The sequence below is a fragment of the Chiloscyllium punctatum genome, chromosome 29 (assembly GCF_047496795.1).
Source record: "Chiloscyllium punctatum isolate Juve2018m chromosome 29, sChiPun1.3, whole genome shotgun sequence".
NCBI lineage: Eukaryota > Metazoa > Chordata > Chondrichthyes > Orectolobiformes > Hemiscylliidae > Chiloscyllium > Chiloscyllium punctatum.
In genome coordinates, this window is record NC_092767.1 from 60,702,705 (window position 1) to 60,767,217 (window position 64,513).

The window sequence follows — 64,513 nt, forward strand, 5'->3', positions numbered from 1 at the left end:
TCACTGCTCAAAATCTGTAAACTCTCCTTCAGTGACACCTGATTGGTCCTGAGTGACTTATCAAAAACCTTGCAAAAAACCCCTTTCTTATTGCTGGGCAGAGTTGACTTATGCTGTCTTGCAACCCTTGGAATTGTCATAAATGTTACCTTGGTCAATACAGAAAAAGTGGCTACAAAGGAATTCATCATTTTTTTGACAACAGGCCTTCACAGGCCCTGAAGCAGGTCAATTATCTATGCACAGCGTTCAGAGAGATAGCCACGCTGCCTCCAACTCTGTCTCTGGGAAAATTGCCCAGGGTGGGATGGAGCTGAGGAACCAATGTGCATTCAGATGTGCTATTTTTTAATACACTTTCACCTTGGTGCCCTCCCTCAGTCCAGTATACATCACCTTGAAATTCTGCCCATCATGTATTACTTGCTTTGCCATGAATTCTAGCTAATTGAACATTATTTGTGAAGGAAAGTTCTGCAAATTCACTTTCTGTCCCACAAAAGAACTCCAGCTTATTGGCTGCACTATTACATCCATTTGAAATCTTTCTACGTATTGAAAGAGGAAGTAAAAAGGAGACTTCTTCTTTTTGTCACCATTCAACATTCTATATTTAGAACATTTCAGACAGTCGAAACAAATCCGGTTTTTTAAACTACAGAGAGCCACAAAATAACTCATCTGAGTACTTCAAACAGTGGTAAGTAGCTAGTTTCATTTAATTTCTGCAGTGAATGTAGCATAACACCCATCAGTTGTTGCACATGTTGGTTCTTTAAAGGAGCCATTTGAATAACAGCACTAGAAGGCATTGGTTTAATGTGTGAGGGGTAAGTTTTAAAAGGGACATGTATGCTGCTACATGGAGAAGCACTGACACCTGTGAGCACATATTGGAAAATTTGCATCTCCCATGATTGTCTGTCCCTTAAGAAACATGGAAAGAAAATTGCAAGTGGTTACTTGTGTTTAAATATGTGACATCGGTCCAAAGAGCTCTATGTATTGTCACCAAAGAGATAAACCTACTTCTATATCATTTAGTTAAAAACTATAACCAGAAAGAAGTGGATTTTTCTGCTTTCAGAAGGTGATAATAACAAATATATTCCAAATTCTGCTAACAAATCTGCATACAGAGTTGCTGTTGGTAACATTCAGGTGATTGACAAATCAGTTCTGGTGAAGGGTCACTGGACCCGAAACGTTAACTCTCTTTTTCTCTCTTCCAATGCTGCCAGACCTGCTGAGTTTCTCCAACACTTTCTGTTTCTCATCCAGACCTAATGTTTGCTATCCAAAACTCTTTAAATATTCTTTGTAAATTGTAAATGTTGTATGGTCACCAAGTTGTTTTTTTGCACAAAAAGTTGCTGAAGCCATTGTTAGAGAGTTATACAACATGGAGTAACCAAAACCAGCTTGATCGAAGCACAGCTGACAATCTGACATTTAGATCTAGAATAATTTATGGTGTACCGACTTCTGCAGGGCTGATAATGATGTCCTGGTGTTGTGCCATTGCACTATCGATCTTTTGGTGCTGTGAGTTGACTTTGCATTTTCTTATAAAATGAACAATGGTCCTCGCATATATTGTATTATGTACCAGAGTCATCTCAAACAAGCGGTGGGAATGTGGTGCCAGCATCTCTTAAAGATATTGCTTGGTGTTCTGTTATTGAGGATTGCTAGCGAGTAAGTTAAAATGTGCCAAGTAAATTCACATCTTAATATCCAATAATATGGACAGCATGAACTCAGTATGTATACATCCCATGGACACATAGTATCCACCATCTCTTACATTTAATGCACAGAGATTTGAGAGCTTTTTGTATTTTCTTCAATTAAGCAGAAACATTTATAAGATGTTAGTGCAGATGTATGGATGCAAATATAAATATCCCTGCTTTCAAATTGAGAAGAATAAGATATAACTTAAAAGGTAATATATCACTGTAAATCCTTTAAAGGTCCTCTTCTCTAAATGCACTGAGATAATCACAATGCTGCAGACTTTGAAGTCTCAAATATGTTTCAAATGCACAGCAGGAACACACCTGAAACAGGCTGTCTTTTTCTCCCATTCAGCTGCTGACTGATTCCAGCGTTTTTGGTCTTGTTTAACTATTGTAGAAGTGGAAGTTGATTAGAAAGGTGAAAGTGTACTAATGGTTTTGTCACACTGCATGATCATTCATGGAAATCAATGTGGAATAGTCAATAGAATCTTCAACAAATGAATCATTTGCTTTATCTAGCACATAACCCCTTTTCAGCATGTACACAGTGTAAGAAGTAGTGACATAAAGCCCCAGACATCAGTCAAATCAAATATACACATTATTTACACAACAATGTAAAACTGTCTCTAGGGCAGTGTTCCCCACTAGTTAAGATGTTTGTTATACCCTTTACTTGAAAAATATTTGCACTGTTACTTGCTGGAAGTGCAAGTTAATATTGCAGGACGAATGGATTCTCTCCTTAACCAAGCCATACAGCCACAGAGAGGTACAACATGGAAACAGACCCTTCGGTCCAACTCATCTGTGTCCACCAGATAACCGAAACCAATCTAGTCCCATTTGCCAGCATTTGGCCCATATCCCTCCAAACCTTTCATATTTTTATATCCATCCAAATGTCTTTTAAATGTTGTAATTGTACCAGTCTTCACCACTTCCTCTGGCAGCTCATTCCACACACGCACCACCCTATCGTGAAAATGTTGCTCTTTAGGTCCCTTTTAAAACATTTCACCTCTCACTTTAAACTAATGCCTTCTTGTTCTGGACTACCACACCCCAGGGAAAAGACTTTGTCAATTTACCTTATGCATGGCACTCATGATTTTATAAACCTCTATAAGGTCACCCCTCAGCCTCCAACATTCCAGGGAAAATAGCCTCGCTCAATTCAGCCTCTCCCTACAACTCCAACTCTGGCAACATCCTTGTAAATCTTTTCTGAACCTTTCAAGTTTCACAACATCCTTCTGATAATAGGGAGACCAGAATTGCACACAATATTCCAAAAGTGGCCTAACCAATGTCCTATACAGTTGCAACTTGACCTCCCAACTCCGAAATTCAATGATCAAACCATTAAAGGAAAGCATATCAAATGCCTTCTTCACTATCCTATCTATCCTTGACTCCACTTTCAAGAAACTATGAACCTGCACTCCAAGGTCTCTATGTTCAGCAACATTCCTCAAGACCTCACCATTAAGTGTACAAGTGCTGCTCTGATTTGCCTTTCCAAAATGCAGTGCCTCACATTTATCTAAATTAAACACCATCTGCCAACCCTTGGCCCATTGGCCCATCTGATCAAGATCCCATTGTACTCTGAGGTAACCTTCTTCGCTATCCACTACACCACTAATTTTAGTGTCATCTGCAAACTTAGTAACTATATTGCCTAAACTTTAGCGGGATGAATTACAGTTTAACTTCTTTCAAAGAGAAATAGAAAGAAAAGAAAGAGTGGATTAAAAGTCTAAAATTGAGATGCTGTTTGTACGAAGCACAGAGTAGAGCAAAATAAATTAATCATCAGATTTGAAATTTACAGTGCATCTTTGAACCCTGAATTTGCTAGCTGATTTGTGCATTAGTAGTAATCTGCACCATAAATAGGGCATTTTTTTTCCAGCAAGATTTGGCACAACACCTTTAGAAAGATTCCCAACAATATAATTCATTGTTTATTCTGTCTTTTGATAGGACAACTGTGACGGCACTTTGCTAATGGCCTTGTACATTGGAATATGTTTAGCTGTTGTTTATGGTCTCACAGCCATGACTGCAGCACAAGCTGATATGAAAGACAGGTAGGTTTTGTATATTGTAATCTGCTGCATCTGCTACAATAAAGCTAGTACCTAAAAATATTACTGCATTTTCTGTTCCTGTTTCTCATTTCCATTATGGTACAATGTTTAATAGAGTTCATTCCACTGTCATTGTAGGCTTTCCCTATATGCTATAATTGTGCCTGTGGTTTCTTTGAATTTCACTGAGAGATCTTTTTCAGCACACAAACAAGGACATGCCAAGTATTCAAAGGATTAATCATTTAGCGTATCCACTGCATAAAATCAAAAGCTAGATCCTGCAGTAAGTGGAGAAGTGATAGTGTTTGCCATGTGTGACCTTAAAGAAAGCTACTCACAAAGAGAAAAATCACACAATACCAGGTTATAGTCCAACAGGTTTATTTGGAAGCACTAGCTTTCGAAGCACTGCTTCTTCGTCAGATGGATGTGAAGCAGGACCATAAGACACAGAATTTATAGCAAAATATTACAGTGATACAATGATACATTGAACAAACCTGAACAGTTACATCTTTCATCTTTTAAAATGGGTTTGCTGGTTTTGTTCTTTCACATGTAAATCCAAGAACTTCGTTTAAGTCACATTCTCAAGAACCCAGTTTTATAACAAAATGTGACATCTCAGCTCAGACAATGCCGAAGAGGTGTGAGTTTAGAGTCTGTCTGTATCCCAATCTTGAGTCAGACTGGTTCTATTTCCAAAGAGAAATTTATAAAATATTACAAAAACATGTAGGTTCTGCATTTTTTGAGCAAAATAGAATGTATCTGCAAATATAATTCTGCAAATACAAATTCACCCTTTAAACTTATACATGTGTGCACATGATGGGGAGAGAGAAACAGTGAGTGTGTGCATGTGAGTATGTTCATGTGAGTGCATGTGAGAGAGTGCATGTTTGCATGTGTGCAAGCTTGATAAAGTGTGTGCATGAGTGTGATGGGATATAAGCCTGTGAGGGGTGTGTGAGTGTGGGGAATGTATGTGCATGCCTATGAGAGAGTCTGCGTGAGTGTGTTAGTTTGTAAGAGGGTGTGTGTATGTGTGCTTGTGTGTGCATGTGTGTGAGTGTGTGTGAGAGAGATAGTGTACAGTGCAGTGGGGTCACCTATGGTATGACATGAACCCAAAGTCCTGGTTGAGGCCATCCTCATGAGTACCAAACTTGGCTATCAGCCTCTGCTTGGCCACTTTGCGTGGTGGCAACTGATAGAATACCCTTCATTGTCCTTCCCGGGAGCCGAAAAACTACGCCATGATCTTCACAGCCTGCAACTCATTACCGATGAGGATGAGCACCTAGCCAAGACCTTCCCTATGCCTCCACTTCTTCCTTTTAACAACTACCATCCCTTAAAGAGATCATTGTTCACAGTAAACTACCCAGCTTTTAGGACATCCACCACAACACTGTACAACCCTGTCATGGCTACCACTGCAAGACGTATCAGAGTGTCAACACGGATACCATCATTACATGTGGGGACACCGGCCACCAAGTACATGGCAGGTACTCATGTGACCCGGCCAACATTGTCTATCTCATATGCTGCAGGCAAGGATGCCACAAGGCATGGTACGTTGGCGAGACCGAGCAGATGCTATGACAATGGACGAATGGACACCACACAACAATCACCAGGTAGGGGTGTTTCAGTCGGGACAGACAACAATGCAAATTGGCTGAGCAGATGCTGATAGCCAAGTTTAGTAACTATGAGGATGGCCTCAACTGGGGCCTTGGGTTCATGTCTCAGTACAGGTGACCCCCATCACCACACACACACACGCACACACACACACAAGTCAGTTTTGAAAGATTTTTAGCTCAGGTTGGGGTTTTGGATGTAAGTTTGCTCGCTGAACTGGACAGTTTGTTTTTAGACATTTCGTCACCATACTAGGTAACATCTTCACTGAGCCTCCGAATGAAGCACTGGTGGTGTGGCCCGCTTTCTATTTATATGTTTAGGTTTCCTTGGGTTGGTGATGTCATTTCCTGTGGTGATATAATTTCCTATGGTGATGTCATTTCCTGTTCTTTTTCTCAGTGGGTGGTAAATGGGATTTAATCCAAGCCAACACATCCATCATAGGACAAGCCAGAGACACACACGAGAATTCCTAGAAGCATGGTATTCCAACCGGAACTCCATCAACAAACACATTGACTTGGATCCCATTTACCACCCACTGAGAAAAAGAACGGAGGCTCACTGATGACGTTACCTAGTACGGTGACAAAACATTTGAAACCGAAGCTACCAGCTCAGCGAACAAACCTACATCCATACACACACACTCTTACATACTCATACACTCATGCAGACCCTCTCTCATACGCATGCACATACATACCCCACACTCACACCCATGCACGCACCCTCTCACAGGCTTATACCCCATCGCACTCAAACACGCACTTTACCAAGCTTGCATACATGCAAATATGCACTCTCTCACGTGCACTCATGCTCAGACACACAGACTCACATGCACACACTCACTGTCGCTCTCTCTGCACGCGCACACGCATAAGTTTATGGGGTGAATTTGGATTTGCAGATACATTCTATTTTGCTCAAAAATGCAGAACCTGCATCTTTTGTAATAATTTGTAAATTCCACTTTGGAAATGTAACCAATCTGATTCAAGATTGGGATACAGACAGACTCTAAACTCACACCTTTAAGGCATTGTCTGAGCTGAGATGTCACCTTTTGTTATAAGACCTTGTTACCTTGAGAATGTGACTTAAAAGAAGTTCTGGGATTTACATATTAAAGAACCAAATTGGCAAACCCATTCTAAAAGATGAAAGACGTAACTAGGTTTGTTTAATGTATCATTGTATCACTGTAATCTTTTGCTCTAAATTCTGTGTCTTATGGTCCTGCTTCACAACCATCTAATGAAGAAGCAGTGCTTTGAAAGCTAGTGCTTCCAAATAAACCTGTTGGACTATGACCTGGTGTTGTGTGATTTTTAACTTTGTCCACCCCAGTCCAACACCGGCATCTCCAAATCATGACTCACAACGAGCTATGTACTGCGCAGTATGGATTTCACCTTTCCCAAATTTAAGTCAATTCTGGTGCCCACAAAAGGGCATGCACTAGCAGTGATGTCATCAAGCAGATGAAGTTGCCAATCACATTGAAGAACTTTCACAAACAGCAAACCAAGTAAAGACCATCCTTATGAAAGCAAATTACAGGATGCTGGAAATCTGAAACATACACTGAGACTGCAAGAGAAATTCAGGAGGTCTGGCAGCATCAGTAACAGAGAAACAGTTATTTTTTTCAGTCTAGCATGACTCTTCTGCTGCTAAACAGTCACACCAGGCTCGAAACTTCAACTCTTTCTCTCTCCAAAGATGCTACCAAACCTGCTGTGTTTCTACAGTATTCTGTTAAAGGCCATCCTTCACTTTTTGATTATTTTGCAGGGAGTGAATAAATATACTCCCCAGTGAGGGAAACAGCCTCTCAGCATCTACATCAACTTTGCTGTGGTTTTTATTTTCTCTTATTCAGCTAAACTCTAGAAAATATCGGCTCACTTGACTCGAGCTGAATGGGAAGGTAGGAAGACAAAAGGTCAATGATCTGACTGACAACTATTGAGTTGTCCTTGAGCAAATGGAATTGAGAACCAAGGTAATTTCCCTCCCTGTGAGTGCTTTACTGGGTTAGTATACCATTCGCTATGTACTTTTTGTTTTTTTATTTCCTTTAAATCTCTTCTCTCCCCTTGAGAAGACGCTGACCATATTGGGGTAACCATCCAGTCCACTCCACTTCAAACATAAACTTTGTTGGTGAATATGAAGAAGATGGAAAATACATATAGGAATACATCATGCAGCCCCTCAAGCCTTCTCACCAGATAAAATCATAGCTTAACTCCATTTTCCTGCTTATCCCAATATACATTAAGTATGAAACCCACAAGTCTGGTGGCTTATTTAAAATGCGGTACCACAATTAGCCTGATTCTGCTTTCACTGAGCAAACATATATCTTCACATTCCAATGCAAACCAATTGAGAGAGCTATCTCTGCTGTGTTTTTTCTTACCCCTTCCTGTTTATGAGGTTTTAAGAACAATTACAGCACCTAAGTTATTAAGATTGATTAACCAAGCATCAATGATGATTGTAGCATCAATGTTTTCAAGTTTGTCTGGGTTAGTACCAGATGGACAATTTATGTACCCTCTAGGCCACTAGGAGGTTAACCCAATGCAATATTAACAACTGACACACCAACAGTAAAAGTCCTAGAGTTCTCCTGATTTCCTGCTATAAAGGGTAACAGACAGTGTTGAGAGTAGCATTCAAGGGATAGAACAGTGGAAACTGTATTAAATATGGTAATAGTACTGAATCATTTTCCAGGGTGTTTCACCTGGCAACAACCACGGTTATAATGGGAGACAATGGGAAAATACAGGACCATATTTTTTGTCTTTAAACATAATTCAACTACATTGGTCCTTATTTTGTGATCTTTGTTTCAAAGTTGCCGATGGACGTGTTTGACATTTGCTCAACTGTGGCCAGGATCATTCTGTCTGGTAAGAAATTTGTAATTAACTTGTGCATTCATTCATGGAATGTAAACATTTCTGTTTAAGATGGCATTTATTACCCATCCTTAATTGCACTTGAAAAGATGGGGATGAACTGTCTTTTCTTGAACTGTTGCTAGCCAGGGGGCTATAGGTGCACCCGTAGCATTCTTAGGAAGGGAATTCCAGGACTTTGACCCAGCAAGAGTGAAGGAAAATCAATATAGCTCTGAATCAGAATGGTGTATGACTTGGAGTGATGTTATAGGTGATGGAGTAGAGGACATGGATATTAAAGCAGCCCTGGTGTGTTGATGGTACAGTTTTGCTGCCACTGCATCAGTGTGGAGGGAGCGAATTGTAAGGTGGTGGATGGGGCTTTTCTTTTTGTCCATAACGTTAATAAGGTCATAGGAGCAGAAGTAAGCCATTTCGCTTTAACAGTCAGTGAGATCATGGCTGATCCGATAATCCACAACTCTACTGCCTCACAGCGCCTGGGTTCAATTCCCGCCTCAGGCGACTGACTGTGTGGAGTTTGTACGTTCTCCCCGTGTCTGCGTGGGTTTTCTCCGGGTGCTCCGGTTTCCTCCCACAGTCCAAAGATGTGCAGGTCAGGTGAATTGGCCATGCTAAATTGCCTGTAGTGTTAGGTAAGGGGTAGATGTAGATGTAGGGGTATGGGTGGGTTACGCTTCGGCGGGGCGGTGTGGACTTGTTGGGCCGAAGGGCCTGTTTCCACACTGTAAGTAATCTAATCTAATCTAATCTAATCTAATCTAATCTACTTTCCTGCCTCTTCTCCCGAACCTTTTATTCCCTTACTGATTAAAAATCTATCTCAGCCTTTAATTTACTTAAACACCAGCCTCAATAGCCCTCTGCAGTAAAGAATTCCACAGATTCATTAAACCCTGACAGAATAATTTCCTCTTCATTTGAGTCTTAAATCAGCTGGTTGTAGACTCTCTCATAAGGGTGTTCAATAACAACCGAGATCGGTGAGTGGTGAAAATTGCCTCTTTATTGAGCGTCCACAGTACCACAGCTCAAAGTGGCGATGGAATTCAAAGTACAGTATTACAGTAGCCTCTTTCAGACACAGTTTTTACATATATTGAAATTTTAGCACTCTGGTGTCACATAGGGGGAAGCAAGAGATGGTTTAAACGTTTGCTAAATGCTGGCTATTACTGCTGACGGGATTAGAACGTCTATCCAGTCTGAGCTTGCATAATTAAGAGGTGTTAGTCCTTTTGCCTTTAAAGTTAGTAATGTTAGTAAAAATACTAGACCCATGTGATCTAAATAAGTGAGAAATGATATGTGTACTAAATAAAAGTATAGAAGATATTAAACTGATCTTCTGCAGCTGGGTTGTGAGACTTCATTTGATTAGAATCCCTACAGTGTGGAAACAGGCCATTTGGCCTAACAAGTCCACACCGACCCTCCAAAGAGTAACTCAGCCAGACCCACTCCCCTACATTGACTAATGCACCTAACACGATGGGGCAATTTAGCATGGTCTATTCACCTGACCTGCACATCTTTGGAGGAAACCAGAACACCCACACAGAGAATGTGCAAAACTCAACACAAACAATCACCTGAGGTGGGAATTGAACCTGGGTCCCTGGTGCTGTGAGGCAGCAGCACCAACCACTGAGCCACCAGGCCACCCATTTCTACCAGTAGTTAATAATCCAATTTAGACACGCAGAATTTGCATAACCAAATCAGAAATTGCTGGAAAAACTCAGCAGGTCTGACAGCATCTGTCGGGAGAAATTAGAAATTAACATTTCGGGTGTAGTGATCTGTTCTGAAGATTTGGCCTGTATCCCTCTAAATCTTTTCTATCCATGTACATTCACATGTCTTTTGAATATTGTAATTGTACTCGCCACCACCACTTCATTTGCAGCTCATTCCATATATGCACTGCCTTCTGTGAATCACAAAAGTAGCATCCAAGCTCAGCGGGTACTAGGAAAACAAATTAAATATTGGCCTTTATTTCAAAGGGAATGGAGTATAAAGGTAAGGAAGTATTGCTAAAACTATACAAGGCATTAGTTAGACACAGCTGGAATACTACAGACAGTTTTGAGCCCCTTACCTAAGAAAAGATACACTGATTTTGGAGGCAGTCCAGAGAAGGTTCTCTAGACTGATAGCAGGTATGGAGAGACTGTCTTATTAGGAAAGATTGGGTAGATTAGGTCTGTTTTTATTAGAATATAGAACAATGAGAGACTACCTTATTGAAATATACTGGTTTCTTGGAGGACTTGACAGATAGATGTTTCCCCTTGTGAGAAATTATACTATGATTTTCTTTACTAACTCACTCAGAAGCGCTCTATGTTTACTGCAAGTATCCCCTGCTTTTCAGAAGTTTGCTTTACGCCACTTTGCTTTTACGAAAGACCTACATCAGTACCTGTTTTTGCTAACCAAAAGAAATCCAAAGAAGATTTTCGCTTTTATGAAAGAAGGTGAAATGTTTCCCATACAAATTAATGCTTCTTTGCTTTACGCCATTTTGGCTTATGAAAGGAACACTCTACTTTTGGATAGCGGGGGATATCTGTATACCATGGTTGCATTCATTCATTCATAACTCTTTACTAAGTCACTCACAAGCACTCTATGTTTACTATACTGCATTTCCATACACTCATTCAGAAACCATGTTTTTAATAGTACATTTTACTCTTACAAGATTAACTAAATTAAACACGCCTTCCAACTCATTACAGTTTCTTTACAACTTCCAATTCTTATAAGCCCCACACTGCAAGCAGCGTTTAGATCAAACGCTACCCCTGAATAAGTGTTAATACTGTAGCCTACTCAGAACAATGCCCATCTTACCATCATGTCTCCATAACTCACTCAAAACTATGGAAAGATTACAATGTTAATTAGCCCTTAGCAACCATCTCTTGGGACCTTAATAGGTTGCAGGACATCAAACAGTTTCCACTACTAGCATGGCCCTACAGTCAGTTGCTCATTATCTCTGAAATTTCCTTATACACTACCAGGCCGACCAGATATCCCAACCCAATCTAGTCCCACCTGCCAGCACCCGGCCCATATACCTCCAATCCCTTCCTATTCATCTACCCATCCAAATGCCTCTTAAATGTTGCAATTGTACCAGCCTCCACCACATCTTCTGGCAGCTCATTCCATACACGCACCACCCTCAGCGGAAAAAGTTGCCCCTTAGGTCTCTTTTATATCTTTCCACTCTCACCCTAAACCTATGCCCTCTAGTTCTCCCTGATCCCAAGGAAAAGCCTTTGTCTATTGATCCTATCCATGCCCCTCATAATGACCCTATGACTACCTATTTCTATAACACTGTGTTACCTATTTTTAACTTTTATTTAGGACTGCCATCTTGTACTAATATATAGATTTATAGTTCTAAAATACACATTAAATAGGGCCACTACCTCCTTTAAGAAATTTACTATCAAAACAGCGCTTCCATGAATCTGCACGAATAAATGTGTAAGAACTGTCAAAATTGGCAAATGGAATCTCACAACCCAGCTGCAGAAGATCAGTTTAATATCCTCTATACTTTTATTTAGTACACATATCATTTCTCACTTATTTAGATCATATGGGTGTAGTAAATTTACTAAAATTACTAACTCTAAAGACAAAAAGGACTGACTCCAAGCTGGCTGGTCACAGCCAGGGTACTGTGTATTAGTAAATAAAGGGTAATTTGATGATGGGACACTGTGCAGTTATTTTAAGCACCCAAAGAGAGTTTATGTTTACTTGCAGAGGTCAGTGTTCAACTGCATTCCCACAATTCTGTGACAGGTTGCAACTCAATTAATCTAAACGTTGCTGCTATGCAGGTTTAAAATGCAGAGACACCTGGTGCCAGCTTATCTCACAAGTATATCAAATCCAGCTTTCCAAAGGTTACATGACCCTGTGTAACCAGTAAGTAAAATCATAGTTCCACTTTTGATCTTCAAGTAGCAAAAGAACATCTCTTGGTATATTCTCCATCAGAGGGCAGTGTCCAAACTTTCATTTTTCACAGTTCATATTCTTTACTGTGCTAACTCTTTTGACAGAATATCTTTTTGGGTTAGACTTTGGCAGTCAGCTTACATACCCTCGTGCAGCAATATTCTTAAATTTAGTTGTAATAATACTTACCAAAATGCCACAGATGTAGTTAATCTCTGATTACATTGTCTTTGGAAAGGGCATGGTTATAAATGTTAGCTGCCAACTGGACCTGGTACTTCCTTTTAGGAATATATAGGTCTCATGTCAATTAGAGGTTAACTAACTTCTATCCTTCATAAAGATGTGCTCATCAAAAATTTAATTATTTCTCATGTACCAAATCTCTTTCACCTATTATTCTAATGCTTGCTGACATTGACTGGCCACCCAGTTAGATATCACCTCAATTTGAAAACTCTGATCCTTGTTTTCAACTTCCTCCTATTTCTGTTATTTCCTCCATACCTAAAATTTTCATAATTAGCACCACCCTCCAATTCAGTGTTGTTGTAATGTTCTGTGTTGTTTGGGACCGGCACGGTGGCTCAGTGGTTAGCACTGCAGCCTCACAGCACCAGGGACCCAGGTTTGATTCCAGCCTCGAGCAACTTTGTGAAGTTTGCACATTCTCCCTGTGTCTGTGTGGGTTTCCTCCAGGTGGTCTGGTTTCCTCCCACAGTCCAAAGTTGTGCAGGTCAGGTGAATTGGCCATGCTAAATTGCCCATTAGTCAGAGGGAGATGGGTTACTCTTCAGAGGGTAGATGTGGACTTGTGGGGCTGAAGGGCCTGTTTCCACACTGTAGGGAATCTAATGTGCATCCTTGATTTTAATTATTCCACCATTAGCTGCTGTGTTTTCAGCTATCTTAACCCTGCATTCTGGAATTTTCTTCTGAAACCTCTGTGCCTCTGCTCTTACGATGATCATAACTCTACTTCTTGGATCAGGATTTTAGCCATTTGGACTGATACCTCCCTGTTCAGTGTCAAAAATGGTTTTGTTGACATTGCTCTTGTTAAGCAATAGGGTTGTTACCTCAAAGTCAACACGATAAGACATAAATGGATTTCTTTCTTTTTCTTAGTGTTCATTCACTTTGACTTAATATCAGTGAGGGCACAATGAGGTCCTTAAGTGAGCAATATTTGGCCACTTAAGGGCATCAAGCGCCAGTATGTTGGGAATGCTGTGCACGGACCTTCCTGCCAAATGCTTAACTGGGATGGAATCACAAAGGAGTTGGAGTTGGTGTTCCCCCCCATTGTGTTCCTACCTGATTAAATATCAACAAACTCATCAAAGGAGAGGGCAGAAGATTTTCTTCTCCAAAACACAAAAGGTTAACATCATTAGATTCAAAGCTGTTGTGTATAAATTGCAGGTTGTGACACAGCAACCCCATTCATTAGGTTAGAAATGTGCCCAAAGTATATTTAATCCTCTTCATTTTGATCTAAGTGTGAAAGATAACCACTGTGAAGTGACACCTCCCCACAGCAATGCATGCAAAACAGCTATCTCTACCAGATTCAATCTTTACCTGAATCTCTGTGGTAGCTCCTTAATATTGTTGCTCTGAAATGGTTCTAATTTTTTTTTAGAAAAATAGATTATACTATAGTACCACACTATCACTTGAACTTCTAAAAATAATTTACAATCTAATTATTTACAAATGCTGCCGTGTATTCAAGTGAAAGATCCATGATGCAGAAATAAATACAAAAAAACCCTGAAAATAATTATTTTCATTTTCTTAGACTTTATCAAAACTTCCCTGCATGATTCCAGATCAGGTGGATGGCTGGACGATTCATGGACTGTGGTAATTAAAAATAAATATTAATTATTTATCAACTACTTTTATTTAGCATAAGTTCCATAATATCTGTAAGAGCTTAGCAGTTTAATTTTGCCACAGGCATATTGCAGGACTGATTGAGAATATTTTCACATGACTCATTACAAATCAACCATTAAATGCCTTCCTTTCCATCAAAATGAAAAGCAGCTTCATTTTCGGATGGTTTGGATGCCTAGTTCACAATTCCTCTTTTGGGACATTAAGCACAGGAAGTCAATCTGAAGCTTCCATCTATGACATCTATCTTTCTATCCTCTATCATTACATTACAGGTATTTGAGGGAATCTCATCTCCGCAGTGAATTAGCATTCATTATGTGTGTAGGCTTTCTACCGATTTATGGTTTGGAAATAATAGGTTTGAACATTAATGGTGTCTTTACTGTACTGTGTAGAAATTATTATAAAGTAGCTTTGGGGAGTGGGCATATTGTGCCCACTGGTAAGCTCAGTGCCAACCATGTCTGCAGGATATGATGGCATACAGCATATTTTATAGACATCAACTAAAATACCAAATTATTTATTTTATTTTGATACCTTTTTAGTTTGGTTGAAGCATCCGATATTAGTCCGAAGATGGGTCAATGGACCAAAACGCTAACTCTTCACAGATGCTGTCAGATCTGCTGAGTTTCTTCATCAATTTGTTTTGTTTGTTTCAGATCTCCAGCATCCACAGTTCTTTGTTTTATATACCTGATATGGACTATAGTCTCCCACCATCTCCAAAAATTCTCAGATTGTACAGCTCATACTATTCTGGATTAGTGGTGCTGGAAGGGAACAGCAGTTCAAGCAGCATCCAAGGAGCTTCGAAATCGACATTTTGGGCAAAAGCCCTTCATCAGCCCGAAACGTCGATTTCGCTGCTCCTTGGATGCTGCCTGACCTGCTGTGCTTTTCCAGCACCACTAATCCAGAATCTGGTTTCCAGCATCTGCAGTCATTGTTTTTACCTCAGCTCATGCTATTGCAGTGTCAAAATTTTATGAATCATGTAGTCTACTACTACATGGTTCCTTTTATATATCCCATTTCTAAAAATACATTCTGCTGCTGTATTCATAATAATTATTTTCATAGAGTCATAGAGATGTACAGCATGGAAACAGACCCTTGGTCCAACTTGTCTATGTCAACCAGGTATTGTAATCTAGTCCCATTTAGAGTCATAGTCATAGAGATGTACAGCATGGAAACAGACCCTTGGTCCAACTTGTCTATGTCAACCAGGTATTGTAATCTAGTCCCATTTAGAGTCATAGTCATAGAGATGTACAGCATGGAAACAGACCCTTGGTCCAACTTGTCTATGTCAACCAGGTATTGTAATCTAGTCCCATTTAGAGTCATAGTCATAGAGATGTACAGCATGGAAACAGACCCTTCAGTCCAACTTGTCCACGCCGACCAGATATCCCAACCCAATCTAGTCCCACCTACCAGCACCTGGCCCATATCCCTCCAAACCCTTCCTATTCATATACCCATCCAAATGCCTCTTAAATGTTACAATTGTACCAGCCTCCACCACTTCCTCTGGCAGCTCATTCCATACACGTATGGAATGTGTGAAAAAGTTGCCCCGTAGGTCACTTTTATATCTTTCCCCTCTCACCCTAAACCTATACCCTCTAGTTCTGGACTCCCCCACCCCAGGGAAAAGACTTTGCCGAATTACCCTATCCATGTCCCTCATAATTTTGTAAAGATGTCTTTTAAATGCTGTAATTGTACCAGCCTCCGCCACTTCCTCTGGCAGCTCATTCCATACATGCACCACCCTGTCTGTGGAAAAATTGCTCCTTAGGTCCCTTTTATATCTTTACCCTCCCACCCTGAACCAATTCCCTCTAGTTCTGGACTCCCCCACCCCAGAGAAAAGACCTTGTCTGTTATTCCATGCCCCTCATGACTTTGTAAACCTCTATAAGGTCACCCCTCAGCCTCCAACACTCGAGGGTAAACAGCCCCAGCCTATTCAACCTCTCCCTGTAGCTCAAATCCTCCAACCCTGGCAATATCCTTGTAGATATTTTCTGAACCCTTTCAAGTTTCACAACATCCTTCTGATAGGAAGGAGACCAGAATTGCACGCAATATTCCAATAGTGGCCTAACCAATGTCCTGTACAGCCACAACATGACCTCCCGATTCCTATACTCAATGCTCTGACCAATAAAGGAAAGCATACCAAATGCCTTCTTCAGTTATCTGTCTATCTAATTGCATAGATATCTCTGAATTAATGATTAGTAGACTACCTTCCCCCTCCACCACACCCACCAATTATAAGTGAGAAACTTGTTGGTAGACCAACTCCATCATCTTACCCACAATAATTTTCTTAACTGTACTATGTACTATTGTTAACGGACAAAATCAAGTTTCCAAACTAAAAAATATAAATTGCATTTTATTCATTACTTCATAGCTTTTAAATTTATAGTTATGACATTATTGAAGTCTTTTGCTAAGAGAAGGTTCACTATAGGCCACGATGTGTCCTTCGATATTACTGAGTAATCTCACATCTATCATTGTTTCTTCTATTAGCTTATTATATGTCCATCCTTTATTTCTTCATTCTTTATGAAAAGGTTTTACTCTTTTAGAAGACAGATGACTAAATTGTCTATGTAACTTCAGCAGAATTGACTTTTTGATTTCTAAATTTCTACCTCTGATATCAATAATACTTCTTTAATGTCTTTCATTGAGAGGTTATATTCCATTAATAAAATACAATTATATCCAAATTGTCTAACAATAGTTTTCGTCATTTTCCACATCCAATTTCATCTGTGCTGTCTTCGTTGACGGTTTACATAATACCAAGAGTATTTCACTGAACACTACATCCGTGCTAATAAAATGATTGAATTTGGTTATTTTATAAGGAATTATCAGTCTTTTCAAAGATTTTAATATGTTATATTCCCCAACTCTGCAACGAGTGGAGCTGTCAAATTCCTAAACTTAGTCCTGATCCTTGTTACTAAGAATATTACCCTGCAGCTCAGAATTACTAGTTCAGTAGCATTACCTGAAGATCAACTCCAACCCACACTTGTTTCCCACTCCGATTATGAAGGCCACACCTTTTGGACCACTGTTTTCCAAGGTGGTGAAGCAAGTCTGGAGATTTCCAATTTTCATAGCCTGACATGGGAGGGGAACTCCAGTCTCAGTCTTTGGGTGGGAAAAATTTGCATTTTGATTAGAATAAATGATACAGCATTTTTAAACAGTCATTTAACGGGATTGTACATGTTTATGTGGGTACAATGTGCTAACTTCGATTGATCGCTGGAGTTATTTGTTCTGGCCAAATTGACATGGTTGAATTTGCAATTTTAATAGATGTATTGGTTAGATTGGAATTCTCAAACAGAATTGAATGAGTTGACTATTGTAATTGTGCTTCACTGGACTCAACAACTATCCAGAATTAAATGCATAACTTTTATTTAATTCCAGGCCAAATGGGAAAGAATCCTGCAATCGTACTTGGAAATTAGCTCAAAAGGATATTGGGGTAAGGAAAAAAAATCAAATTAAGCGGTCACATCACTTCTTCCACCTGGACACATCTTCCAGTGATGAACAATTATATGATACTGTTGTTTCCAAAAAGATGACCCAGAAAAGCACCTTGATTCGCCAACAGATACGTGGAGCTGCTGATGGATGAGGTGGTTTACATTTACATTGTACTCTTCATAACCACTGGATGCCTCAGAGTGCTTTACAAATAAAGTAAGTTTTGACATACAGTCAGTGCTCCCTTGCAGCAAACACAGCAGCCAATTTAGGCTCATTAAAGAACCAAAAAACAGTTGGAATTAATGTCCAGACAATCTGTTTGTCGGGGATGAATGTTCACCAAAAAGCCAAAGGTATCTTCCCTACTCTTCTTCGAAATAGATCGATGGGAGATTTCACATTTACATATCCAAGTAAGTGGAGCTTTGGTTTAAGGTATTATCTGAAATATAGTATCTTTGTTATTGCAATGCTTCCTCAGTGCTGTATTGGAATGTCAGCATGGAGTTCTGTGCTCAAGCCCTGGAGTGAGATTTCAAACTGGAACCTTGTGAATGATGACAAGTGTGCAACCAATAAAGCCAGAGTTGACATGGGGAGAATAAATAATTTGACATGATTAACATGTAAGTTTTTTAAAAAGTTGAGTTAAAACAGGAATCAGTGTCATCAGACAATAGGCAGCTTGCCAGCAGTAGAGATTTTGCATTGATTTGAACTGTGGAACCTAAGTACTAAATTTGCAGAATCTCAGTTTGGCAGATGTTTCTAAGATAAAAATGTAAACTATATTTTCATCAAGAGATTTAACTGTGAATATATCACACCATTATCACTGGTGATCAAACAAAATTCAAAAATTCCAAAATACAAAATTCAGCAGCACAAATGCAGAATGATGAATGTTTTGGAAATAAACTATAACTATGTATCAGAATTTCTGATGATTAATTATTGGACTGGTAGATATTTATGAGTTAAAAGATGAATCAAAAGGCTGAATTTTCCCATTTCTTGGCAAGTGTGTACTATCGTGTGGTTCATGTTCCCAGTCTACCATGAAGCATGGCAACTTTTCACATGCAATCTTCAGCTCTTCATCTCATTGATTATAAAATCAACCTCCTTGGCCCCTGCCTGATGGAACTGTGCAGCCAGAGAGGTGGAAGTGTTCCCTGAAACTGGGATTTTGCAACATTCACGTTGCTGGTGCCATACTTGGACCCTGGCTGGGCAGCACTTCAGATGCTGCAACTCTGTGATCCTGCATTGTTAGCTCCAAGAAAATGGCCCAGAGAATCTTGGTTTGCCATCAGACACCTGGAGGTTCTACTGGGTCAGGTGGAAGTAAGCAGCAGCGCAGTGGTTAGCACTGTGGTCTCACAGCACCAGGGACCTGGGTTTGATTCCACCCTCCAATGACTGTCTGTGGAAACATTAGGAAGAGGAGATTTACCAGGATGTTGCCTGGCATGGAGGGAAGGTCTTATGAGGAAAGGCTGAGGGACTTGAGGCTGTTTTTGTTAGAGAGGTTAAGAGGTGAATTGACAGAGACATACAAGATCATCAGAGGATTAGATAGGGTGGAGTGTGAGAGCCTTTTTCCTTGGATGGTGATGGCTAGCACGAGGGGACGTAGCTTTAAATTGAGATATAAGATCATAGATATAAGACAGATGTCAGAAAAAGTTTCTTTACTCAGAGAGTAGTAAGGGCGTGTAACGCCCTGCCTACAACAGTAGTAGCCTCACCAACTTTAAGGGCATTTAAATTGTCTTTGGATAAATATATGGGGCATTATGGAATAGTGTAGGTTAGAGGGGCTTCAGATTGGTTTCAAAGTCGGTGCAACATCAAGGGCCAAAGGGCCTGTAGTGCACTGTAATGTTCTATGTTCTATGTGGAGTTTGCACATTCTCCCTGTGTCTGCATGTGTTTCCTCCGGGTGCTCTGGTTTCCTCCCACAGTCCAAAGATGTGCAGGTTAGGTGGATTGGGCCATGCTAAATTGCCCATAGTGTCAGGATTTGTAGGCTGGGTGGATTATGGGAAATGCAGAGACAGAAGACGGGGGCAGTGGATCTGGGTGGGATGTCCTTCGGAAAGTTGGAATGGGCCAAGTGGCCTGCTTCAACACTGTCGGTATCCTATCGTTCTATGAAGGAAGTGAAATTACTGCACAGAGGCTGGTCTCTCTCCACCAAGTTATCCTTTATTTACTTGTGCATAGTACACTGTCTGTAGCTAGCCAGCCAGCTTGGAGTCAGTCCGCTGAACTGAAAAAATTCTAAATCCCCTGTTTATATATTTTTTAACCCCCACACTATCGCCTAAGTGCACTAGTGCTAATCCCCTGTTTATACTGGTCAGTCAAGTCTTCCTAATTGGCCCAGGTTAAGAGTCCCAATCAAGGACCTTGTAGTCAACAAGATCCACCTGGTTCCAATCACTACACGAAGGGAATGCAATTTCCTGCTGACTGGCAAAGGAGGCTATTAGCGCTGAAAATGTGTTGCTGGAAAAGCGCAGCAGGTCAAGCAGCATCCAAGGAGCAGGAGAATCGATGTTTCAGCAGGGCTCATGCCCGAAATGTCGATTCTCCTGCTCCTTGGATGCTGCCTGACCTGCTGCGCTTTTCCAGCAACACAGTTTCAGCTCTAATCTCCAGCATCTGCAGTCCTCACTTTCTCCTAAAGGAGGCTATTACACCAGTCTCAGCCAACCTGAAGTAAGATAGCAGACCAGGTCAGTGCAACGTCCCAGGTGACGTCCAGCGATGCAGGAAGAAGGTTAATGAGTTTCTGTGATGCGCAATTGTCATTATTTCATCTCTGCTACCTCACACAAACAGTCACAATTCACTCTAACTCTGCCACTGCATACACTTCTCATTAAGGTTCATTGATCTATTTTGTCATCTACCTGCTCAGCATTTTCCAAGATGGAGGCAGAGTAGGATACCTCATCCATTCCATCGATTACTTTTTCTTCTTTTATCTCTTGGGTTTTGTTTCTCTTCTTTTATCTCGGTGATGTCCTGAACTCTCAGCCTTGTCATGGACTTGAACTGCTGGCCATGGCATGAACTCGGAATCCCAGCCTTCAGCCTCGGTGTAGACTCGGACTCTCAGCCTTGGTACAAACACAGCAAGGCAGTCTCCTGGCATAGTGTGGCATAGTGTGTCGGGCTCTCGGCCTGGCATGGAGGTTTTTCAGCCCAGCAAGGCATCTCTCGGCCCAGCATGATAGACCCCTGGCCTGGCATGGTGATCTCCCAGCCTGGTGTGGCAGTCTCTTGGTGGCCCAGTGTTGTGGTCTCTTGGCGACACATAGTGATCTCTCAGCCTGGCATGATGGCTTTTCAGTGGCCTGTGGCAGTGTTTCTGCCTGGCGTGGCCTCAGCATGAACTTCTGAGGTGATTCCAGAGTGGTCTCCCGGTCTCAAGAGCTTTAGGATGAAGCCTGGTGATCGAGAGTCAAGGCCTCATGCCACCTGGAAGCTCGGTGCCAGCATGGATGGTGTTGAAAGGACTGTTGTTCTCAATGTTTTATTTCTCTATTTTCTAATTTATTCCTATGATCTGCAACATTGGTCTTTGTTATTTCTTTATTTTTCTATTTTCTTTCCTTAAGAATTTGTACTGAAGATCTGTATCTAGGTACCTTATAGCTAAGATGGCGCTGTAAGTAGCGACTTGTCAACTTCTCACTGTATACATTTGAGTATATGCGACAATAAAGCAAATCTAATTTAATTCAGAGACATTATTGCAAACTTCTGGAGCAGGTGGGGTCTGAACCCAGACCTCTTGTTTCAGAGATAGGGAGACTACCACTGTGCTTCAGGAAGTCTTAAATTTCAGAAACTACAAAGCTCATTTATTACAAGCATTATATTTACACAAAGGCTGTCCACTGCCTCATCCTCCCAAACTGCAAACCCCTTCTGCCCTCTGAATTTCCTGCTCATTCACTGAGGACAGCTCACCAGCTCTCTTGCACCTGTATTGCCACCTAATGCTCTACCACTGACTGCCATTGTTTTCCATAATTTCCTTTGTCTCACAAGAAAAGAAATTGGCATTCTCCCTGGACTGATGTCTTTACAGCAGCTTGAGTGACATCTCTTTAATCCCCAGAACAATTGCTCTTACCTGTGGGGCTGACCATGGCCAAAGCTCTGTACTGGAATAGGATAAGCCCCTTGATCATGACTGGCTTGATCTCACTAAGGACTTGTCCCATTGCACAGCAACATGGTCACTCCCTTGACTCAAAAATGTGTTGCTGGAAAAGCGCAGCAGGTCAGGCAGCATCCAAGGAGTAGGAGAATCGACGTTTCGGGCATAAGCCCTTCTTATGCCCGAAACGTCTATTCTCCTGCTCCTTGGATGCTGCCTGACTTGCTGCGCTTTTCCAGCAACACATTTTTGAGCCCTGATTCTTCAGCATCTGCAGTCCTCACTCACTCCCTTGACTGTTCAGTGTATCAAATTGGCAAGCTGCCTGCCTCTCCTTCTACATTAAATGCAATGCAAGCCTCAGAGTCTGACAGGCTCCAGGTAAGTGCTAAGAAATTAAGCTAAGAGAGAGGACAATATAGTGAAGAGGTGGCACAGACAGAATTTGTTGTGTCTCTAACCCCCCATTCAGCCAATCTGTCATGTAGCCTTTTTTCCATTCAAGTGGAAATGTGCCACTGCTACCTTTCCTATTTGCCCATCATAAGTATGTTTTCCTTTTTTGTGTTTTAAATGTTCCAAGCAAATCTTGCAACCCAATCAAAGTTCTGAAATCAGTCCAAGATCACTCCCTATATGACCTAAACCAGTTCCCAAAGTTTTAATAGACTGGTATACAATACATGTGAAATCTTCCAGGGCAACTCTTTCTACTGGCAGCATGTGATTTATGTGTTTTTGAACTTCTCAGTACGTGAAGTGTTTCCTCCCCAAAATTGGTTACAGAATGTTTACAAGGCAACAAGAGAACAAGGATTGTGTTCTCTTTCTTTTAAGATCTTCTGATTTTTAGAAATGAGAATTCTTAGTTATTAAGAATACGAGCTATAGAACCTAACCCGAAGCATGCCCTTTGCAGCTACATTAAACAAGGTGTACTGGAATACTGTACATTGATGAGCTGATTATTCACTTTTCTAAGAAGAAGAACCCATCAATACTTTATCTTCTGAGATGCATTGCTTTTTTTAGAGTCATAGAGACGTACAGCATGGAAACAGACCGTTCAGTCCAACTCATCCATACCAACCAGATATCCCAACCCAATCTAGTTCCACCTGCCAGCACTCGGCCCATATACCTCCAAACCCTTCCTATTCATATACCCATCCAAATGCCTCTTAAATGTTGCAATTGTACCGGCGTCCACCACATCCTCTGGCAGCTTATTCCATACACGTACCACCCTCTACGTGAAAATGTTGCCCCTTAGGTCTCTTTTGACTTTGCCTGTTTACCCTATCCATGCCCCTCATAATTTTGTAAACCTCTATAAGGTCACCCCTCAGCCTCCGACGCTTCAGGGAAAACAGCCCCAGCCTGTTCAGCCTCTCCCTCTTGTTCAAATCCTCCAACCCTGGCAACATCCTTGTAAATTTTTTCTGAACCCTTTCAAGTTTCGCAACATCTTCCCGATAGGAAGGAGACCAGAATTGCATGCAATATTCCAACAGTGGCCTAACCAATGTCCTGCACAGCCGCAACATGACCTCCCAACTCCTGTATTCAATACTCTGACCAATAAAAGAAAGCATACCAAACGCCACCTTCACTATCCTATCTACCTGCGACTCCACTTTCAAGGAGCTATGAACCTGCACTCCAAGGTCTCTTTGTTCAGCAACACTTCCTAGGACCTTAGCATTAAGTGTATAAGTCCTGCTAAAATTTGCTTTCCCAAAATGCAGCACTTTGCATTTATCTGAATTAAACTCCATCTGCCACTCCTCAGCCCATTGGCCCATCTGGTCAAGATCCTGTTGTAGTCTGAGGTAACCCTCTTCGCTGTCTACTACACCTCCAATTTTGGTAAACTTACTAACTGTACCTCTTATGCTCGCATCCAAATCATTTATGTAAATGACAAAAAGTAGAGGGCCCAGCACCGATCCTTGTGGTATTCCACTGGGCACAGGCCTCCAGTCTGAAAAACAACCCTCCACCACCACCCTCTGTCTTCTACCTTTGAGCCAGTTCTGTATCCAAATGGCTAGTTCTCCCTTTATTCCGTGAGATCTAACCTTGCTAACCAGTCTCCCATGGGGAACCTTGTCAAATGCCTTACTGAAGTCCTTATAGATCACATCTACTGCTCTGCCCTCGTCAATCCTCTTTGTTATTTCTTCAAAAAACTCAATCAAATTTGTGAGACATGATTTCCCACACACAAAGCCATGTTGACTGTCCCTAATCAGTCCTGGCCTTTCCAAATACATAGAGGTAAAAACAATAACTGCAGATGCTGGAAACCAGATTCTGGATTAGTGCTGGAAGAGCACAGCAGTTCAGGCAGCATCCAAGTAGCTTCGAAATCATTCCTGATGAAGGGCTTTTGCCCGAAACGTCAATTTCGAAGTCCCTTTCCAAATACATGTACATCCTGTCCCTCAGGATTCCCTCCAACAACTTGCTCATCACAACATCAGACTAACTGGTCTATAGTTCCCTGGCCTGTCCTTACCACCCACTGAGGTTCATCCTGTACAGCTCCATGATGCAGCATTCTACGCTCTCCACAGTGTTCCCAGAGATGTGCATCTAGACAAATATCAACTAAGCCTGGAGGAGCACAGCCAGTCAGGCAGCATCAGAGGAGCAGGAGAGTCGATGTTTCGAGCATAAGCCCTTCATCAGGAAAGATGCTCTTCGCTCCTACTCCTCAGATGCTGCCTGACCTATTGTGCTTTTCCAACACTACACTCTTCGACTCTGATCTCCTGCATCTGCAGTCCTCACTTTCTCCTAAGCCTGGAGGATCCTCAGTGAAAGATACTCTTTCTAAAACTTACTGGTCCTCCAGTGTAAGGAGTTGTTTTTGATCAAGTGTTGCACTTTGGCATATTCCAAGATGACATGCTGATGGACCCACTGAAGCTTGGGGTAACCATTGCAGAGATGCAGCGGGGAAAGATCACCATCTGAGGCTGTTCAGGCACAGTACACTGAGGGTCTGCAAACTGTAATATTTGTCAGGCCATGTACCTCATAAAGCATGTATGTTGCAAATCAAGAATATTTAAAATTTAATGGGGCACCTTGGAGTGAAGATGTTATGTAGAGAACTTCACACCCTATTTGTAATTATACATTTTTTACCATTGGCTTGCATTCTTGACATGGAATGTATTTGTTAAATATGAAAACTGTTATAGTCATACAAGTTGAATTTTCTCACAGGTCCTGTAATGTTCAAGTCAGTGTTTTTGTAATATATTTTGTTTGCAAATTTTATGAATAAACTATATTTTGGGGAAAAAGAATAATTTATTTCCAAAGTAATGTTTCTCTTAGGCTGAAAATACTTCTTCACCCTCATGGATATTGTCACTTTATTCCTAATAACTGTAGAATTTCTAAGTTTGGGTCTATTTCCTCTTATGTTAAAAATGTGTACAAATTCTATCCCAAAGTCCTAAAAGGACTAGAGAATGCTTAATTCAGCTCCATTTTTATTTTATTATGTCCACTCTTGCACTATACTTATAAGCCATAGTGCTTGATGCAGTTGCAATTTTTGTGCATAGAACATCATTGAGAAAAATGGAAATCTGATTTTCAATTCTCTTGTTACTCTATTTCAGGATCTTTGGACTGACATGAGGAAGTACTGGCCAAGTCTGATTAGTGAAGATCCTTTTAAGTTTTGGTAAGTAGTGTCTACTACAATGACTGCATTAATAGTTTTACAAGCTGCTAGCTGACTGTGATAGATTGGCTCTTGCCCGAAACGTCGATTTCGCTGCTCGTTGGATGCTGCCTGAACTGCTGTGCTCTTCCAGCACCACTAATCCAGAATGTGATAGATTCAGGCAGGATTTGAGAAATCACTATTGGATCAGGGGCACGTTACTGTTGTTAGTGATGGGGCTATTGGGTGAATGGGATATCTTTTGAGACCCTCATGCATATTTCTGTGACGTGGTTAGAGAGCAACACTGGAAGGTGCTGTTTTTCTCTCAGTTCACCCGCTGTTGCACAGCAGGGTCAACATCAACAGCAGAGGAGAGATAAATGAACAGTGCAAATAAACTTCAGTCTTATTGATGATCCTCATATTGTGCTATTCCCTCCCACATTTATTAGAAACTATGAATTAGTGCCTAAATGTTTGAAAGAAATAAAATTCTTCATCCTATAACATGATATAATATGTATGCGCATTATCACGTGTCACCACAACTGAATATTAATTAGAGTTGGGCTCTTAAGCTGTTGACAGATTCAGGAAAACTCAAATACTTCTGGGCTAGATTTCCTGCTGCAATGTTACATTTTGTATGATTTTCAAACAAACATACTTGACAAGTACAATGTTCAGATCTAAGCAACCAAAAATAATTCACGTAAAAGCAAAATGCTGCAGATGTTGGAGATCTGAGACAAAATAAATGCTGGAAAACTGAGCCTCAGGCCAAGCCCATCAGCAACTGCAATATGCTATTAATCACTGAGAATATTAACGAGTGTTTGTAAATTGTTCTGTAAGTGCATACAGTTCACTGGATGTTCTGGAATGCCCAAATGAAAACAAGCTGAGAGCACATTGGCAATTCAGAGGATAAAGAAATTCCCTTCAAGTGCCAAAACTGATTGCTTGCCTAATTGTGTGAAAGGACTTTGCTTGCAAGTCCTTGCTTGAGAGATTATTTTCACTATCTTAAAAGTGACTGCCACTTTTGTGTAGAGTTGTGTGTCTAATTTCCATTTTGCAGCTATGATCCATCATCAGTATAGGAGTCTCTATACTGTTTTAGGTTGCATCTCAGATGGGGACCAAATGACCAAAAGCATCAATAACACTAGCAGCAAGAGCACTACCAGCAGCACCTTTCTCCTCACAGATCTACCTCTCCACAGGAGAAATGGGAAGAGAGCAGCTTATAGGAAATGATAGCCACAGCACAGGACGTACAGAAAAATAATTACCTTCCTGGTCATGTTGGAGCAGCAGTGCCTCAGCAGGCTTAGGGTCTCACATCAGAGATGCTGCCAAGTGCCTTTGGTGGTCACCACCACACTCAACCTTTTTGTCTCTGCATCCTGCTATGCCATAGGTATTGCAGGACCTTGCAGTGAACTGGACACAAATGCATCATACAGATGAAATGCTTTTTATCAATGTCCGCTTTACCAGTAATTATGTCAGAATGAGCAAGTGCCCAGTTTGCAGTACTGGGTGGTTTTCCCCAGGTGCAGGGCATTATAGACCACACACGTGTGGCAAGTGGCCATTAAGGGACAGTCAGATCATCAACGAAGCGGAAAGGCTTTGACTCCACCAATGTAAAGCTGGTACACAACTTAAAAGATTGTGCCAGTGTGCACAAGGTTCATGGAAAACTGCCATGATGCTTTTCTCTTGCTCCAGTTCACTGTCCCTGATCAAAGCAAACATCCCAGCTGGATGTTCAGAGATAACTGGCAGCCACTTTTTTATTTGATTCACTTGTGGGCTGTGGGCATCAATGGCTAGCCAGCATTTACTGCCTATCCCTAGTTGCTGTTAAGAAGGTGGTGCTGAGCTGCCTTCTTGAACTGCTACAGTCCACGATGCCGTTAGGGAAGGTATTCCAGGATTTTGACCCAGTGACAGGTAAGGGACAGTGATATATTTCCAAGTCAGGACAGTGAATGGCTTGGTGAGGAACTTTCAGGTGATGGTGTTCCCAAGTATCTGCTGCCCTTACCCTTCTAGATGGAAGTGGTTGTGGATTTAGAAGATGCTGTCTAAGCATTTTAGGCGAATTTCTGCAATGAATCTTGTAGATAGTACACACTGTTGCTCCTGACAATTGTTGATAGGAGGAGTGGATGCTTGTGGATATGGTGCCAATCAAGTGGACTGCTTTGTCCTGGGCACTGTCAAGCTTAGAGTGTTGTTGGAGCTGCACCCATCTAGAATAGTGGGGAATCTTCCATCACACTTCTTAATCTGTGCCTTGTCGTGAGTGAATAGGCTTTGGGGAATCAGGAGGTGTATTAATCGCCATAATATTCTTCGCCTCTGACCTGATCTTTTAACCATTGTATTTATATGCTGAATCTAACTGAATTTCTGGTCAATGGTAACCCCCAGGATGTTGATAGTGTGGAATTCAGTGGTGGTAACACCATTGAAAGTCAAAGGACAGTGGTTTGATTGTCTCTTATTGAAGATGGTCATTGCCTGGCATTTGTACAGCGAGAATGTTACTTGCCACTTGTCAGCCCAAGCCTGGATATTGTCCAGATCTTGTTATATTTGAACATGGACTGCTTTGATATCTGAGGAGCAGCGAACATTGTGCAGTTATCGGCAAACATTCCCATGGAGGGAAGGTCATTGATAAAGCAGCTGAAGATGATTAGGCCGAGGACACCATCCTGAGGAGCTCATGTCGAAATATCATGGAGCTGAGATGATTGACCTGCAATAATCACAACTATCTTCCTATGTGTCAGATTACAAGATTACGTTTCAGTGCAATTCTGCTGCTGTTTGTGACCAACAGAACCTCATGGATGCCCAGACATGAGTTGTTATGTCTGTTTGAGGTCTATCCCATTTTGCATGGTGATAGTGCCACACAACACAATGGAGAGTATTCTCAACTTGAAGGCAAGACTTCATCTCCACAAGGACTGTGCAGTGGTCACTCTTACCAATAACATCATGGGCAAATGCAATTGCAGCTGACATTTTGGTAAGGATGAGGTCATGTATATTTTCTCTCTTGTTGGTTACCTCACTACCTACCACAGACCCAGTCTAATAGCTACATCCTTTAGGACCTGATCAGCTTGGTCAGTAGTGCTGCTACTGAGCTACTCTTAGTGCTGGACATTGAAATCCTCCAGCCAAGTAAAGGCAACAGATTAGAGCCAAGAAAAACCCAAGCAATGAACACAAGAATGAAAGCCATATGACAAGCAACTGTGTTACTCAGCAAGTAAATGACACAATTAAGGTACACATCTGCTGCTTCAATAAACTTGGTGCAGCCCTTCGAAATGGACTACTATGACGACTGTGGTGTGCTGAGTTAAGTTCGAAAAGTACTTTTAACCAACCTGTTTGGGTGTGGTATGACATATCTCCATTGGCACCAAATCTGCTGAGATATGGACTTTCAGGAATAACAAGGCGTGGAGCATACAATATATTCAGAAGACAAGTAAGAGAATAAGGAATGGATTCAGCCAATGCAACATCAGCAGAGCACATTTCTGTCCAGGATGGCATGAGTTATTATGGTAATGGAGGGAGTTGTAAGGAGTGAAAGTATTATTAGCTGATCCCTGGTTTCCTTGTCCCCTTCCATCATCCTGTGATTCAACTACCTCTGTTTCACATGAAGACTTGGTAATGCTGTCCTACACGCAATGCCCTCAGATACTGAAAAGAATTCCATGAAATGAGTCCTAACTAATGAGTTATTGTTTTAGTCCATCAAAGTCTACAGCCAAAAATGTATTCAGTTGCTTTTAACTGAAGACCAGATCAACATTTGGTGCCATGTATTCTTGTGTGACACAGAAACCTGATAACTTAATTACTTCCTCCAATAACAGGGGCAGTATTTTTATTCTTTAATGGAATATCTTATTCATAGAAATCAAATGTTACATGCATAAATAAAATCCTCCACTGAATCTGATGAAACTCCATTCGTGTATGGAACCGTATAATTTGTCATTTTTTTATCTGTGACTACACAAATAAAATGTATGGGATGCAGTTAGTTTTCCAAAGTTGAATTTGAAGTATAGAATTAGAATTAGGTTTATTGTCACATGTACTCAAGTACAGAATTATAGGAGCACAGTGAAAAGTTTACAATGTCACCCACATGGTGCCATCTTTAGATGAGATTAGATTCCCTACAGTGTGGAAACAGGCCCTTCAGCCCAACCAGTCCACACCGCCCCTCTGAAGAGTAACCCACCCAGAACCATTTCCCTCTGACGAATGCACCTAACACTACGGGCAATTTAGCATGGCCAATTCACCTGACCTGCACATCTTTGGACTGTGGGAGGAAACTGGAGCACCCAGAGGAAACCCACGCCGACACGGGGAGAATGTGCAAACTCCACACAGTCACCTGAGGCTGGAATTGAACCCGGGAATCTGTTGCTGTGAGGCAGCAGTGCTAACCACTGAGCCACCATGCTGCCCTTTGGTACAAATCTTAGATATAAAATAGAGAAATAAAGAAAAAAATATTACAATTACATGTCACCATACAGTTATTCATTGTATAAGTTAGAAAAATAAGAAATAAAGTTAAAAAAGATATATATTACATCTTTCTATAAAGAACCTAAATCAACACAGGGGGCTTTCACACATGGTCTGGGCTCACAAGCTGCTGACCACCTGCATCAGTCCCCAGTTCAACAATGGCCAACCTTGCTCTGCTCAGGCCTCCAGTCAGATATACTAATTGACCTGTTTCTTTTCAATGTTAGTGTCAGAAATATACACTATGATTTAAAGATTTTTCCCTACATTTCAGGCAAAATGAATGGACCAAACATGGCACCTGTGCAACCTGCGCTAAAAACATGTCTTGCCCACACAAGTATTTCAGCCTGGCGCTGGAACTTCGGACAAAGGTCTCCATCAATGAGTGAGTTATGTTGTCAGTGTGTCAAGTAAAAGCTCAGGTCAGTCAGTCTTAATGGAAAGTTGTCATTCTAATGAGACAGACCCAAAATATTTATCAGTTTACTAGTGACAGATTGAACATTGATACTATGGTGGTAATACCAATGAGGCAAGTACTCTAAGGGCAAATGTTAATTCTTGGAGACTTGAGTTCAAATTCCACTATGCAGGATGGCTACATTTAAATTCAACTAATAAAAAATCCGGAATGTAAAAGGTAGTCTCTTTTCCAATCATTCTGTACAAAACGTTATGACACTCCTCTGGCACAGGTAGGACTTGAACTCAGAACTCCTGGCTCCAAAGTAGGGACTTACCACTGTGCCTTTAAAAGCCAGTCCCTATAATGATGATCATGAAACTTCAATGATGCTCCCCTTCCAATCAGCTCTGACCAGCTCTTCCCTCATGCCTTTATAGTTACCTTTATTCAATTGTAATACCATTATTGAACATTGAACATAACAGTACAGTACAGGCCCCTTCGGCCTTCGATGTTGCGCCGACCTGTGAAACCAATCTGAAGCCCATCTAATCTACACTGTTCCATTTTCATCCATATTTTTATCCAATGACCAATTAAATGCCCTTAAAGTTGGTGAGACTACTACTGTTACAGTCAGGGCTTTCCACACCCTTACTACTCTCTGACGTCTGTCCTATATCTGATTTTATCTGATTCAATCTTCTCCATCTCAAACTGCAGGGTGAATTCTATCATACATCTATCACCGTCCCCTAGGGCTTCCTTCACGATGAGCTCCCTCATCAAGTCTGTTTCATTATACATTATCAAATTCAGAATTGCCGGTTCCCTAGTGGGTCCTACTACAAACTGTTCCAAAAAATATCTTGTAGAAAATTCATGAATTCCTTTTCTTGAACTCTGCTGCCAACTGATTTTCCCAGTCCATCTGCATACTGATGTCCCCCATCATTACCGTAAAAGTTCTTTCTTTCATGCCTTTTCTATCTCCTGAGTTATTTCCTTCCCCACATCCTGACTACAGCTAGGAGGCATGTATAGAACTCACATTAGGATCTTTTCTCCATTGCGGTTCCTCAACTCCCCACACAGATTCAATGCTCTCCTATTTTATATCACTTCTTGTTATCAATTTAATTTCAATTCGTACTAAGAAGGTTACCTCACCCTCTCTTACCCATCTACCTGCTCTTTTGATAGAACATGTGTCCTTGGATATTTAGTTTCCAGCTGAAAATGTGTTGCTGGAAAAGTGCAGCAGGTCAGGCAGCATCCAAGGAGCAGGAGAATCGACGTTTTGGGCATGAGTCCTTCTTCAGGAATCCTGAAGAAGGGCTCATGCCTGAAACGTCGTTTCTCCTGCTCCTTGGATGCTGCCTGACCTGCTGCACTTTTCCAGCAACACATTTTCAGCTCTGATCTCCAGCATCTGCAGTCCTCACTTTCTCCCATATTTAGTTTCCAGCCCTGATCCCTTAGCAGTCAACTTTCTGTGATACCCACAACATCATACAAACTCATTTACCTTTCTTATACGAGATGGGTATTTAAGTACAACATTCTCAGTCCTGCACTGACTTCTTTCAGTTGTTCCCTTTTCTGCTGTGCCTGAAGTTAGATTCCTGACCCTTTCAAAACTCACTGTCCTATTATTTGCTATGAGAGTTTTAACCTCCATGCAACTGAATCCACTTCCCAACTATTTAGTTTAAAGCTCCCAAATTACGTGATTTGTAAAGACACTGATCTCAACATGATTCCGGTGGAACCTGTCCAATCAGAAAAGCTCCCTCCTTCCCCAGTACCAATGCCAATGTCCTATGAATTGGAACCCGTTTCTCCCACATCAATCTTTCAGCCACACATTTGACCCTTTAATCATGTTGACCACGTAAATATTTGCTTGTGGCTCAGTTAGTAATCCAGAGATTATTACCTCTTTGGTTCTGCTTTTTAATATAACACCTGGTTACTCATATTCATTCAGCAGAACTCTTTCATCTTTCTACCTATGCTGTTGGTATCTACATGGACCACTACAACTGGATCTTTCCCCTCCCACTCCAAATTCCTCTACAACCCAGATGAGATATCCTGAACCTGGGAACCAGGCAGGCAACACAGACTTCAGGACTCTTGATCCTGGCCACAGGCAAGAGTGTCTATTCCCCTGACTATACTATCCCCAGTCATAACTATATTTCTCTCGCATCTCGAATGGCTCCCTGTACAACAACGCTATGGTTAGTTTGCTCATCCTCCCTACCACACCCACTCTCAACCACATTGGAAGCAAAAATCTCAAGCTTATTAGACAAGCTCAAGGGCTGAGGGTCCTTTAGTACTACCTCGTGGATCCTGCTACATTCCTTGCTCATAGTCACACCGTCCTGTCTCTGACCACTGACCGAATTTAAGGTAGTTAACCTAGAGGGTGTGACTGCCTCCTGAAACACATTATCCAGGTAAATTTAGGTGTTGCAGTGATCGAAGCTCGGACTCCAGCTCATCAATCTGAGTCGGAGTTCCTCAAGCATCCAACACTTGCTACAGATGTAGTCACTACTAACCACAATGAGGTCCACATCCAGTTCCCACATCATGTAATGACAATACCTCACCTGGTTCACATCATCTACTTTAATTACTTGGTTATTAATTTGATCTTTCAAAAAATTTGTACTACTTTTTAAATTTGTAGCCTGTAAAGATTTATCTTATTTACCTTTAAACTGGAAGTAAGCTATAATATTAGTTAAATTAGTAGCTATCACCAACCAATGAATCTATGGTTTATCTGTGATGTCACTCTTCCGTGCTGGGCCCCTGCTTTTGGGCTTCAAATTATCCTGTAAAAAGACCTTACAAACTTGAGCCAAAAAAAACAGGTTAAAAAGCACCACTTCTACTCTGTACTGAATTCTCATGTTGCCTCTAAATGCCCAAACTATATACTCATACGGTCTGTATCTTATGCCAAACGCAATCTCTCCTGACTGTTTGACGTTTACTGATCTTATACTTTCAGCAGGCCCTTTCTTAAACAGAACTGATGCATAGAACTCTTAAATCGAGTTCCCTATTCACGGAATGAGGGTGTCACTGGCCAGGCCAGCATTTATTACCTATCCTTAATTGCCCAGAGGGCAGTTAAGTCTCACATTGCTGTGGATCTGGAGTTACATGTAGGCCATATAAGGTAAGGATGGCAGTTTCCTTCCCGAAAAGGGGTTAGTGAGCTAGATGGGTTTTTCCGCCAAAGATTTTGTGATCATCATTAGACTCCTAATTCCAGATATTTATTGAATTCAAATTCCACAATCTGCCATGGTAGGATTTGAACCCGGCTCCTAGAATGTTATCAGAGTCTCTAGATTGATAGTCTAATGATAATACCATTGGGCAATCACCTACCCTTCATGGCCCAATTCCTGCTTTTTCTAAACCCCTAAACCATTGCCCAGTGATTCTCAACCCTAACATTATAAGGAACAGTTTTTTCCCTCTCGATATGTCGAAGCCTGTTATGATTTTGAACACTTCTATAACATCTCTTCTTAAACTTCACTAAAGAGAACAATTCCAGCTTACCTTTCATTCCTGGAACCATTCTATAAAATATTTTCTGCACCAACTAAAACTAATGGCAAAGTAATTCAAATCAAAGATGCTCAAAAGGCATGATTTGGAGGAGCACAAATATCTCAAAACATTATAGAGGTTTAGGTGTGATAATCCTTTTGCGGCCTCATGGGGAACTCCTTGAGAAGCTCATGGAGTATGAGTTACCTTGGTATCAGCCCCATGGTCTTCCCAGTTGGAACTCATCACCGGAGCCCGTTATAAAGCAGACTCCCTCCCCTTCCAACTCCATTTTGATTTAGCCCCTTCCCTCTCGATCTATCTCCCACTCACTTCTAGTCTTTGCTTGTAAACATTTAATTGGATACTGGTCAATTACTGCTGGTGATTAATAGTTAAAACAGAAAAATAAATACAAAAAAGTCACTGTAATTCAAAGTTTGTGAGAAGATTTGTAGCTCAGGTGCTCGTTGTTGTGGTTCTGTTCGCCGAGCTGGGAATTTGTGTTGCAGACATTTCGTCCCCTGTCTAGGTGACATCCTCAGTGCTTGGGAGCCTCCTGTGAAGCACTTCTGTGATCTTTCCTCCGGCATTTGTAGTGGTTTGAATCTGTCGCTTCCGGTTGTCAGTTCCAGCTGTCCGTTGCAGTGGCCAGTATGTTGGGTCCAGGTCGATGTGCTTATTGACTGAATCTGTGGATGAGTGCCATGCCTCTAGGAATTCCCTGGCTGTTCTCTGTTTGGCTTGTCCTATAATAGTAGTGTTGTCCCAGTCAAATTCATGTTGCTTGTCATCTGCGTGTGTGGCTACTAAGGATAGCTGGTCGTGTCGTTTTGTGGCTAGTTGGTGTTCATGAATGCGGATCGTTAGCTGTCTTCCTGTTTGTTTGATGTAGTGTTTTGTGCAGTCCTTGCATGGGATTTTGTACACTACATTGGTTTTGCTCATGCTGGGTATCGGCTCCTTTGTTCTGGTGAGTTGTTGTCTGAGAGTGGCTGTTGGTTTGTGTGCTGTTATGAGTCCTAGTGGTTGCAGTAGTCTGGCTGTCAGTTCGGAAATGCTCTTGATGTGTGGTAGTGTGGCTAGTCCTTTGGGTTGTTGCATGTCCTCGTTCTGTTGTCTTTCCCTTAGGCATCTGTTGATGAAATTGTGTGGGTATCCGTTTTTGGCAAATACATTGTATAGATGTCCTTCTTCCTCTTTTTACAGTTCTGGTGTACTGCAGTGTGTTGTGGCCCTTTTGAACAGTGTCTTGATGCAACTTCTTTTGTGTGTGTTGGAGTGGTTGCTTCCGGCACTACAAATGCTGGAGGAAAGATCACAGAAGCGCTTCACAGGAGGCTCCCAAGCACGGAGGATGTCACCTAGACAGGGGACGAAACGTCTGCAACACAAATTCCCAGCTCAACGAACAGGACCACAACAGTCACTGTAATGTTAGTATGGGAAACTCATTCAGTCTGAATGATTGCACTTCTGGGTATAAATATGTATAAAAAAAGTGGATCCACTTGCCCAACTTCATTTTGATTTAGTTGCTTCTCCCTCTCTCTACCTACTGTTGATGGTTTGCATTGCCCTTGATGGGCTTTGCATGACCTCCCTTTGAGAAGTAAAACCCAAACACTCAAAGAGGAACTCCTCACCCCATAATTAGATTAGATTACTTACAGTGTGGAAACAGGCCCTTCGGCCCAACAAGTCCACACCCCGCACCCGCCGAAGCGCAACCCACCCATACCCCTACATCTACACCTTACCTAACACTACGGGCAATTTAGCATGGCCAATTCACCTGACCTGCACATCTTTGGAGTGTGGGAGGAAACCGGAGCACCCGGAGGAAACCCATGCAGACACGGGGAGAACGTGCAAACTCCACACAGAGAGTCGCCTGAGGCGGGAATTGAACACGGATCTCTGGCGCTGTGAGGCAGCAGTGCTAACCACTGTGAAAAGTCCTTTTAGCAACTTCTAGTGGTTAAATAAAATAAATCCCTGACACTCACTTTAAAATCACCAAGTAACAATTTATTTATCTAACTCTTAGTGGTTAGCATTGCTGCCTCACAGCGCCAGAGACCCGGGTTCAATTCCCGCCTCAGGTGACTGACTGTGTGGAGTTTGCACATTCTCCCCATGTCTTGCGTGGGTTTCCTCCCACAGTCCAAAGATGTGCAGGTTAGGTGAATTGGCCATGCTAAATTGCCCGTAATGATAGGTGAAGGGATAAATGTAGGGGAATGGGTCTGGGTGGGTTGCGCTTCGCTGGGTCAGTGTGGACTTGTTGGGCCAAAGGGCCTGTTTCCACACTGTCAGGAATCTAATCTAATCTAAATTAACTAAACTATTAATAAATCCCTTCCAACTACATACTACTCCCAAATAAAACAAGATTCTAATGGTAAGCTGTTCCAATAAATTCAAATCCCACTTCATACGAAAAGAAATTGAATTTAGTCTCTTGAAATAACAGCCAGGTTATGTGTCCTCCTGAATGTTTCCTGCCTTCTCCACTAATTCTTCTGTCAGGAATACCTTTTCCATCTTTGGTACCATTCTTATTTCGATGGTGCTTTCTCTAAGTTAGAGAGGAGGCTGTGAGAGCCAGCGATTCTCTCTCGAGAGAGCTGAGGGCCATTAGTTCTGGCAAATGGAAGCTTGCTCTGGGGTCTTTGTCCACCTACCTCCTTGTTTTATACCCTTGATGACATGTCAATATTTCTTACAATAGAGTTGGTCATATGTTGTCCAAACCATCAGATTTAATAGGTTTTTGGTATTTAAGTGCCTGGTTCAAATTGATTGGCTAAATTCAGAAGTCTGTTGTCTTGGTAAAAACTGCTGCTTGGCCTGCTAAGATAGCCTTTTGATATAAATGTTTCCATTCAGGCTCTCTGAGTACGTGCAAACTCAAGCTGCTGTTCACAGACATCTCTAAATGGGCGGCACGGTGGCACAGTGGTTAGCACTGCTGCCTCACAGCGCCAGAGACCTGGGTTCAATTCCCGACTCAGGCGACTGACTGTGTGGAGTTTGTACATTCTCCCCGTGTCTGCGTGGGTTTCCTCCGGGTGCTCCGGTTTCCTCCCACAGTCCAAAGATGTGCAGGTCAGGTGAATTGGTCATGCTAAATTGCCCATAGTGTTAGGTAAGGGGGTAAATGTTGGGGAATGGGTGAGTGGCAGGTCGGTGTGGACTTGTTGGGCCGAAAGGCCTGTTTCCACGCTGTAAGTAATCTAATCTAATCTAAATCTCTAAACACCGAAAAAAGGCACTATCTTTTAAAGGGACCAAGCAATGCTTTCTCCCCTAATATTTTACAATTTTACAAACACCAAATTAAAACTTCCTGCCTCCCAATCTCAATTACTCTACCCAGCTTGGCAACAAAATCTAATTGGCTATATGGGATGTTTACTGGTGATGGTTAGTGTTTAAAAAGGAAAACAAATAAAGCAATAAAAAGAATCACGGTGATTTTGGTGGTGGGAAAATCACCTCATTGTTTGTGCCCAGGATTATAAAAAGAAAAGAAAAATAATGAAGCAGACCCCTAAGTGTTGTTGTGGTATAGTAGTAGTATCCCAAGCTCCAAGTCAGGAGGCCTGGGTTCAAGTCCCACCTACTCCAGAGGTGTGTCCTATCACCTCTGGATATATTGTGGGGCCCTCTTCAGGTGCAGTTATAGTGTCCCTGGAATGAGAAGCTTGGGTTCAAATCCCACCTGATCCAGAGGGAATCATTTCTGGATATAAGAAGAAGATAAGGTAGACCCAGGGATGGATCTGCAGAACTGTCTGTACGCCACAAGTGGTGACTCTAGATAATATAATATTGTCTAATATTATATTAATATTAGACAATGTTCCTTTCATTCGGGTTTCCTGAGATATTAAATTGGCAACAGGAGTCAAGAAAAGTTTCACACAGCCTTGCCTTTCAATGATTACATGAAGACCGTGATGGGGAAATATTGAAAATGCCGCTAGTTGGGAAACTGGAACTTTACAGTGTGAGCATGGAGGATTGGCCTTAGTACCCCAAAAGAACCAGATACCTTTTTTCAGGTAAACAAGATAGAAGGGGATCACCGACAAAAAGTCATTGTCCTGATTGTTTGTAGGGCCCCAAATTTCAGCATCATGGAGTTTAACCTACCCTGTAGCCCTGGAGTCAATATCTTTTGAAGAACCGGTAGATATGGTAGCGGACCATTGTGACCTCAAACCATTTGTTATATTACAACCATACAGGTTTAACATGAAAAATAGACTTCCTGGGGAACAAGTTACTGAATTCTTGACAAAACTGAAGAAATTGGCAGAACACTGTGAGCACAGGTCAGCACTTCAGGAGATGTTAAGGGATCGTTTAGTTTGTGGAATTAATAATGTTGGGACCAAACGAAGCCTCTGACTGAACCAGTTCTGGACCTCACAGAACTGGCCCTTTCCCGTGAAAACACAGAAAATGTGGCTCAGGAGTTTCAGGATGGTATAGACGCTACTGTCCTCAACCTTGGGTGACACCCATACCGCACAATCAAGTCCCAAGCAGATAATATTTGCGGCTCCCAATAGTTGCCAAGGAAGGGTGATTGAAGTCAGAAGTTAGAAAGTTCCAGAACTGGAGGGGAAGTTTCTCCACAATACCGTGATGAGCAATAACATCCATGCTGCACTTATGTTACACCGTATACACAGGTAACAGAGAATCCAACTCCTCTTACTGGTGGTACAAGTGCCAGTTCCCAATCTTTAGGGAAGAGAATGACTACAGAAAATCTGTCTGGATATACCAAAGATCTTTAAAGTGATCTATATGAGGTCATTGGGCAGTATCCTGAAGTATTTAAAAAAGGCCTCAGGAAAATAAAGTAAAAGGTGCCAGGGTCAAAATCTATGTGGACCCAGAGGCAAGACCTGAATACTTCAAGGCACAGCCAATCCCCTGTGAGTACATGCCAAAGTACAGGCCACATTAGAGCATCTAGAGGAAAGTGGCATCATTTGCCTTGTGCAACTTATAGAATGGGCCGAGCCAGTAGTTCCCGTTTTATAACCTGACAATTTGGTCTTCTCTGAGGGATTAAAAGTTGACAGTCAACAGTGCTTAGATGGATACCCTTTGCAATGCAGAAGATTTGTATGTGAAGCTAGCTGGGAGTCACGTATTTCCAAATTGGATATGAGCCACACCTACCTCCAACTGCAGCTGAGGTGTTGTCCTGGAAGTACATCACTATAAATACTCACAAAGGACTGTATTAGTACACTCACTTGCCTTTTGGAGTGTCTTTCACTTGCACCATCTTTCAAAGTGTACTGGAGACCATCCTCCAACGGGTGACCAAAGTGGCAGTTTATGTGGATGATGTTATAATCTCAGGACCTACTGCAAAGTAATATTTGGGCAGTTTGGAGGAGGTTTTGCAACATATTTTGTGGTATCTGGCTAAAAAGGGAAAAATGTATATTCATGATAAGTTCAGTAATGCACATCAAATACAGGGTTGACAAGAACCAATTATATCCCATTAAAGAGAAGATGAAGGCCATAAAAATGGCTCCAAGGAGCACAATGGAGTTGCAGTCTTTTCTAGGCCTCATAAATTACTATGGAAAATTCATAATGAACCTAGTGACCCTGCTGGCAACTCACCATGTAATGTTAAAATAAAATCAGAAATGGACTTGGAAAATCACTGTTGTAACTTACGATCCCCTGAGACCGGGTGTTGTAACCTGTGACACCTACCCCTGCAGAAGAGGGGCAGCATTATTATATCTTTGGGACAATGGACAGAACGTCCAATTGCATTTGCATCATAAATCTTGGCAGAGGCAGAAAGGGAGTATGCTCAAACTAAGAAAGAAGATTTGGCCACGGAATTTGCAGTGAAAAAGTGCCACCAGTATATCTAGGTGGCATTTCACCATAATAACTGGTCAGAAACCTCTGTTGGGGCTCTTTAAGGAAGACAAGGTGATTTCTCCAATCGCATCCGCTTGGATCTAATACTGGGCATTACCATTAAATGCTTATGAAAATACCTTATAACATCATCCAGGGAGTCATTTAGGCAACACCACTACCCAGCAATCTACATTTACCTTGAAGATGGATAAAGTCATCATCACTTTGAACTTCACAGACAGTCGACCAATATCTGCCAAATGAAACCAGGCTTAACCCAAAACGACCCACGTTGGCAAAACTCTGTCATAACATTCAAAATGGTGGACCACAAGGATATCATATGGATTATCATCACATCTTAAAATATCAGTAGTTGATCATAGAAGATGGTATTATCTTGTGGAAAGTCTAGATGATTGTTCTATGTCCAGGCCAGTGACTAAAACTTCAAGAATTGCACAATGACCACCCAGGAATTTCTAAATTGAAAATGTTTGCAAGGAGCTATGTTTGGTGGCCTGGCATAGACACAAAAAAAGAAACCTGGTCAAATGGTGCAAAACTTGCTAGGAAAACCAGAAGTTCCATGCATACATGGGAATGGCTGGGGAGACTCTGGTTGCAAGTGCAAGCAATTTTGCAGAGCCATTTACGGGCTCTCCATTCTTAATGCTTATCAATTCATTCAAATTGGATTGACGTTCACCTAAAGGCTTCTATTACCATTTATAACTTACCATAGAAAAAAATCAGCCAGGCATTTTGTGTGGATAGTACAGCGAGATCCTTGTCACAAACAATGGATCCCCATTTAGCAGCAGCGAGTTTCAGACCATTACAAAGACAAATGGAATAAGGCATATCCTGATGAAGGGCTTTTGCCCTAAACATCAATTTTCCTGCTCCTCGGATGCTGCCTGACCTGCTATGCTTTTCCAGCACCACTCTAATCTAGACACCCATATCTACACAGCACCTACCATCCATTCTCAATCAATCTAGCTGAGAGGGTGGTCCAGGTATTCAAAGTAGCATGAAAAGGTAAGCTACAGGCTCTTTGGAAACAAAACTTACATGTTTCCTCTTCAATGGTTATTTCTGCTCCCATGTCTCCCATAACTACTGCAATAGTTAGTGAGTTCCAAGTCATAATCACTCGCTGAATAAAAACAGTTCTTTCTTATTCCCATATCTCTTGCCCAAAACTTTGAATCCCTGTCCCCTCGTGTTTGCATCACCAGCTTATGAGAAGAGCTTTTCTTTGCCTGCCTTATTTAAACCTGTCACAATCTGGTACACCTCTATCAAATCTCTCCTTGAGCTCCTATGCTTCAAAGCTAACAAGCCCTCATTTCTGGAACCAATCTCATGAATCTCCTCTTAAGGATACTTGTTTCCTTCCTTAAGTGTGATGATCAGAACTGGATTCAAAACTCCAGTTTGTGGTCTGAGCATAGCTTTATAAATGTTCAAAATAGCCTCCTTGCTTTTATATTCAATAATTTTAATGATCAAACTTAAATTTACATGTTTTGCTAACCACACAATTTGTTCTCCATATTTTAAAAGTTATGCATTAGGAAACACTTACTAAAAGTTTAAGCCTATATTGTGCTTATTGGTGCAAGGTTTCAATCAACATACAATCACTATTCTCACTATCAATGCCATGCACAAAACGAGTGCAGTGGAACAGATTGCCTAATAATAGAGTTCACTTCTGTCCAGGTATAGCAAGACTAACTATATCTAATTGTCAGTCCCATTTTAATTTAAAAAGTATCAACTTAGATTCCTAACTCTTTTTTTCAGATACTTTTCTGCTGCTGGCATCAAACCCTCATGTCATAACGGTTACACGGTAAGATTTAATATCCATGACGAAAATATTTATAGAGATTTGAATATTATATTACAATTCATTGTGTTACGATAACAGTAAATATGGACCATTTGAATTCTAATTTCTATCATTTGAGTGGGAGGGGTTTGGAGGGATGTGGGCCAGCTGCAGGCAAATGGAACTAGTTTAGTGTGGGAAACCTGATCAGCATGGATAAATTGGATCAAAGGGTCTTTTTCTATGCTGTACTGCTTTATTTTGACTGATGTCCGCGATGGACTAGACATACAGTGTTAAGTCAGATGGTATGTGGCTGAGAGAGGAACTTTCCAATGGAAATGTTCCCATACAGTTTATCCTTGTAGTTAATAGGGGTGACAGATTGAAGGGTGTTGTTTCAGGTAAACAACCACCTTGTATACTCACATGCATTTGTTGAATATTGTTAAAACTGCACTCACCCAGGCGAGTAGGGAGTATTCAATCACATTCCTAATTTGTTAATGTTGGACAGGCTTTAGGAAGTCAGGTGGTCAGTTATTCTCCGCAGGATTCCTAGCCTCTGACTGCTCTTTAATCACAGTGTTTAAGTATCTGACCCAATTCAGTTTCCGGTCAATGGTTACCCCGTATTAATATCCCTTTGTCTGCTATTTAATGTTCTTTTTAACCCATTAAGAAAGAAAATTTGATTGGATATGATAAGGATGTAGGAACTTATATCCTTGTGAAACTAGAAATGTTAAATCAAGGTTTCCTAGACTAAACTGGTATCATTAACCTGTGTTTGGCCCATGTCCCTCCAGACTTTTCTTGTCCATGTATCTGTCTGGATACCTTTTAAATGTTGTAATTTAAAACAAGTGCCTCTGCCACTTTCTCTGGCAGCTCGTTCCATGTGTGCACTGCCCTCTGTTTGCGGGCTGATTCCTCTCTTTCGAAACTTTCCCCTCTTGCATTGAATCTGTGCCCTCTAGCTTTTGACTCTCTACCCTTGGAGGGGTCCTTGGCTACTCACCTTATCTGCCCCTCATGATTTTGTGGGTTTCCTGTGCTCAGGAAAGGTTTCCCAGCCTATCAAGCCTCTCCCAGTGGTTTGGGCCTTCCAGTCTCAGTAACATCCTTGTAAATCATGGTCAGCATAGACAAGTTGGGCTGAAGGGCCTGTTTCTGTGCTCATGCCTCTATAATCATTATTCCCACCATCTTTCATGAACAAAAACATTGTTATAAAAAGGAAGAACATAAGTTTAGTAATTACCTGGCCACAGATTGAAGAGAGCTTCATGAAAGCCATGTGAAATTAGCAAAGCATTCTGCATTAAAATGATTAATTTTATCTAAACATGCTGAAACAAGGTCGTTGATTTATCCTCAAGAATTTTGCATCTTTTTAATTCATACTGTATGATAATTTCACATATTGGGAGATGAAAGGTTTGCTTGCCAGTTAACCAGCTTGGAAAGACATTGGAGTTAGCCTCAGGAATACACACTAAATTATATTTCAATAGCATTTGAGTTGCAGTGCAGAGGGAAATAAAAAATGAATTTGTGACAACAAGAGCTAGAACGCTATCTCTCTGTCTTCCCCTGCCTGCTTCCCTCATCATCTTGGAAAATAACACGCCATGAAGAAGCATCATGGGAAAACAACCCATTCACTAAAGACTCAAAGATCTGCAGTTTCTGTTATTGCTGCAAATAGGAGTCAATGATTAATTAACTGTGGCCTTGGTTTTAAAATCTAGCACCTCAAAAATTCTAAGAACTTTTAAATTGCAAAACCTTAAAAGCTGTAAATAGCACTTTAAAAATGTATTACCCATGTTTGTGTGTGTATGATGTTGCATTTTTATCATCTTTTCTCAGGGTTTGTAGATAATGAACTCCTCTATTTCATTTATCTGGGCAATTGGTTCCTGCATTTTCTAGCAAACTATTTAATTGAAGTTTGATAGCTACATACAAAAAAGATTTTTTTTTAAGAACTGTAGCAACTAACTGAGAGGAGGTTAAAGAGAGGGGAGCCGATTCCTCTTCCTCACCTTGTTGTAACAATTGACTAACAAGAACATTACTATTTTGATTTGGAAGATGCAGCGCAGGAGATGATTTGGTGCACTGATCGATACAATGTATTAAAATTGTTAAACAATGAATTCAACTACGTTATTCTTTCCCCAAAACTCTCCAGATTTCTCAATTTCCGATTCCCTTTCAGAATTTACCAGTGTATCTGCTTTCACCACTCTTTCAGATTATCAGAACTCAGTGCAGAATTTTTTTAAACTTAATTTATTCCCCGTATTTCGATCCAATTATCTTGAATACATCCTTCTAAGTTACCAACTCTCCTTCCAGTGAAATCTGATATCTATTGCAAAGGCATATCAGCTAAACTTTGTTGCTTTTACATATTTTCTGTGTAAGAATATTTTCTGTATTCGTGCATTGACCTGACAAGTAAATTCATTCGGCCAAAACTGTGATGCGCTGTACAATAGACAAACCTGTGTTACAGATTTCTTCAATCCTTGAATTGCTATGACCATATAAAGTAGTGTTAATACTATTTATACTATTTAGTACGAATATTGCAAGGCTGTGCACCCAGCAGTATTATCAGTGGTGAAGGCAGAAGTAGAAGTAGAGCTACAACTCCATAAAACCAAGGTTTAATCTGTATTCACTGGTAGCAAAAATCTCTGCTAGATGCAGCATCTCACAAACTATCCACATATTGTAATTTATGAACTTATTATACAAATTATTTACTGGTAGCACAAAATTTCACTGTTGCTTTAAAAAGACACATTTCATTGAGGTCTTTTATTTTAAATTCATCAGGACAATGCATACAATGCCAAATTGAAGGGAAAACTAATATTTATATTTCATGAGAGGAGAGTACTGATTGTTTGACAAGGAGACTATGATTGCTGGAGGCATTTATATTAAGATTGCACCAATTGATGATGATTGACAGTTAATTGCCAGGTTACAAGGCAGGTTGGTCAGGGCATTGTCTGAGAAATGAGCCAGCAAATGGCTGTTCAAACGTTGTTGAGCAGAAACAGGCACAGTGTTCAAATCTTTTCCTTCTACAAAGAACAGGGCCCTGCACATTCATTTGTATGAATGCACTTTAGTAAGTGCAGTGTGCCAACTGTGTGCCCAAGTGACAATCCTAAATTTGCTTTCAATGTAATTCTTTGCACATTCAGGGTTATCCAGCAAATGTTGTCCAATGGCAGAATTGGATTGAATGTTGAAGACCTACATACTTGGCATTATACAACACTGGAATTGATATACCCTATTACTTACTTGTGCAATAGGCAGAATATCGTTTTGACTTGACACCAGCATAAGTATTCTCCATGGCAACACTTATGCCAATCACAGCCTACTTGCCAATCAATCTGCAGTCTTCTCTCATGCAACATAAATTTTGTTTTTTACCCTTGAATAGGTACTATTGAAAATTATCATACTGAGTGTAAATTGAAAATCTTTGATAAAGCACATATTTTTCATTTCAGCAACCCTCAGATTTGTGATATATTACTGCTTTAAATGATAGAATCACAGAATACTGCAGCACAAAGGAAGCATTTTGGCACAGGGTCAGAAAAATACCCCACTTTTTCCCCTATCCTTGCAATAATGGTAACATCACTGGATGCCCAGGTTAATGTTCTGGGGATGTGGGTTCAAATTCCATAAGGATCTGGTGGAATTCAAATTCAATTAATAAATCCATAATTAAGAACTCATCTCAATAATAGTGGCCATGAAATCATTGTTATTGTCATGAAAACCATTTGGTTCACTAATGCCTTTTAGGGAAGGAAATCTGCCATCCTTACCAGGACTGGCCTACATATGAGTTCATACACACAGCAATGTGGTTCACTCTTAACTGCCCTCTGAAATAAAACATAAGAAGTAGGAGTAGGCAATTCAGCCCCTCGAGCCTGCTCCACCATTCAATATAATCAATATAATGCTTCCTTTGTGCTGCACTATTCTGTGATTCTATCATTCAAACCAATAATAGTATGTCTGATTGCATCTTGGTCTCAACTCTACTTTCCTGCCTGCTCTCCACAACCTTTCTTTCCTCCCCATCTTTGTCATCGCTTAGCATGCTACGCACATCAAGGGCAGGCAAGAAACGCTGGCCTTACCAATGATATCTATCCGTCAATGAATACAGAAAAATAACTTACAGTGGCTGCCCACTCTGAAATTATCATCAAATGCTAATAATATTACTGGAACACAATATGTATTTGTAAATAAAAGACCACATCAACTTTTGGTGGGTGACCTTTATAAATAATCAGCTTTTAGGAAGGTAACCTGTTGATTAGGGTTAAAATCGGCTCCATAGCTGACTTCTGTCTGTCAAACAGCTACTTGTCAAATGCTCATCAAACTGGACTTTGGCCAATAACAACATTTGCAACTTATCTTGCACAAATGCAACCAGAAAAAGGACAAAGGCTACTAGACAACAGGGATGGGATAAAAAGTGCCAAGCAAATATAACTGAAATAATATTCTCTTTCATTGATTTTTAGAACCATGTAGTACAGTAGAGAGCCTTTGGTCCATCAGATCCGTACCACCAAAAATACACCTTAACCTACATCAGTCCCACTTTCCCACACTGTTGTGACTATTGAATATTATGACACTTCAAATGTTATCCAAGTCCTTTTGAAAGGTTGTGAAGTTACCCAACTCAACTACCATCCCAGGCAGTGTATTCGAGACCACTGTCACTCAAAACCCTTCTAATCCTCCCGTCTGTCACTTTAAAGGTATGCCCCTTTTTTCTTGACACTTTGACGAAGAGGAACAGCTGCTTTCTATCCACCTTGTCCATGCACCTCATAACCTTATACACCTCTATTAATTCCTCCTTAAACTTCTCTTCTCCAAAGAAAGCAACTCAAGTTTATCCAGCCTCTCTTCAAAGCTGAAATGTTCCATTCTATTCTGTATTTTTGGTGGTACAGAGCAACATCCTCTACATTCACTTCAGTAGAATCATATTCTTCCCGCTAGTGTGGTGATCAGAACTGTACACAGTACTCCATCTGTGGTCTAACCAAAATTTTGTAAAGCTCCAATACAATTTCCCTGCTCTTACAATTTATGCCTCAACTGATAAAGTCAAGTGTCCCATATTACTCTTAACTACTGAACTATTAAACTGTCCCGCTACCTTCAGTCATCTGTGGAGAAGCACCCCAAGATCCTCTGTTCCTCTATGCCTCCCAGCGTCCTGCCATTCATTGAATTTTCCCTTGTCTTGTTACTTCTTCCAAAGTCCTCACATTTATCAGAGTTAAATTCAACCTGCCACTGATCTGTCCATCTGACCGATTCACCTATATCTTCCTGTAACTCAAGCACCTCACCAATTTTTGTCATCCGCAAACTTACTTATTCATCCCCCATACTTACTCATCTACATTATTTATGAACATCACCAACATTAAAAGATTTGGTGCTGATCCCTGTAGTATGCTACTAGACAGTGGCCTTCAGTCACACAAACACCCTTCTACCATAAAGGTCTGTCTCCTGCCTCGAAGCCAATTTTGGGTCCAACTCGCCATTTCCTTGAATCCCATGAGCTTTTATGTTCTTTACCAGTTTCCTGTGTGGTACTTTGTCAAAGGCCTTGCTGAAATCTATATAAACTACATCAACTACCTCCTGTCATCATCATAGTTCACCTCCTTGAAAAATTCAATCAAATTCATCAGGCATGACTTACTCCCAGGAGAAAAATATTTAGTAATACCAGTTGCCAAAGATATCACATGCAGGTGTCAAACTGCTGTATGTGATTAATACTGAAAATATTAAGTACATTTCATTTAGAATTTAATGTGACACTTCTAATTTATAAATGTATTTTAATATGCATTTATCCTTCCCATAACCAGTTACTTCCAAAATAAGCTCTCTACTCCAAGCTTCATCATGGCAAGTGGTTATCAGGAAAGCAAAGAAAATGCTTTAAGGACCTTCATAAGGTCTCCCTGAAAAATTGCAATATCCCCACCATCGTATGGGCATCTCAATCAAAGACTGCTCATAATGGAGTAAAGCATCGCAAAGATGCCAACAACTTTGAGCATCTCCAACAGGCTCACCTGGAGGTCAAGTGCAAAAGATAGTAAGCACATGCCAAAACCTCCTCAGATATCATTGCCCTACCTAGGTTAGGATGTATGGATCCAGCACAGAATTACTTAGTTGTCTCAGGACCAAACCACAAGAGTGGAAGGAAATTGTCTGTGCTCATGAGGCAATGGTCCTTTCTGTACTTTCTCTATATATTAGAAAATTTCAAAAATACCTTTGTTGAAGTCAAAAGCATTGTCATCCTAGTTTGCAGGAGTTAGTTCTGACACCTACTAGGCCGGTTGGGTCAAATAGTATACAGTGAATTCCTAAATTCTGTCATCTCTTTATCTCATTCTGGCCCTCCAGCTCTTTTCACATATTCAATGGCACCTTATCTTTTTCATTCCTTTCTCCTTCTGTTTGATGATTCACTCTGTTTTATCAACCTGAATTTGTCTTTTTCCCAACTCATAGTATGGAAGATTCCACACTGCATTATCTTATTTGGGTCCTTATGTAAATCTCCAATGTTGCAAGGACAAGGTAAGGTGTTGATTAATAGCTCAATTTGATTGCATTAGTTATTGATTTTAGAAAGTAAGAAACATTTCCAAAACACAAAATATTCAACTATTTTGCTATTATTGATTTGCAACAGATAATTCTATTGCAATAGTGGTAAAATTTTGGGGCTGGATCTTTCCATTTTTGACAAAGTGCGAATATCTGGAGGGGCTCTCACTGTGAGGCCTTGTGTTGATTTCTCGCCAGAACTTGTCAAACTCATCTCATTAATTACCCATCTTGTCCACATGGTGTCTCTGTCATTCCATTTTACCTTAGTCCCATGTTACCATGCACCATTCCCAAAACAACTCACCACTGACCAGATATTAGATTAGATTACTTACAATGAGGAAACAGGCCCTTTGGCCCAACAAGTCCACATCGACTCTCCGAAGAGCAACCCACCCAAACCCATTTCCCTACACCTAACACTACGGGCAATTTTAGCATGGCCAATTACCTAACCTGCACATTTTTGGACTTCCATATCTTCCAAACAATAAACATCCCTGGTGCCAGCACCTCTGCCAAGCACTGACAATCCAAAATTGTCCTGCTCTGTCAAGGAAATTTTTGAACACATTAGAGAAGGGGAAGATGGCACCATGATTCTTTGACATCTCCAACTGGGACCTAGCTGTCCTTGTTTAGGGGTGAATCAAATGAGGGGTACCCTTCTGGCAGGAAAGGCAGTGTCGGTAGACCCCGGCAGCCTGGTCTGAGGGCACGACCCATGTCAATGCCATCTCAACAGTGTGAAGGAATGACCAGTCATGTTGCAAGAACATCACTTTCCCTGCTCTACCAGGGTAAGTGCCTCACTCATTTCTCTTCTACTTCACTCACGCTATCTCTGCTATAGCACTCACCCTCCCCCACTTAGATTCATGCTCTGCCACTCTCATTATTGTCTGCAACTTCTTCCCTCACACACTTTCATTCCCTCCCAACTTCCCACACAACTGCATGGCCATTGCATAGCCTCTGCATTGCTGCTCATTCCCTCAAACACCTCCCCCTCTTGGCATATGTAGTGACCACCCCAAATTTGGTCATACACTGTCAACCCTTGAAGCCAGGGTACTCCTGACCATGGACAAACTCTCCCCTCCCACATGAACCTCTTCCCATCCATGCTTTACCATATTCCCTCTACAACAATACTGTTAGCCCCCACTCTTCACAACTGTCATCCTGACACCCCCCAGCTTGCAGCTCGCAATCCCAAAGAATAGAAATAGGTTCCCAAATCTTCCTCTCGCTGTAGCAGCACCTGATGATTTCTCCCAATGTTTCTCTCCATTTCTGTGGATGAACCAAATGGACTGATGGTGACCTACTCTCTGACTGAAGAGGCACAGCCCCCCCTGATCAAGATCACCATGACCTGATGACCAACCATAGCCAATCCCCTGGACTGGTATGGAAGACTGCCCTTGACCTAACTGTGCTGTGAACCCTTAATTGTGGGATACCTCTAAGGACTTCAGAGAGGACTGTTGCCCTAAAACCTTGAGATATGGCTGCTTGCTTGCTGCACGTGTGGTACGTTTGCCACATGAACTTGGTGCAGGTGTGAGATTGGCATAGAGCACTACATACATGCCTGTCTCTTCACTGAAGCCTGCTGACCAGCAGTGCAAGATGCCCTGGTTCTGTGACTGGACAAGACAAGGTAAGACATGGGCACTGCGAACTTGCAGGTAGGCACTAAATGAATGAATGCTATGACAGCAAGCTCTAAACTGCAGTCTAGTCCACCGCATGGGTTGGGTACCAATGTCTGCATGCACAGTCCCCTTATTGTAACCTTAAAATGCTAGTTGCTGGTGAGCCTTTCAATGCAAGTCTGAGCATCCTGCAAGTGGATCAGAGGTCATGAGAGTTGCAAATGCTGAATGCCAACATCTATGGATCAGGGGTGTCTGTGGCTGGAGCCTTTGAATTGTGCCCTGAGACAAAGTTCGGTTTTGAGCAGCATGAGGCTCTTTGCAGCAGAGATTTGCCGCTCTGATTTCCATGTCAAAATCTCCCAAAAATTAGTTTGTTTGGTACTTTTAGTAGGATAGAAAGCTGAATATTAATCAGATGAGTTGAACTATGAATAAGATTTTTAACAGGCAATATTCTCCCTAAACAGCAACTTCCCAATGTTTAGCAAGAAAGCATTAAAAAGGGGAGTGAGATGCTCTCAACATAGAGATGGCCGCACCAGATTTATTGTCCAATTCTGCCACAAAATTTGCCATAGTCCCACCATGCTCAGACCCCTAAAAGATTCCTCCTTTTTGTTTAGTTCTCTCGAAGTGTCTTCTTAGTCATTTGACTGTGTCATAGACAAATAAACTTGTGACAAGACAAGTATTTCTCAACTTGTTGGCAGAAAGTGTGATGTAATTTTAGAGAATTTAATGAGATTTTTCCTCTTGCAATAGTTCCTTTGCAATTCTTTTATCATTCTTGAGTCCTTCTGAAACAGGGTAAACAACTTTGCAGTTTTTTTCTGCCCTGTCAGCGCCCTGTAGCACTCACATAATCTCAGTTATTTATGTGGGCTACATTTTTTTCTCGAAACCATGCTGAATGATGGTATGATTAAAACACTATATTGGGTTTTGATTCTGAATCAGTTATCTAGATTAATAAATTTAAAATTGAGATATAAACAAATGCAAATGACAACATCTAGATCTTTTCAAACTGCAATCTACTTCTGTCACAGTTTAAGCAATTTGTTCACATTGTTGTAAAGAATATTAAGAATGTGTTCCTTCTCCTTATCTACCTCCCCATTCACATTTTCTTCAGTTGTCAGGGGAAACAAAAGCAAGTATTTTTAAAGAACTAGCACTGGTAAATTATGGAGAGGAGGGCTTAAATACACTGTGGTGGTCCTTTACATATTAATATTTGCAGAGTTCAAAACCAGATAATTAGCAATGGCTGGAGACATCTAAAGAATGAAATATCTCTGTCAATCTATTGCAATAGCATTAGATTTCCTGTTTATTCCTTCCTAAATACCTCACCCTCTCCTTGTGCTCTAATGTTACCCAAATCAGGATGATATAGGTTTGTTCAGCTTAATACCAACCAAGTGAGGTGTAAATAAATGCCATTCTTTAATCAAACATCTGAGAAATACACAAACAGGTGTTTTGGAGACTTTTCAATGATATTTTCCATCCTCTCACAAAAAATAGTAATAGACCCAACAATAACACATGCTACAATAAAGAGGAATCTTCACTGAGAATATTAATGTCTAGGATATTATCAATTTTTCATGAGCAGAAGCATAAAATGGAAAAGAAGCTCGACTGGACGTAAAACAGATTGCCTTTCATCGTTACCTGTTTTGCATTGCCATCCAGGAAAGATTTATACTCTGGGATTCAAACTCAGGACTCCAAGCTTTCAGTTCAATACATAGTCTTGCAGCTACTATGCTGCTTGGCATGTATGCTGCCTCAATCTTTAAGGTCACTGAAAGGTCAAACTGTCACCTTCCTCAAACAGAGTGATATATTTGGGCACTGCAATTTTCTGGTATGGTAAAGCTCATCGTAATTTTATTTTGTTTGCCTCGCTACAGAAAAAGCTAGGGATTCCAAATAATAAATTGCTAAGACATACATTCATCAGACCATATGTACACACTTCTAACACTGATCATACATACTTTGCAAACATGAAATTGACCAAGATGAAATGTTTCTGTGCCTGAATGCCATTTTAAATCTCAAATGTTGATCAGTGCTGGGCTGTAATAATGAAGCTGAAAATGTATTGCTGGAAAAGCGCAGCAGGTCAGGCAGCATCCAAGGAGCAGGAGAATCGACGTTTCGGGCATCAGCCCTTCTTCAGGAATGAGGAAAGTGTGTCCAGCAGGCTAAGATAAAAGGTAGGGAGGAGGGACTTGGGGGAGGGGCGTTGGGAATGCGATAGGTGGAAGGAGGTTAAGGTGAGGGTGATAGGCCGGAGTGGGGGTGGGGATGGACAGGTCAGGGAGAAGATTGCAGGTTAGGAAGGCGGTGCTGACTTCGAGGGATTGGACTGAGACAAGGTGGGGGGACGGGAAATGAGGAAACTGGAGAAATCGGAGTTCATCCCTTGTGGTTGGAGGGTTCCCAGGCGGAAGATGAGTCGCTCTTCCTCCAACTGTCGTGTTGCCATGGTCTGGCAATGGAGGAGTCCAAGGACCTGCATGTCCTTGGTGGAGTGGGAGGGGGAGTTGAAGTGTTGGGCTACGGGGTGGTTGGGTTGGTTGGTCCGGGTGTCCCAGAGGTGTTCTCTGAAACGTTCTGCAAGTAGGCGGCCTGTCTCCCCAATATAGAGGAGGCCACATCGGGTGCAGCGGATGCAATAGATGATGTGTGTGGAGGTGCAGGTGAATTCGTGGCGGATATGGAAGTGTCCCTTGGGGCCTTGGAGGGAGGTAAGGGGGGAGGTGTGGGCACAAGTTTTGCATTTCTTGCGGTTGCAGGGGAAGGTGCCAGGAGTGGAGGTTGGGTTGGTGGGGAGTGTGGATCTGACAAGGGAGTCACGGAGGGAGAGGTCTTTTCGGAACGCTGATAGGGGAGGGAAGGGAAATATGTCCCTAGTGGTGGGGTCCGTTTGGAGGTGGCGGAAATGACGGCGGATGATACGTTGGACATGGAGTTTGGTGGGGTGGTAGGTGAGGACCAGTGGGGTTCTGTCCGGGTGGCGGAAGGAGGGGCGGGGCTCAAGGGCAGAGGAGCGTGAAGTGGAAGAGATGCGGTGGAGGGCATCGTCGACTACGTCTGGGGGGAAATTGCGGTCCTTGAAGAAGGAGGCCATCTGGGTGGTACAATTTTGGAACTGGTCCTCCTGGGAGCAGATGCGGCGGAGACGAAGGAATTGGGAAAATGGGATGGCGTTTTTACAGGGGGCAGGGTGGGAGGAGGTGTAGTCTAGGTAGCTGTGGGAGTTGGTCGGTTTATAATAAATGTCCATGTTGATTCAGTCGCCAGAGATGGAAATGGAAAGGTCTAGGAAGGGGAGGGAGGAGTCTGAGACGGTCCAGGTGAATTTGAGGTCTGGGTGGAAGGTGTTGGTAAAGTGGATGAACTGTTCAACCTCCTCATGGGAGCACGAGGCAGCGCCGATATCATGGAGGAGGTGGAGGGCGGGGGTGGTGTCCCGAACATAGGTGGGGAACCTACGTTCGGGACACCACCCACGCCCTCCACCTCCTCCATGATTTTCGCTTCCCCGGTCCCCAACACCTTATCTTCACCATGGACATCCAGTCCCTGTACACCTCCATCCCCCATCACGAAGGACTCAAAGCCCTCCGCTTCTTCCTTTCTCCCCGTACCAACCAGTACCCTTCCACCGACACCCTCCTTCGACTGACTGAACTGGTCCTCACCCAGAACAACTTCTCTTTCCAATCCTCCCACTTCCTCCAAACCAAAGGAGTAGCCATAGGCACCCGCATGGGCCTATGCCTGCCTCTTCGTAGGATATGTGGAACAGTCCATCTTCCGCAGCTACACTGGCCCCACCCCCCACCTTTTCCTCCGCTACATTGATGACTGTATCAGCGCTGCCTCGTGCTCCCACGAGGAGGTTGAACAGTTCATCCACTTTACCAACACTTTCCACTCCAACCTCAAATTCACCTGGACCGTCTCAGACTCAACCCTCCCTTTCCTAGACCATTCCATTTCCATCTCGGGTGACCGAATCGACACGGACATTTATTATAAACCAACCGACTCCCACAGCTACCTAGACTACACCTCCTCCCACCCTGCCCCCTGCAAAAATGCCATCCCATATTCCCAATTCCTTCGTCTCCGCCGCATCTGCTCCCAGGAGGACCAGTTCCAATACCGTACAACCCAGATGGCCTCCTTCTTCAAGGACCACAATATCCCCCCAGACGTGGTCGACGATGCCCTCCACCGCATCTCTTCTGCTTCCCACTCTTCCGCCCTTGAGCCCCGTCCCTCCAACCGCCACCAGGACAGAACCCCACTGGTCCTCACCTACCACCCCACCAACCTCCATGTCCAACGTATCATCTGCCGTCATTTCCGCCACCTCCAAACGGACCCCACCACCAGGGACATATTTCCCTCCCCTCCTATATGAGCGTTCCGAAAAGACCACTCCCTCCGTGACTCCCTCGTCAGGTCCACACCCCCCACCAACCCAACCTCCACTCCTGGCACCTTCCCCTGCAACCGCAAGAAATGCAAAACTTGCGCCCACACCTCCCCCCTTACCTCCCTCCAAGGTCCCAAGGGACACTTCCATATCCGCCACGAATTCACCTGCACCTCCACACACATCATCTATTGCATCCGCTGCACCTGATGTGACCTCCTCTATATTGGGGAGACAGGCCGCCTACTTGCGGAACGTTTCAGAGAACACCTCTGGGACACCCGGACCAACCAACCCAACCACCCCGTAGCCTAACACTTCAACTCCCCCTCCCACTCCACCAAGGACATGCAGGTCCTTGGACTCCTCCATTGCCAGACCATGGCAACACGACGGTTGGAGGAAGAGCGCCTCATCTTCCACCTAGGAACCCTCCAACCACCAGGGATGAACTCAGATTTCTCCAGTTTCCTCATTTCCCCTCCCCCCACTTTGTCTCAGTCAAATCCCTCGAACTCAGCACCACCTTCCTAACCTGCAATCTTCTTCCTTACCTCTCCGCCCCCACCCCACTCCAACCTATCACCCTCACCTTGACCTCCTTCCACCTATCGCATTCCCACGCCCCTCCCCCAAGTCCCTCCTCCCTACCTTTTATCGTAGCCTGCTGGACACACTTTCCTCATTCCTGAAGAAGGGCTCATGCCCGAAACGTCGATTCTCCTGTTCCTTGGATGCTACCTGACCTGCTGCGCTTTTCCAGCAACACATTTTCAGCTCTGATCTCCAGCACCTGCAGTCCTCACTTTCTCTTATAATTATGAAAGGTGTGCACGGGTCACAGAGCCATACAGGATAGAAACAAGCCCTTTGGCCCACCATGTCTTTGCTGACCAACAAATACCTGATTAGATTAGATTCCCTACAGTATGAAAACAGGCCCTTCGGCCCAACAAGTCCACACTGACCCTCCGAAGAGTTACCCACCCAAACCACGTTTCCCTCTGACTAATGCACCTAACACTATGGGCAATTTAGCATGGCCAATTCACCTGACCTACACATCTTTGGACTCTGGGAGGAAACCGGAGCACCCGGAGGAAACCCACGCAGACACTGGGAGAATGTGCAAACTCCATACAGTCACCCGAGGTTGGAATTGAACCTGGGACCCTGGTGCTTACACTAATTACATTTACCTACATGTGGTCCACAGCCTACTATACCCTGATACGTTAACTGCTTGCCCAGATGTTTCTTAAAATTGCAAAAGTACATGCCTCCACCACTCTATCAGAAAGTACATTCTATATTTCTACCAGCCTCTGGGTGAAAATAACATTTCCTCAGATCTGCTTTAAACCACTTACTTCTCACCTTAAACCTATGCCCTCTGGTCTTAGACACATCTGCCATGGAGGACAAGATTTTCATGATCTACCCTTTCTATGCCTCTCATCATTTTGTACACCTCAATCAGATCCCGCCCCCCCCTCAGTATCCTCTACTCCAGGCAAAACAAATCCATGCTATTCATCCTGTCCTCATAACTAAGACTTTCCATCTCAGGCAACATTCTGGTAAATCTCCTCTGCATCCTCTCCAGTACAATGAGATCCTTCCGATAATTTGGTGACCAGAACTGCACACAGCAGGCCTATAACCAATGTTTTATAAATTTGAATAATCAAATCCAGAGATAACAAAGGAATGGATGACATTTTTAGCAGCAGATGAGCTAAATCACAGATGTTGTCAGGCAATAGAGAGGTAGAAATAGGCAATCTTACAGATAGATTGGATTTGTACAGCTTACAAGTAACACATGTAGCCTGCCAAAATGAAAGCACAGAGTGCAGTCTGAATAACCCAAACATTTATTTTATTTTAAAGAAAACTGGACTATGCTAAACATGCTGCATGTTTGTGTGGTTTGGTTGATATTATATTGCCTCTGAAATGTTGCTTAAGGTCCCACTTCAGGAATTGAACCGTTGTCTGTGTGGAGTTTGCACGATGTCCCCATGTCTGTGTGGGTTTCCGCTGGGTGCTCCGGTCTCCTCCCACAATCCAAAAGATGTGCAAGTTAGGTGGATTGGCCATGCTAAATTACTCATAGTGTTCAGGGATGTGTAGGTTAGGTACAGTGGCCATGGGAAATATAGGTTAGGATAGGAGAAAGGAATGGTAGGATGCTCTTTGGAGGGTTGGTGTGGATCGTTGGCCCGAATGCCTGTTTCACACTGTAGGGATTCTAAGTAAAACATCAAGGCTGAGGTTCCAGTGCAATAGTTAAGGAGCACAGCAGGATCAGCGGTTTCATTTTTTTGAATGAGATATTAAACCAAAATCTTGGTCTGCCTGTTTAGGTGAATGTAAAACATCCCAGAGCACTATTTTGAAGAAGGGTTGTGGAGTTCTCAATGATGTCCTGGCAAAAATGTATCCCTCAATTAAAATTATAAAAGCATTATCTGGTCAATATCACATTGTTGTTTGTGGATGTTTGCTGCGCACTTACAAAGATAGTTACTCATCAAAAACATATTTAATTAACTGTGAAGCCCTTTGAAATATATGGTTGCAAAAAAAAAAGTTTTACCAGTTTTATTTTTCCAGCATTTTATTTTATTATTTCAGAATTCCAGCAGTTTTTGTTTCATTATGTTAGGGAGGTAACATTGTCAGATATCCTTTGAAAGATTGTAAAGGATCGTAATTGGTGAAGGAAATATCCTGACAAGATACTTTTTAAATGGTAGAGCAATTGTTTAGTGGCTTTTTTTTCCCCAGATAAAGGATTGCCACACAAAAAACTCCTGATCTCAGCCATACCTTTGTACAAAGTGCATAATGAAGACTAGGTGCTTTCCCAGGTGGGAAGAAGAAGAATATTAATTAGATCAGAGGAAGAATCATCTCAGGTGATGTATTTTGTGAGGTCTAATAAGGGAAGGATGTACACAGAGAATGGTGGGCCCTTAGGGAGTCTTGATGAAGAATAAGACCTTGGTGTACAAATACATAGATCCCTGAGGGTGTCAGCACAGATATACAGGGTGCAGAAGAAGGCATATGGGAATGTTTACCTTCATTAGCCAGGCATTGAATATAGGAGCAAATCCACTGTAAAGGACCACTACAGTGTGCTTAAGCCCTCCTCTCCATGATTTACCAGTGCTAGTTCTTTGAAAATACTTATAAAATATTGGTTAGGTCTACTATGTGCAGTTCTGGTCACCAAATTATCAGAAGGACATCATTGTACTGGAGAGGATGCAGAGGAGATTCACCAGAATGTTGCCTGAGATGAAAAGTCTCAGTTATGAGGACAGGATGAATAGCGTGGATTTGTTTTCCCTGGAGTAGAGGATACTAAGGTGTACAAAATGATGACAGGCATAAAAAGGGTAGATTGTGAAAATCTTGACCCCATGGCAGATTTGTCTAAGACCAGAGGGCATAGGTTTAAGGTGAGGAGTAAGTGGTTTAAAGCAGATTTCATTACTCCAATGTACCTATGGATGGCCTCCAACCTTCGAACTTTCCTAAACCTGAGTTTACCCAAAATGTTCATATTTACTGGCCCACAATACTTAATTTTAAAACGCATCCTTTTTTGCAGATCTCTCCATGGCCTCATCCATCCCTATCACTGTAATGTCTTCCAGGTCCCACAACCTTCCAAGGTATCTGTGCTCTTCCAATTCAGGCCTCTTCAGCATCTCTGATTTTAATCATTCCATTATTGCCGGCCATGCCTTCAGATGCCAGTGTTTCAACTCTAGAATTCCCCTAAAGTCTGAATTTTCATCCTCAAGGTAGGCAGTGAATCATAGAATCCCTAGTGTGGAAACAGGCCATTTGGCCCAACAGATCCACACCGATCCTCTGAAGAGTATCACACTCAGGCCCATTCACCTACATTTTCACCTGACTAACAAACCTAACCTACACATCCATGAACACTATGGGCAATTTTGCATGGCCAATTCACCTAACCTGCACATCTTTGGACTGTGGGAGGAAACTGGAGCACCCAGAAGAAACCCACGCAGACACGGGGAGAATGTGCAAACTCCACACAGACAGTCACCTGAGACTGGAATCGAATTCAGGTCGCTGGCACTGTGAGGCAGCAGTGCTAACTACTGAGCCACCGTGCCTCCATAAAGTGGGAGGAAATTACCTGACTTGGCCCAGCTGCCTCAGAAGTAATTACACAGGGACGGATTTTCACTATTAGAAAGCGAGTGTGGATCAGCCCATCAAGGAAGGACCAGGTGGAGAAATGGACTGTTCAGAAGGCTTACATGAATGTTGTGGAACTTTGTTCAAAACCAGGAAGGTGACATAGTGCAACTCAAGGTTGTTTTGTTTGCAGTGAACTAGGACTATTTAATAATTTCGCCAACTCCACAATAATGGATAGGAATAGTCACACCTGTCCCTACAATGGAGCTGGCCAAGTTGGGAGCTCCAGGTGCACACTCACTACCTAAATCAGCCTGTACCAAAGATTAGAAAACCCTGTGAGTGGGGTCAGGAATCCCAGAATTGGGACGCAACTACCAATTTTAAAAGGATCACAAGTTATCCTCTCTCTTTACTCTTTTTAAACACTTCAAAAAGCCTATCTCTGAAAGAAAGCTTTGGATATTGGTTCTAATATCTTCAATGCTGGCTCAATGTCAAATTTTGTTTTACAATGTAGCACTGATGTGCTTTGGTATTTTACTACATCAACTGTTGTGTTGAAATGAAAAGATTATATTTGCAACAATTCACCAATACAACTATTTCCTCTAATACTATTTCTTTTCTTTGTTCATTCAGAAACGGCAGGTTCTTGTACAAATCAAAATTCGCTTCAGCAAGGACCTCTCTATTGGCTGCAAAACATTCGAGGAAAATTTTACTCACTCTTATTATAAACCATGTACAAAAAAGTCTGAAATATATTTGTATCCTTTCACAGACCATCCACACAATCCTTGTTCCTGAAGGAGCGGCTTTCTATTCCCAAACTTCCAATGTAGTAAGAATTAGTTTGCTATTGAGGGAATTGTATGAGACTCTAATTTCACTTCTCCATTTGCGACCAAACCACAAGCTAAGATTCCTTCTCTTTCAAAGGCAAAAGCTGCAGCATCATATTCCAGCATCATTCTTTTGTCAGAAAATTGTATGTAGCCATTTTGAAGTCATTAGTTTTTCTTTCTTCCTGTGTGTTTCAACATTAAGCGACTGGTTACTGTATTTTTGATCTAACTGCATTGAATATCAGTTATGAAGATATATGTTAAGCATGAGTTTACATTCTTTCGTGAAATGTTGTTTTTGTACAACACAATATATATTAATGATTTGACATGAGGACCAAATGTATTATTTCCAAATTTGATACAAAATTTGGAAATAAAACAAAATTTAAAGAGGAATGTGTCTTGAGAGGAAGGTGTAAAATGTTTTCAGAAGGCTTAGTAATTGGGCAAGAACATGCATATGGAATGCATATTTAGAAAAATGTGAGGTTATCCATTTTAGTAGGAAGAACAGAATTGCATAGTAATTCTTAAATGGTGAGAAATTGGAAATTGTAAATGTGCAAAAGTCTTTGAATGTTCTTGTCAATGTGTCACTGAAGGCAAACATGCAAGTGTAGCAAGCTATTAAGAAGGCTAATGAAATCTTGGCCTTAATCACAACACAATTTGAGCATAGTAATGTAAGAGCCTAATTACACCACACTGCTGCATTCAGTCATGGTCTCTTTATCTCAGAAAAGATATTTTGCCATATAGGGTGTGCAATGAAGGTTCATCAGATTTAGTCCCAGGAAGGCTGAACTATCCTATGAACAGAGATCAAACAAATTGGGCCTACGTTCTCTGGACTTTCAAAGTATGAGAGGTGGTCTCATTGAAGCCTATAAAAATTCTTAAAGGGGCAAACATGGTAGATAGAGGTAAGATTGTTTTCCGTCATTGTTGAGTCTAAAAATAAGAGCGATATCATTTAGGACAAAGATGAGGAGGATGCTTTTACTGAGGGTGGTGAATTTTTGGAATTCTGTGGAAACTCACTCTTTGGGTATAATTAATGCACAGATCAATAAATTTGTGAATGTTAGTTGGGTAAAGGGTTAAGAGGTTAGTATGTGTAAAAGGCACCAAAGTATTCAATCAGCCAATATCTTATTAACTTGCAAAGCAGGCACATTGGGCTGAACAGCATGCTCCTGTTCCTACATTCCCATGATCCACAAGTTGGGAGATTAGGCAGAAACTGAATAATCTGGCTCCAACTTCTGCTCCCAAAGTGAGTGTGCACTCAGAAAATTTTGAATTCACCCACCTGCCTTTGTTGCCCACAGCAGCAGCCACAGGGGCTGTCAAATGCTAAGGTGCTGTGGGCTTTGTCTCAGTTATAAGGCCTTTTAGCCTTCACACCCTCACCCACTTCCAATGTCCCATTAATGCCAGTTCACGCTCCTAACCATGCTCCAGTATCCTTCATATGTTCAGTACTGACTAGGTTCCTCTACCCACCTTATGGCCTCTATGGCTTCTATGTCAAAGAAAGAACAAAGAATAAAGTAAATTTATAGCACAGGAAACAGGCCCTTCAGCCCTTCAAGCCTAAGCTGATCCAAATTTACTTTCTAAACCTGTTGCCCAATTCCTAAACATCTTTATCCCTCTGCCCCCCACCTACTCATGCATCTGTCCAGTTGCATCTTAAATGAATCTACCGTGCCTGCCTCTACTACCTCTGCTGGCAATGTGTTCCAGGTACCTACCACCCTCTGTGTAAAGTACTTGTGTGTATCCCCCTTAAACTTTTCACCTCGCACCTTGAAAGCGTGACCTCTCATTATTGAATCCTTCACCCTGGGAAAAAGCTTATCTCTATCCACCCTGTCTATACCCTTCCTGATTTTGTAGACCTCAATCAAGTCCCTCCTCAATCTCCTTTTTTCTAATGAAAACAACCCTAACCTACTCAACCTTGCAAACCAGGCAACATCCCTGTAAACCTTCTCTGCACCCTCTCCAAAGTGTCCACATCCTTTTGGTAATGTGGCGACCAGAACTGCACACAGTATTCTAAATGCAGCCGAACCAATGTCTTATACAATTTTAACATGACTTCTCAGCTCCTATACTGAATACCCCGTCTGATGATGGCAAGCATACCATATACCTTCTTGACCACTCTATCCACCTGTGCAGCAACCTTCAGGGTACAATGGACCTGAACTCCCAGATCTCTCTGATCATCAACTTTTCCCAAGACTCTTCTGTTTACTGTATAATTTGTTCTAGAATTAGATATCCCAAAATGCATCACCTCACATTTGCCTGGATTGAACTCCATCTGCCACTTCTCCGCCCAACTCTCCAGTCTATCTATATTCTCCTGTATTCTTTGACGGTCCTTTATGCTTTCTGCTACTCCACCAATCTTCATGTCATCTGCAAACTTGCTGATCATACCAACAGTGCCCTCTTCCAGATCATTTATGTATATCACAAACAACAGTGGTCTCAGCACTGATCCCCGTGAAACACCACTGGTCACCTTTCTCCATTTTGAGAAACTTCCTTCAACTACTACTCTCTGTCTCCTGTTGGTCAACCAGTTCTTTATCCACCTCGCTAGAACACCCTGCACACCATGTGACTTCACTTTCTCCATTAGTTTACCAGGGGAACCTTATCAAACACCTTCCTCGCTTAAGACTGGTCCTACTCTCCCGATATTCCTCCAGAGCCCTTTCTGTTCTTAGCTGCCTAGACCTTATGTATGCTTCCCTTTTCCTCTTGGCTAGTTGTATAATTTCTCCTGTCATCCACGGTTCATGAATCTTGCCTTTCCTATCCTTTGCTTTCAACGGGACATGCCTACCCTGCACTATCTTTAATCTATCTTTGAAAACCTCCCACATATCAAAAGTGGGCTTCCCTTCAAATAGCTGTGTCCAATCCACATTTTCCAGCTCCTGCCTAATTTTGATATCATTGGTCTTCCCGTAGGACCACTCTCATCTTTGTCTACGAGTATTCTAAAATTTACAGAATTCTGGTCAATGTTCGCAAAGAAATCCACCTGTCCTGGCTCATTCCGCAACACCAGGTCCAATACGGCCCCTTCCCTCATTGGACTATTGACATACTGCTCTAGAAAACTCTCCTGGACGCTTCTTACAAATTCTGCCCATCCAGACCCCTGACACTAAGTGTTTCCCAATCAATGTTGGGAAAATTAAAATCTCCCATCACCCACTACCCTGTTTCCTCTACATCTTTCCATAATCTGTTTACCTATTTGTTCTTCTACCTCACGCTCACTGTTGGGAGGCCTGTAATACAGCCCCAACAATGTAACTGCACTCTTCTTATTTCTCAGCTCCACCCATAATGCCTCACTACTCAAGCCCTCCATTGTGTTCTCCTTTAGCATAGCCATGATATCATCCCTGACCAGCTATGCAACTCCTCCCCCCCTTTTACTTCCCTCCCTGTCCTGTCTGAAGCGTCTATATCCTGGAACATTAGTTGCCAATCATGCCCTTCCTTCAACTAAGTCTCTGTGTCAACTCATGGCAACATGTGACCCTGTCCCTGATAGGCCCCATTCAAATATGGCAGCTCTTATCCACCATCTTTTGCCCTTACACTTTCCATGCTAACTCGAGTATATCTCAAGAGCAATACTCAGATGAAATGAAATAAATTTTACAACAAAATTCATCATCAAAACACTCTAATTGATAAAAGTCCATTCAAAACATTTAAATCGTTTCAAGCACTTAATCTCTTATAAAAACCAACACTTATCAATACTTTCACATTAAAGGCAGCTAATCTGTCAATAAATTACCATTCTGGATCAATAATAAAATCCGTCTTGGACCACCCAGTCAATAAGGCACTGCAGTGCCTCTTCTTCTTCAGGAAGCTAAAGAAATTCAGTATATCCATAAAGACCCTCACCACCTTTGACCAATGCACCATAGAAAGCATTCTATCTGGATGCAACGTGGCTTGGTACAGCAATACGTCTCTGCCCAGGATCGTGGGAAACTACAGGAAGTTGTGAACGCAGTCCAGACCATCATGCAAGTCAACCTTCCATCAATTGACTCTATCTACATTTCTTGTTGCCGTGCAAAGGCAGCCAACATCATCAAAGACTTCTCCCACCCCGGTTATAATCCCTTCCATCAGGCAGAAGGTACAAAAGCTTAAACACACATACCAATAGGTTCAAGAACAGCTTTTCCCCACTGTTATTAGACTTCTGAATGGAAGTCCAGTGTTGAACTTGTTTTTTATACATCTTTTTTGCAGTCATAACTTTGTAATCCTCAATCTGTTCAATCACCCTCTGATTTTTGTGTCTTCATATGTTATGATGTGCTGTACTGCATGCAAAACAAAAGTTTTCATGTGACAATACATGTGACAATAATAAATCAAATCAAACTACTGGAGCTGTCAATCTCATTGTGAATATATTGCCTCCTGCGTACTC

The 64,513-nt window shown here is 41.8% G+C and overlaps 1 protein-coding gene across 2 annotated transcripts; it reads left to right on the top strand.

The window, feature by feature from the left end:
- Nucleotides 1-622: 622 nt before the first annotated feature.
- On the top strand, nucleotides 623-60,084 carry rnaset2l (ribonuclease T2, like). Of its 2 annotated transcripts, XM_072549204.1 has the most exons (10): nucleotides 623-700; nucleotides 3,735-3,841; nucleotides 8,376-8,430; nucleotides 14,240-14,304; nucleotides 17,827-17,884; nucleotides 25,714-25,778; nucleotides 30,631-30,744; nucleotides 42,085-42,133; nucleotides 48,743-48,811; nucleotides 59,810-60,084. In XM_072549204.1, the coding sequence occupies exons 2-10, from the start codon at nucleotides 3,759-3,761 to the stop codon at nucleotides 59,975-59,977; spliced, it is 726 nt and encodes a 241-aa protein (XP_072405305.1). In that variant the 5' UTR covers nucleotides 623-700; nucleotides 3,735-3,758; the 3' UTR covers nucleotides 59,978-60,084. The 2 variants fall into 2 exon arrangements, with proteins under 2 accessions (XP_072405305.1, XP_072405306.1); XM_072549205.1 differs by lacking the exon at nucleotides 48,743-48,811.
- The last annotated feature ends 4,429 nt before the right edge of the window (nucleotides 60,085-64,513 follow it).

Coding starts and splice junctions, on each gene's coding strand:
- rnaset2l (XM_072549204.1), top strand. CDS start 3,759: ATGGCCTTGTACATTGGAATATGTTTAGCTGTTGTTTATGGTCTCACA. Junction 14,305..17,826: donor TGGACGATTCATGGACTGTG/GTAATTAAAAAT, acceptor ATTTAATTCCAG/GCCAAATGGGAAAGAATCCT. Junction 17,885..25,713: donor TAGCTCAAAAGGATATTGGG/GTAAGGAAAAAA, acceptor ACTCTATTTCAG/GATCTTTGGACTGACATGAG.